Raw genomic sequence first — 72,089 nt, 5'->3', positions numbered from 1 at the left:
TTTTTCATCTTATGACACAGCCCTAACAATAAATGCTTTTTATATTTATAGAGACGGCTGCCTTGGAGAACTTTGCACTTAAGTATCCACACTTAGTAGCTGAGCTGTCTCCACATCAATCAATAACACCCAGTCGAATATTTATGTGTTATACTTCTTACATGATCTGGTGAAGTTAAGTAATTCTTACACCTCTTTTACTCCCAGCGTTAACATGCATCCACGGCAACTGGAGTCCGTCTGATAGCACAAATATAATCAAGGTGCACCCAAAACATAGTGCAGATGCAATTGCACAGCTGCTAAGAGATGCATTTGGTCACATTAACAACAATGTGCAAATGTGATGCGTCTCCAGTCCACAGCTAGAAGCTACATAAATGGAAATAAACTTTAATGCAGCGATTCAAACAGAAAGCCAAATAGGAAGAACGCAGCTGGGATAGTAATAAACTCGTCAAAATTGGATTGTGAGGAGACTTATGCATGGGGAACAAAAGAAAAAGTATCTACTGCAATTTTAAATGTTTTGAAAAAGTAAAATTACAAAGCGACAATCTGCATGTTGGCCAGGGAAAATGAAATCTCAATGTGTATCAGAGACACACTGTAATGACTGGCGTAATACAATCCAGGTGTGACGGGGAATAAATTCTGATTCTCTTGTGTTTTTTTTTTTTTTTTTTTTTGATGCATGTGCATGAGATACATTCATCTATACATGTATTTATTTAGATTTTATCATATTACAGACCAAACGTACCTCAACCTTTATGGATCCTGCCAGAAGAAGAGCCCCGATAATGATCAGTAGGGAGCCAATCAAAAAAAGGAACGTTGCCAGGGCAATCGCCTTGTACGGGACTTTGGGTGGACTTTTCTTGAACTGTAAAACGTGTCACATTGTGAGACAAAACAAGACAATAACCAGGGGTGCATCAATAATGTTTTTTTGAGGCTGATACTGATATGCATTTGTTACAACTCTAACAAAAATACAAGTATAAAACTTTTCAGTTCACTTTTTGTTAATTTTGTAGTTGTATTAACTGTCATACTAAAAAAAAAGTCACACAACCAATTCCACAAATGACCAAATACTGGATGAAAATAATATTGGATTGATACCAATATTGCTGAAAGCTGAAATTGGCCAAAAGTGATAGTTTGTCAATATACATGTCCATCCCTAACAATAACATCATTAGATGTGTAGTATTACCCTGTGATAAACCCTAAAAATAGACAAACGCGTGTAAAAATAAACAAATAGATCATCAAGGGCATCCAACATATTCTTTTACAGATAGCTACCCAGATCCTATCTACACTCGCATGATCACTCAACGCTGTGGAGCATTTCCAAGAAATCATTAATTAGATTTGCATCAAGCTGAACGCCCATGACGCTGAAAAGATGAACAACCAGAAGGCTGCGGAAGAACCGATCAAACAGCACTTGTCAAAAAGATGCTGAGATACAGCACAATATCACAGGTAGCATGTAGTCTGTACATTTACCTTTATAGAAAAAAGAAAAAAAAACAGTCTCTCACCTGCAAGTCTATGTAACCGTCATCGTCAGCAGCCAGCCTTGAATACTTGACTTTGTTGTTTGACACTCCACCACCCAATACATTGCTCCTAGCTGGCATCATTACGAGAAACAGCAGCTGTAGGGAGAGTGAGAGAGGTTGTCATCATCCACAATCGTTCAGTGATTTCTGACCCAGTTTCTTTTCTAGACTGTGCAGGAACGTAGACAATTATCCGCTTTAAAGGAGCAGCACAGGGCTTCCCAAACTTTGAGCAAGCTTTGAGCAAGGCTGAGCAGGATCCGTGACTGACTGCACTGGAGTGGGAGGGACATAAAAGTGGAGAGACTGACACCTGAGATGAACACTGTGACTGAAGCCAATAGTTAATAAAAAAGAAAGAAAGAAAGAAACACGACTCAGGATCACAGAAATATTGAACAGCCGCTCTTTGGGTATGGGGGACAAAACTTGTAGGAAAAGAAAAAAAAAAAAAACACAATAAGAGTTGTAGTGTGAGATAATCCATGTGCAGCCCAGCAAATGTGAAAAGTAACTCCCAGAACAAGGAGGATCAAAGGCACCGTCTTCAATGCAGGGTAAAAAAAAAAAAAAAATGTATTATTACATGGCAGTTACTTTAAAAAGGGTGCCGATGTGTTGCCGCCTCCTCAGGGCTTCATCAGGGAATACAGAATGGCAAATTCTACCTTGGATCCTTTTTCTTCTCAAAGTTAATTTTCACATTTGTTGAGATGCACATGGATTACCTCATGCTGCAGCTCCCATCGATATATATATACATTTTTTTCCACGAGTGACTGAAGTTGCTTGAAATTTACAGTGATAGTGTGGATTCTTACCCATGTAGTGGTCCTTGCTGGTCCATGTGAGAATAATACATCCACCAAGTTTGGCCCATTAAATCCTTCCATGTTGTTTCAGCGGGACTGAACTGCTTCAAAATGAATGAAGCACATACAGACCAGGAAACAACAGCAGTTCTGCCATTTTGCAAACCAGCTGGCTGGAAAGAGCGTGCAAAATGAAACCGAAACACACACATTTTCGGTTCACCTCTCAAAATCATGTCTGCAGCTATTTAACTCATTTTGGTGGAGTAAAATCCCGGCGAAGATCGATTTAATGGGTGAAACTTGGTGGATGTGTTATACTCCCATAGTCCAGCAAATAGCACACTTTTAAGATTTTTAAGTCAGGATGGCCACTTTGTGAACCCTTAAAAAAAAAAAACACTTAAAGAAAACACACAAAATGTTCGAGATAAAAGCCTCCTGTCTGAGGAAATACAACAGTCATCTCCACAGGGCTTTTTAGGACAAATGAAGGTCAATTCAAGATTTGTTAGAAAGTTCTGTCGCATTTAGAACAACCAGCACGTCTCCAAATCTGTATTCATCTTGGCTTGAGAAAAGCACATCTAAAAAGAAATCTCCTCTGTTTAACAGACCAACGCTTTTTTCACATTTCAACAGGAGATCAACAGGAAATTTAATTTTCCATGTCAAGTACTACAGTCACCACTGCCACTTCAACCTCACCCAGTAAATTTAACACATCAGTGAGGAAGAAAAAAGCACAAGTGGTGAAAACGAGACTTAAGATGGTAACTTTTTTTTATTTATTTATTTTGGCAATCTCTGTACTTCCTAGAGATCACCTGTAGCTCAAACACTGCCACCTATACTGTTACATCTTTTTCCTTTAATTATCTGTTGATTAAGTTTGAATTGAGGTAGATGGTGTTTTTTTCTTTGACTATTCAGCCACAATGGCCATCGCCGCTCATCACTGTTGCTCTTTACGGACACATAAAATGCAGCATTTCCGGTGTGCTAGAGGAAAGATCGACCCAAACCAGGTGTTCAGAGCAAAAGTACAGAATACAAAAGCTTTCATGAACCAGGTATTGGCTGAATCACTGCTGTGTTGTATTAGTCACTGATAGAGACTCATATTTAAATGGAAACCTGATGGATAATTATTGTACCTTAAGGGGAAACAGAATCATGTGAGGCACAAAATCCAAAGTGACTGGATCTGATTCTCCACAGGAATCCCACTCCTAAATGCTTTCTTCCGACTGATGCCCTCCTCTCCAAATGACCCTAATCTGCCCCACAGGCACCCCAGGGAGGATGACTACATATGAGAACTCATCTTCATCAAGGCAGCACTTCACAAGTCTATCTTTGAGATTTTAGCTGCATGCATTCTTGTTTAACCCTCCTGTTAGCTTCAAATTTACCAACTCCAGTATCTCAAACCTCCTGAAAAGCATTATAATAAAAATTGTGACGCAAGTTTACGTGTGTTGTTGACTATCTAAATAGCCTCTTACATGAAACATTGCCTAAGTTCTTGTGGGAATCAGGTTTTTCTCCCCCAAATGTCACATTAACTATCACTAGATGTGGTACTACTACAGGTGTGCTGATGTTGGGTGAGGGCCGTAAAGAAAAACTGAGACAAGTCAAGTTTTTGATGATTATAAATGGCATGTTACAGTTCCTCAGTGTCATCCAAACCAGCTAAAGCAAACGTGTGTACAGCCTAGTAATACCTACAGCTACAAAATGTGTCCAAAGGTGACACTGAAAATGTTAATTTTATTTTTACCCACTTGTCCCCACTAAATTAGGAAAAGCCAAGAAATATGAGCCCAAAAAAACAGTGTATTTAGAAATGTTAAACACCGAATTGGGCCAAACTGACCCCTAAGATAACTAGAGGATTAAAGACTACAGAGAGACTATAAGACAGCATGAATATATGAAGAGTTCATTTGCAAAAACAGATAAAAGCCATTCTTAAAATGAATACACCCTTTTCACTGATACTGCTTGGAGTACACACACACACACACACACACACACACACATACACACACACACACACACACACACACACACAAAGCATGATTTAGGATAATAAACATTATGCCAGGCTAAATAAACATATAAAAAATAGAAATAAATATAAAGTAAATTTTAATAAAATTCAAAAAAGTTTAAAAAGGTTTAATAAATTCAAATGGAGATATCTGTTTTTGCAAATGAACTCTTCATATATTTACCAATAAATGAGGAAAACATCGCTAAACCATTTTTCCACAAGACCACACAGGCTACCAATTTTGCATGGGAACAAAATAGTAAAATTAGGATTTGTTGTTGTTGTTGTTGTTGTTGTTTAATGTAGCTCTGCATTTCGATTTTGTTTCCATGTCCCTATCCACGACTACGGGACATTTCTGAGGTTTCTTGTCTGTCTGTACTTTGCTTGGTGCTCAGTCCTGAGGCTGTACGCTAAAACAATGGAAAATTTATTTGTCAAGAATAGTTAAAGAAACCTTTCAAGACGCTGTGGGTGTTTTAATCTAACCCAACACGCCATATTACAGCGCGTGAGCCGCCTAACGTGACATACCGTGTAGCTAACAAATCACTGACAGCAACACCCCCGACTGCCTTGTAACTTCCATGTCAGGCAAATAACGCTATGTGACAATGATGACTGCTGCTGAATGGATAATTAGCCCAGTGTGCAGGTGTGAAGATAAAATAATAACCTTGTATAAATACTGCAACAGTGTGAAGTGCTGCTAAAACTAATTTGCCGTCTAATTAGCTGGAGCATTAGCTGGCAGCCTGTTGGAAGTTAAGCTACCGAGCGAGAGGAGGAAAAAAAACACACACGAACTGACCTCCTTGACTTGTTAACTACATTAAATGCACTTTTCAACTTCAAAATTTTTCTATTTACCATGTTACCTTGGACGCTAAAAATGTACTTACTGGAGAAAAGTGTTACCCTTCCTCTGTGTCTATCTACTGCCGCAGGACTGGCATATGGTGTTTGCATTAGTGAAGAGTCAACTTCCTTGTTTTCCCGTGGTGCGCATGCGCTCAACGAGTGTGTTCTTGGCTTTATTTAGTGTGATTATTGACACTGTTGACATTGCGGAGAATGTGTAAATTTAATTCTGTGTTCATGACTGAGGCTGTAGTTCGCAGAGGTCTTGTACTGGACTGCGTTATATTGAGGGGTGTTTCCGATTTTTTTGTCCTCCACAATTCATATGCACGAGGGGGGGACAGAATAATGGAAACACCTGTCAGTAAAATGCAGCCCAATGCAACAGCAGTACTAACTATGAGCTCAATGACAAACACAGAATTGAATGAACACCTCTTTTACTGTAAATAATAATAATAATAATAATAAATAAATGATAATAATAAAACCTGAGCATTATAGGCGTCATAAGCAGTATTGAATTGTATTAGATTGTGCAGGTGGACCTAATAAAGAGGCCACTGAGTGTATATCTATCTATCTGTCTATACATATATATTTTTTCTTTCTTTCTTTCTTTCAATATCTGCCACTATCTTTACCTGCCACACTTTTTTAGTTAAATGTTTATGAGCATTTTATCCTTTATTTAATAGGTCACAGCAGTGGATAGAGATAGAAAAGAGGAAGAGACAGACAGACATAAGCAACAGGACTGGTGTCATGGGCTGGATTCAAACCCAGGACTTTGTAGTTATACGGTGTGTGTTTTACCCAACCAAGTTAGACATTTTTTTTTTTTTTTTAAATCAATAACCATAATTATTTTCCTGTAGGACTAGGTTCTTCTCTAACTTTTGAAATGAAAATCATGTCTTCTGAATTTTTTCTTGTTCTGTAGTTTTCATTTTGACCTCTATCTCTATAGCAATACATATGCATATATAGCTGTTAGTATCAGCTGCTTGTACCTATACTGCCTGGTATGCAAGCACAAACTGTATTTCCTTTATGCAGGGCGCTTCAGCTGAGGCTCCACTGTTTGCAATGAATGTGTGCAGAGTCATGGTTGCCCACTCAAATTAATCACCTCTGGGACTGTAGACTAGTTTAAAAGCAAGTGGGAGTCAACTTTGTCTTACTCAAAGATTTTGGATTTAAGTAGCTATGCAAACTTTTTAAAAAATGGTTTTGGAGAAATAAGCTGAAATCAATCCACTGAAAAACTATTGCTAAAAACCGACAAATTCTCCGCCGCCTTTTTCACAGCACACCTCCTATCAGTAGCCTGTTTGGTAGGGTAAGAAAGGTCATGTTACTCTGAAATCCTGACACCATTGCGATTCATTTGTATATTAATTTGATACATGTTTGCACAGCTAACTTTACTGCGTGGTAATGAGAAAGTGGGTGAAAACTGCTAGAAGCACAGCACAGCGCAATCAGTGTTGTCTTCTTCGGCCAAATGAGCAGTTTCATGCATGGCAAACGCTGGGAGCATTTACATAAAGTTAATTGGATTCTACTTGCATCTCACTTCTTTCCTGTTTTGGCCTGATTTTGACAGGTCGCTTAGGATCTCAGCTCAGCATGCCATGTCATTTTTGAGCTTGCAACCCTCATTGCCAATAAGAACATTTCCTTTTCCTATTTTGGAACAGCAACCGTGTGGTAGGTTTCGTCTCAACAAACTATCTTAGAGTTTGCAGTTTCTTCCTGAGTGTGAACATAAAGAGCCTCTGAAATATTATTGCATGCTTTGCATGTTTAAAACCTATCTCTAACATTGGTTGCATTTATGGGCTCCAATATATTGTCAATAACATGTGATTCTGTATCGCCCAAAGAGCTTCAGGAACCAGCAAGCGCACTTTCAGTGATAAGAAAAAGTGCCACAATTACAGGCGCTGACAGTAACAGTTGTTTTGGAAGCAGCTCTGCCAAACAAGCCTCAATCTCCAATTCTTTAAAGAGGGTAGCGAGTGCTTTTTGGGACATGAGCGCTACACCCGGACAGCACTTTACTATGATTCTGTGTGCTCTGATTGGCTGTGAGGGATGTTGGCCTGAAAACAACATGGCATGTTGCTCACTTGTCAGGGAAAGAGATTGGAGGTCGAATTGGCACTTGGTAAATCAGGTTTGGTGGGGCTTCACTATCATTAAGGCACTTTCACATAAAAAAAAAAAAAAAAAAAATTGTTGTGCCTCTATTTTTTTTTTTTTTTCAACTGAAAACACACAATGTGATGTGAATAAAAAGTGCAGTTTCTAGTTGCAAAGCAATTTGGTGTCTTTGCATTGGGAGTAAACTCTGACCTGCATGTTTGTTTGGACAGCCAACACAATTGCTGTTTTGGGCAAGAAAACCGAACACGGGATCTGTAATTGAGGTCATGTCACATCACCCACTGATCCACAGCACTGCTCTCACACACTACAAAACCAGAAAGTACTGAGAAGAGCGAATCTCCCTGCCAAAATAATGCAGTTGTGAGGATAGGCCGGCCAGTTACACGTGTCGGCCTATGACCAACCTTTCCACAGAGTTTCATGATGTGGTGTAAATCCATTCAAAAGTCACATTTTAGTGTGAAGCCATGCCCAGTGCCATGCTCCTTTGTGGCCAATCCATGTGATGGGATAATCGGTTCTTCCTTGGCTTGCCCTCATGACTACCTTTCCATCAAGTTTCATGCAAATCAGCCCATAACTGATAGAGAGATCCTGCTAACAAACAAACAAATGGAATGAAGAAAAGTCAGATCATTATAGATTTTTTTTTTTTTTAGTTACTTTAGAAACTTGTCAGCATGTTATTACACTGAGCTTGTTGCTGTTGGCTACTAGGCTGACTATGTTAATGCTGCCAAGCCTGTGCCAGTGTAAGACTTGTTCAGTTAATTGAAAATAAGAAATGCTGTGGCTCCCAGTCACCATCTCCTGACAAAAGAGATCATAAATACAAGGCAGATTTACATCACACCCACCTCAAATGCCCTGACATGTCAAAATCTAATCTAATAACACTGATATGCTCAATATTATTATTAATTCATCATTTTGCTACCTCTGCTTTTAAATTGGCTGGTATTAAACTGCAACTGAAAAAAAAAAATCTTTTCATTCCACCACACCGACAAACCTGGTAAATGATCTCCGGCTCGCTGAGTCAGATCAGTGATTTTACAACTCCAGTCGACCACAGCTTTTGATGTGAACGACTTTAATATAATGTGAGATTGTCTTGAGGAGTACATTAGCAGTGCTTTCTCAGTTTAAGTTATACCTATTAAAAAGTACATCTTGTGTCTTCCACAACACTCACACAACAATTTATATTAAAGTGGTAAACTTCGGTGCACCACAAAGCTAAGTTCAAGGCTCTATCAGTATGCGGCCTCTTGGTGAAATCATCTGTAAATTTGGTATTCATTTTGGTTTATTTATCACAGACAGGGCCCATTAACTGACAAAAAAAAAGCAAAAACAAAAATTGCAAATAAGCCAGTGTTAGCCTGAGGGGCTACTTTTCATCAGTTGCCCCTGGCCAGACATTAAAAGACATCCTAAAAAGTAGAAAGGAAAATAAAATTATATATTATACATGCAGTACATACGCAAGATTAACTAAAATAACATAATCATTATAACATGGATAGTAATACATTTCAGTATAAATAAGCAGGATTATACACAAGGCAGTGAACGCAAAGGTTAAAATGACAAAGGGCAAAAAGACCAGACATGCAAACAGGCATTTAACTAATTTTTTTTTTTTTTTTTTTTTTAACCAAAAAGACACATGTATCTGTTCAGGGGCTCTTTAATTTTTGATACCTGCCTGATTTCCCAGAGACCTGCGATCAAAAATATTGATGTTACATTTAATGACTCTGTCTTGATCACGGCGCACATGATGACCGATGATATTTCATCTTCAAGCAACTCGGTTTCTCCAGAGCTAGACTGATTATTTTGCCCTTCCCAATTTGTCATCTCCTCTTTCTCCACGTAAGGATTTTGTGGGAGCTTTCCTTGTTCTTATTGAGAGTTTAATTCACAGTAATATATTGTCAATAAACATGGCAAGTGTTGATTCTACAAGATGGGCAAGTTATGAATAAAGGGGCACACGTTAGGCGGTAGTTAAATTAGCAAAACCACCTTTTAACCTCGTGAGAAGTACTTAAATTTCCCAACACACCCACAATATCCCAGAGTAAGGGAATCTAATTAACATGTATAAAAATATACACTCAGCTGCATATACTGAAAAGTATCTGCCACTGGCCAAATAGTGTACTGTAATTCAAGGAGTAGTTTTCTTCCAGTCATTCCAGCTGTATTTATTCTTATGAAGATAAACCTGTGTATTTCAGTGTGCAGATAATTATGAACACACACTAGCAGCAGGCCTACGAACAGTTCATTAATGATGTTCATTCTCCTGACCTGCACATGTTGTTTGTTTCTGGGGCACAGCACTGTGTCTCTCCTCACGTGTGGTTGAATTTAACGTCTTATTCTGTCTTACTAATTGTTTTATGTGTCTGTTTTGATTTAGTTTATTACCACTGCAATAGGACCAGAGACAAAGAGTTCCCTTTTAAATGTTGACAAAGTGCTCATGTAATTAAATGAGTGGCAAAAGCATTAATTAACCTCTGACCAATCACCTAAAAACAAAAATGAACCATAAATTTATGACCACATCCTGAACCCCATGAGCTTTCATTATTGGTTATTTTGTTATTGAATCATAGAAAAACATTTGAATGGTGAAGAATGAAATAATTTCATGCTTATTTCTCACTCAGTGAGTAATTTGTGTTTAATTAAGAAGCAAGAACTACTGTGCTCGCGGGATCTCCTCTAATCCCCTCTTGCTTTAAGTTTCAGCAGCTGTGCCTTTGCATTGTCCTGAGCCACCTATCTCCACTTCTCCTTAACCTCCAGCCAACTGCTGTAAGCTGCATAGGCCTGTATCTGTGACAAAATTCTACCTTTATCATCACATCTTAAACCTAACCTCACAGCAAATTTTAATTTAACAATGAATGATATTCACCCTGGAGGTAGAGAGATCCATTTACTCATTAAAAGCAGACCTGGGTAAAAATGTAAAGAATCGGTAGCCTGTTTGCTTATAAAATAAATATAGAAACGTCAGTATTTGAAACAATCAATAGAACATTCCTCAAGTTGGCTAAGCCCAGTCCCAGCCCGTAATTGCATGCCACAGGCTATTCTTCCATTTTATTTTCATTTGGGTTATTTTTTTTTCATGCCTCTACTGATGTATCCATTTCAGTTTTTTTCTCCATCCCACAGGCTCTATAAATTAATGAAACAAAAAGCATTCATTTCAAATTCCATTCGCCCATCTGGAAATACATTCCATGATGAATTGGGTCCCTATCTTTTTTTTTTTGTTTTGTTTTTTTTTAACATTATTTAACCAGGCATACAAACCTCATATCCTTGGTCTCTCTCAACGTCCACTGTAATGAAAGTCCCCTAGTGACACCGGCATCCACCAGCGACACTGCAGAGCCTTGCCCTGCACAGAAATTAAATTAGAATTGATGTTTCAATTTCTTTGAAGCCTTTGCCTATACCTTACTGTTTCCTACGCAGGGACGGAAAACAGTACGGCATGCACTTTATAAGATGTAAGTGTGCATGTGTTATCAGTTCATACGCCACTAGTCTCTCTTTGGATGGAATGAAATGTGGACAGTGGTGGCTGCAAGCGAAACTCAATTTTGTTGTTCACCAATCAAACTTTATGCTTCTGCTACCTGTGTGATAGCAGGACACTGATTACTGACAGGCTGAGCTGGGGAAAAAATGGCAAAGCATGATGTTTCGTGGTCAGAAACAAGCATAGCCTTAGTTGGCAGCAACATTTTGTCCAGCATATGCAACTGTGAAGAAGCCTCAGCTTTTGGGTGAAGGTCAACAGCAGTAACATTTGAAGAGGCTGAACATGCTGCAGATACCGTGTTCGATGTTAAAGCTAAAATCTATCCAAGATCCTCTGAAGAAGCAACACCAGCCATCCTCTTTAATTTTCCTGTAATTTTCCCAAGGTGCAAGTTAGAAGTAGCTGTGTTTTGCTCAGATGGGTATATGAAAAGTTTGAGGAGTTTTATAAATAGTTTCGGAGGATCGTGTCTCTTTTTCTCATTACGGAAAGCATCCAGGATACTGGTGTTCAGTCAGCCTTGCTCCTGCTTTTAAGCAGCAAACTGGCTGAATAATTAGACACACTAATCTCATGAGGGCCAGCCTTTACCTCCCCATGAATAATTTAGTATTTAGCCAACTGAAGCTGATAACAATATAATGTATTTACTTCTGCCAAGCAGAGGTAGGAGCCATGAATGTTTGCATTCCCCTCGCAAAGAAAGGAGAGTAGTTTCTGTCTGAAGTCAGGGAATTGGAGGGAACATCCGTTATGAGAAGATGCTTTCAGCACTGTGGTGTTGTAATGGCTCTTTCAGATGCGTGTCTGCCCAGGGCTTGCAACTTGACCTTTTAAGTGAAAGATTTTATTTCCACCTTTCTGTCATTTTGAGAGTGCAAACTGAACAAATGGGTAGCGGAGCCCAAAAGCACACACAAGCACTTCTGTTTTCATGGCACTGATGTCTTTGCAGTCTGTTCTGAAGATTTATTTCAGGGTAATGAACTTACACCTCCCTGCCAGGTTTTAAAAGCACATCAACTCCAAAATGTATAATAGAACTGCTATGAATTTGTACTGTAGTTTTTTTTTTTTTTTTTAAGTAGTCCATCAATTCATAGCCTAAGTGTCTGAAGCTTTAATATTTATTTAATATCATCTAGTTTGATGTAAATAATGCAAATAACAAAGACAATTTGTTTTGTAGTTCTGAAAGTAGTTCTTTCAGAGTTTCACAAGCTCAAAACATGAGAAAAGTAACAGTGTGTTCACTTTGAGCACTAGTGACAGTTAAATAAAATTTACAAGTTCTATTAAGAGTAAGGTCGCCCCTCTAGGAACATTAACATGGGTAACAATTAAGCCGGCTAAAAGAGTTGAGCAAATTAACACGAACTGCACTGACTCAGGGAGAAAATGAGTGAAAGAATGGCCAGACTTGTTCACAGCACCTTTTTCAGAGCATAAAAAAAGTAGATTTCTAAGGCACCCCTTCAAATTAAAGGCCTATATCTGATAAGAGTAATTTAGAAAGAAGACTTCAATAGGACCATTTCAGTCCATACGCTTTCAGAGCTTTCACCTCTTCAGGCTTAATTACTATACGACCACTGATGTCTTTATCCTTTCAATGTGTAATGTGATGGAATATGTGTTTTACTGGAATATTTTGATCATGAATAATAGACATTTTGATCCATATTCTTCAGATAGGAGAGGCAAGAGGTGAAAATGATCGGTTTCTCTGTCATCTTGTTGAATTTCTTAAATATGCAAGTGCTGTCGTGATCTTTAACGTTACGTTAAAAAGCTTATCGTTACTCTTGAACTTGTCGATGTTTGTTTAATACAACCACAGTGTCTTTCAAAAACTCAACCTGTTAACACCAGAGAGCTGTGTGTTGTTGTAGCACAGAGACTCACTGTAAAAATATTTTACTCACCCATGAACTTAGCCACTACAGTCAGAAGATCACTGTTAACCCCAGACCTGCTCCTCTACCCGAGCACCTAGGGCCACTGCAGTGCACTTGTTACAAGGATGCTTGCTTGCTGATGAAACATGAATAGTTTTTAGACCGGAGAGATTTTTTTCTTCTCATACTTTCTCCTACTCTCATCGATTGGGCTTTGGCCCTTGCCCTTCTCAGCGCCGCTTACATATTCTTGTAAAACTGGCGAAACAGGAAATCCAGTTTATTCTCCACCGTGTTTATCTGATTTCATTTTGCTTAGAGATGAAAATGTCTGATGAATGGCTAAAATGGAAAAGCTAATTTCATTGTTGAAATCAAAATTAGAGGCAAACGCTAGTTGCACACTGGTTTCAGTGGGGTTTTTTTCCAGTAATTTTAATATTGAGCTATTTATCTGTTGTCAGAAATTATGACTCATATCTAAAGAAGGAAAGAAACTAACTTTTACGCTAACTTCTAACACTGTCTCGTATAACCGTGTCTTCATTAATGATCATTAGTTGCATTGGTTATTAATCTAACATCATGGAAATTACAGAGGAAAAAAAATAAATAAATACACTTGAATTGGTTATGAATGATGATAGAGTATGTTTCAAAATCCACCACTTCTGTGTTAGAACAAAATCAGCATCTATAATTTTCAGGCATCGTTTAACATTCAAAACAGATCCTAGAAAGCTATCAGCACTTTCTACACTTTGCATTTGCAAGTCTGAACATCAGGAAAAACCGAGTGAATATCAACCAGCGAACTCCACCCACTTTATCAGCCGCCGCTCCCAAAGGCCCGCTTCCACAATGAGCGTGTAATCTACGCAGACAAGTTCCAGTGCGTTCTGCAACCGTGATTTTTTCCGACTGTCATCAAACGCTCATCCACCAAGCTGTTGCATTCCCCGCCATGCTCTGAGACCTGGTTGTTATTCAGGAGACAGATTTGAAAATAGCAGCAGTTCCTGTTCAAAATGATCAGTGTCAGTTGGGATGATCAAAAAACCTACATCTGACTGGAGCCAACAGCCTCAGCATAACAATCCAATCTTGCTTTCATGGGGCCGGACGCTGTGTGCTACAGCTAGAAAATCAACTTCTCTATGGCGAACTGACCATGGGGAAAAAACACAATCAAAGAAGAAAAACAGCTTTGCAGGGCGCCGCCCCGGTGGCTCATTTGGTAGAGTGTGTACCCCGTATCAAGGGCGAGTCCTTAGTGCAGCAGCGTTGGTTCAAATCTACCCTGAGCCATTTGCTGCATGTCATTCCCGCTCCCTGTGTCTCTTTCTAATGTCACCATCAAATAAAGCAGAAATGGCAAATAAAGAAGAAGCAAAACAACCGGTGACCCCCCTGACACACACACACAAATGAAAAAAGTCATACTTACTTCACTTCCAGATATGCCTTTTTCTGCTGTTTTACTGATTCTGCACATCACAGCAGTTTTTCATGCAGATGGAGAAAATACTTCCAGAAAGCCAGGGGAAAGCTATACAAGGACAATCCGAAATCCAGCCTGAAAAATGCAATATAAACCCAAACACTTGGAGGACCCGTGCCCTAGATCGATGCATCTGACTCATGAGAGAGCACTGTCTCCCGAAGATGAATGCATCACCCCGAAATTTGAGACAGAAGTGGAAAATATCTCAGAAGTGAACCCTGTGACACCTGTGGTCGGGTCTGTGAGCTCTCTCTCAGGACTCATAAATAACTCGCCCTGAAACAGCAACCTGTGAGAGGTAATATTTGTCATCTTTGAGGGATTATCGATGTACTCAACCCCCTAGTGCTGCCCTCGATACATCTGGTGCCCTCGGCAAGATTTTAGATTGGCGCCTCTCGACTCCCAGCAGGACTGCTGCAGTTGTTTTGGCCACACATCTCTCATCACTCATTACAGGCTAAAATCGCACCTTAAGCACACAACAAACTTTTTTTTATTTATTTATTTCAAAAGCCTGGGGCAACAAATTGTGTTGTGGTGGCATAGCACAGTCACTGAACCCACTAGAAAACAGACAAATAAAGCTAATTTTAGGAATCTCTAAATAACAATTCCCCAGTTGATCTGCAGCTCACAAAAAATGGAAATCAGGGTTCCCAAAATGGCCAAAAGGCATGCTGACTGAAGAAGAAGAAGATGAAGAAGAAGAAGAAGAAGAAGAAGAAGTGCAACATGCAATGTGTGTTGTTATGCAAGTGGTCTGCATGTAGTCTACAGATTTTGTGTTTTTTTTTGTCTGCATAAGCCTGATGTGTATTTTAAGGCTGTAATAAAACATTTTTCTGCAGATTTCAGTGGTTTGCCTGCCTACCACTTTGGTGGTTGCTCTGCACCTGTACAGAGAGGCCGGAGGTCCTCCCCTCAGAAACCACAGGAAGAATGATGTGCAAAAGGCTCCTGACAGCTTCTCTGATACGTCTTTTACTTTGTTGAGAGTGATATCTCTGTAGATTAAACCTCAGTGTGTGGCTCCGTGTACCATCGCAAGGCTCTGTAGGGGCAAACTGGCTGACTTCAAAAACCTTTCTGCAGGCAGAAGCATTTTGTAGCTTTTTACACCCAATCTTTCTTGTCCCTCTGTCTACTTTGAACTGTTTAATACACACAAAAATGTAAAAATCTTTAGAGGGAGAAAAAATGTTTTGCAGCTGTGGAGGGATTAACGCAAGGTCAAATAGAAGTATTGCAGACTATGTTTTGGGTTTTTTTCATAAATATTCATTGCTAACTCAGCTTACAGATTTTCATCTCTCGTCTGGGTTTCAGCAGAAAGTTTCAGTGTCCTGTGAGAGCCTGCATGATGTTTTGGAGGCTTTGTGGAAAACACAGAATGCTTGTCATGTTAAGGAATATTTGGAAATGGTCAAAATCAAATGTCTTGAATGCCGGCACAAAATAGTGTATGCTAGCAGTTTCCTACTACCAGCAGCTTAAACCCAAACATTAGTACTGGCTTTCAAACATTTTCAAAACATCAGTTAACTACTTTAAAGATGTATCTTGAGGCACGACTTCCTCTTCTTCCTCCTCTTCTTCTTCTTTGCGATTACTAGTATTATAATCATTATCATAAACATATTTTAGGGCAAATAAGACCATTATACTTCGTATTAGCACAGCCAACATGGACTATGTCCATTATTAGCTCTAAAACCACCAGTCAACAACATTCTTAAAATAAGTGACATGGAAAGGCACCAGACAAACAAACAAACAAACAAACAAACAAACAACCAAACAAGCCTACTTGAGTTTCCCAAATGGTAACTATAAGTAAATTATGAAATTCATTTTTACTACCATAAACATGAAGATAGCCTACAAACAAACAAACAAACAAGCAAACAAACAAACAAAACTACAGCCTAATATATTGTTACAATAGTCGTGTTGGGACTTACTGTGTAAACTGTGTAAAGTTGGTGTAAACTTCATTCTTGTACTTCATGATAATTTTATGATATTTTCAACATTTTGCCCACTTTATTGTTAATAATTTTACCCAAAAGTGCGTAAAAATAGTGTCAACAAAGAATTAGGTGAGCCACGCTTCATCAGATGTGCGTTAATTATGAACCCACTGGTTGTAGCATTTCAGCGTCAATAAATTGCCTATGTGATCTGAAACACCGCATTTGGCTGGAGGCTGCGTGCGGAGAGGGGCGGGGACTGCGGGGATCAGGTGGTCCGCTGTGAATTTATTTCTCAGCAAGGAGGCAGGAGGCTGGCAGGAGGGGAGGAAGGAGCCACTTCACTTTCCTCTCTGTCCTGAGTGTCAGCCCGCTGTGACTGGAAATGAGTGGAGGTGCCTTTAACACTCTGGACAAGGTAAGACGTTTCTCTGTTTTTACTCAGCCCCGCAGCTTTTTCACCCAACTAAGTTACTTTTTCATTTTCCTCATACAGTCCAGCATTGATTATCGACAAGTGACGTTTGTGAGATTAGTTTTGTTGGTGTTGTGTCTCCAAGGCAAATTCATCAATAGCCTCACGTCAGTTTTACCCCTTAACTTATTCATCATAATCCAAACAATTGATTCAAACATAGTAGGAAGCCATGTTTTAAATGAATAATGACTGAAAAGCAACAGGCATGTTTCCTTTGCAGCTTCATGCGAGATACTTGGCCAGCTTTCAGTCTCAGAAACTTAAAAGATGAGCAGTGTGAGGTAAACAACATGATTTAATGAATATCAGTGACTGGAGATGAACAGTAATTGTGACATTAGTTACAAGCTCATGCAAGATACGCCGGGGACACGCACTCAAAATATAAATTCCTCTTGGGACATTACAAGGGCTGTGAGCCTGAATTCTTGAAAAATAAAGAGTTTTGTCCTGTGAGATATCCACCTTTTGGAAAATTAAATAAATAAATAAAACACTAACTAATGTTCATAGCACAAAACAAATTAGTGCCTTTGAAGTAACAATAACTTATATTCCAGGTTGAAAAAATTATGGCACTTCCTAGATTGGATTATCAATATTTTATTGATGTGGAATAATGAGCTGCAGGTAATTGCTGCTCCCCTTCATGAATATATGGAAAAATTGACTTCTAATGTGATTAAATGTAAAGTTAGCAGTATAATACAGAAATTGTCTTAATTAGACTTAATGGCAACTTGCATATTCACTGAAAAAAGTATAGGATGTTTAGCAAGGCTGCAGAATAAATTATCATTACTATTAATTTCATGTGTGTATAAAATGGATCTCTTGATTTACAGTTGCTGATTAGAATAAAAATCGCTGCCTGCATATTAATTTACCACAATTAATACACAGGAAAATGTCTTGAGGGCATCAGTGTGGAGACAAGCTGGTGGCTTGTTTTGTAACACAGTAAATATTAACATAAAATACAGGGATGACAGGCCTGTGTGTACATTACAAAGGCACCACACAAAGCATGCAATACAAAATCAACAACCTTCGTATTTTTTTCATTAGAGGAGGGCTAGTTATTCAGCGCGGCTCCAAAAAACAGTCTGACAGTAATGAAGGCTCGCCTTACAAGGTGCATGCAAAAGAGAGGGGAAAAAATGAAAAGAAAATATATCACTGTCACTCTGGAGGTTGCCCACCAGTGCTCAGTAGTTACATTTAATATGAAGAAGCACAGCTCAGGCCATATAGTGTTTGCACCGACAGCAATAGAAGACAGATGAGACAATATCAGATTGCCAGAAAGTGCACCAAGTAATATATTTGGACCTTAAAGCTAAATCCCTATCATTCTCTGCATGACTCCATGTCAGAATCACTTCAAAATCGCCCAAAAATAATAAATGCATGGGAAATTGCCTGGGTGAAGACACATATTTACATGTTGCTGAGTATTACAGCAAATATGAAGGCGCATGCTGCCAGGAGAACAGCACCTGATGATCTCTGACGTAGAAGGAGCCCAAGAGACACATATTCATATTGAATAAAACATTGTATCTTCATTTCATTCCTGTCATCCGCTGGTTATTATTCTGTACTATGCCTGACTGAATATGCCGATGGTCAAGCTACTTTAAGAGATTGAATATGCCCTCCGATATTCCCTCTCATAAAACGAAATACTAATTAAGAATCCAATCTCAGATATGATTTGCTAACTTGTTTCGGTAGAATAATGGCCATTCAGAGCAGAGACTGTGGTGGCTTATGGGAAGTTCCCTAACCCCATCTTGCCATAAGATCCAGTAATGCAATAACCTTAATGCTACACCTTTGGATTTCTGCTGTAGATTAGAGTGTAATGATATTCACTGATGGCTTTTAATCAAATATTATCTCTGGCGAAATAGGATAGGATAGGATAGGTGGGTTGGGTAGGATTAGATACTGGTCAGATAATAAATGTCCTAAGCTAAAGATAAGAAGCCATCATGATGCATAATGAATGCTCCCAAAATACATATTTAATCGCTCACCTTGACATCTTGATGCATTCCTTTTCTAAGACAAGGCCAGTCCAGGTCTTTGCATCAGTTTCTTTGATTGAAAAGTTTTTATTCCTAGTACAGAGTGCAGAAATGTGTGCACCATTTGGCTCAACTCTGCCTGGCACCTGATGAACATTGTAGTTTTTTTTTTTTTGTTGTTTGTTTTTTTTTCGTAGTCTTATTTTACATAGGAAAAAAATGCACAAAGATTATCATTGTCTTTTTACATCCAAGATCATGTCATCGCTCTTTTGTCATTGCAAAAGCTATCCTCCTATTATTATGCTCCCTTATCGAAATTTTTCTTTATGCTCCAGTCATTCATAGAGGTCCTTACAAATGCTAATCTGTCTGTGTACTTTTATATTTGCCTTAACACAGGCACTGACATTTGCCTTTCATCTTGATCTAGTATAATCCTCCTCACCAAGAGATCTGAGAGGAGCAGCAGGTGCTTTTTCTATACCGGGCACCTGTCGTTGCTTAACTGCAGAGTAGAGAAGAGCGAGGTGATGGAGAGGAGAGCAAAAATAAGGAAAAGAATGAGAACTGATATAGGACGAAAACATTCGGTGAGATAGGGAGAGAAAGAGAGGACTGACAGCCAGCGGTGCAACAGATCAAAAGGTTATTTACAGAGGTGTACAACAGAGCTGTGCAGAAAAACGATACAACTGAGTGTTGCAATATTATTTTTCCCAATACTGTACCAATTCTCTAGTTCCCTTTGTATTGATATGTACCATGTATGCACTATTTTCATATATCGTAATAACATTAACATTTTTAATGCACTGTTTTAATAAATTGGAACAGGGATAGTCACCTGATTTATCATATGCTATGTTGTATATTTAATTAGTCGACCCAGCTGTTGTGGAGAAGGGGGTATTTTAATCTCAGTCTTGCAGTGTATCGAGATACAAATCGTATTGTGACCCAGTTTTCATGATTCATATTGTAACATCAGGTTCTTGTCAATACTCAGCGCTAATATACAACACAATTGCAACATTTTCCTATTTTATCCTTGTGCCACTGGGTAGTTTGGTTGGTGTTAGTTTACATGTACCGTCTTAGAAGCAGGAGAGAATCGATTGATCCTTCTCCCTACTCTGTGATGTCATACCATTTATAGTGAATAAATGAGTGAATAAAAGGTGACAAGATGTTATTGTGGTGTTAAAGAGGAGTATTTTCCTCCAGAGATTGAGATTTGCATTGTGGCTCCGGGCCGATGCGGTTGCACTACATGTAAATTTAATTTCATTCTTCAAAAAACATCCACAGACCCCAGAGTCAGGTTCCCATCAGCTCCAGGACATCAGCATGACGTCTTGGTTTGCCTCTCCGGTTTCTAACTCTGGGAAAGAGTGATTCATACTTAAAAATACAGATCAGACTGCCCAAGGATATATGGTAAAAAGTACAGATGTTACACCTGTACATTTCACTTTATAATGTGCAGCATGTGGATGAGCTGCTTTTACTTATATGGTGAATTATGTCTCCGGTTTTTGTTCGGTTTAGTTTTATGTTATATTTCCACTGTCTGTCGCCTCAGGTCAGTCAGTATTATGAAAATGTATTTCCTGTACTCCTTTCATGGTAACCTCACTCCACAGGCAAGTGGGAAGATAAAATAAACTCTCCAGGTCCAGCAAATTTCTTTTTTTATGGTCTTCCAAATATTAGTGCATATTGCCATTCTTCCGAGACGATCCAAGCTTCCCCTTTCAGTGCCTGTTTCAATCCAGTTCCCTTCTGGGCACTGAAGTGGAAATCGCAGCATCGAGGGTTTTTTTTTTTTTTTTTTTTTTTTTTTTTATGGATAAGTTATGTTCAGCCTCACTGTGTGACGGGCCGCAAGTACAAGCCTTTGATCCTGCATGAACATGTGACAGGCATGACTCCACTGTCTGAAGGCTTTATCGCTGCTCCGTTTTCATTCTCCGCCTCACCAGTATTTATCTCCCTCAGTGACATCTCAGATCTCCAACACGTACACTGAGAGTGGTAGTGAGTGGGTCTATCAGTGGCCAAGCCCTCTGTACTGTAATATACTGCTTTCCTCAGGGTTCAATTCTTGGCCTGTCATCTTGCTGCTGAGTTAGAGCCCAGCTTGAGGACACAAAGCCTTCAAGGAACCCGTCACAGGCTCAAGCTAAATTTATTCTCAGAGTGAAAATTGGCTTTTGTTTTAGCTCATCTGAATATTCCCTCAGCCTCCGAGGTAGGCTGATTCTCTCAGGATGCTAGGATGGTTTTCTTTGTCACTTGCCCCGAAGGAGGCTCATGAGTCCTTGGGGATATTTTAGAAAGTGTGCTTAGATAAAATCCGGCTCACTTAACAAAGCCTGACTTGAGTTAGTGTGACCTTTTGAATAAAACTATTCCTGTTTTACAACAGGGAGTCGCCGCTCAATCAGCAAGGCTAATGCAAGGAGCGCAGCAGTGCACAATCATGATGGGAACATGCACGCCTCTTAAAAGCAGTAAAAAGCAGTACATATCTAAATTGATCATAACAGAGGGACAGAGCAGCTGACTTTACACAGACAGAACAGCGGTTATTAGTAGAGCTGCATGAGCAATAAGAAGAAATTATAACCAAGCATGGCAATACCATAACCATTTCAAGGCCAGAGAGGCAGCTTGGCAATTAAGCAATAAATAAATAATGTGTTGAATGTGGAAGACCATTTGAAAACTGCAGCATTCTTAGGAAAATATTTGCTTGAGGCCAGTTATTTAGATTTTACATTTTAAGTAGTGGCCAGCACCATGGTGTAGTCCAGGGTATATACAGGTATATGGAGTGGAAATTTAAAGTATACCCACTTGTCATGGCCATTAAAATATATATGTATAGGAGTGTATCCCCATTTGCTCCTCAGTAATCTACCCTCTTGTTCAGTGGTATATCAGTAATACCTCAGTAGTGTATAGAGTTGTATTTATAGCAGGCAAATTGTTGCATTTCTTGGTTTTAGGAGTGGCATCGAAAGGACATGGCAGCAGTAAAAATCATGCTGCTGGAACATGCCACCACATTTTCGTGCCCTATTTATTGCCTAGGAAATTATTTGGGATATTGGCTGCACCTGGACATGATCATAAATAGGTGTCAGTTTGTGTAAGTTTTTTTGTAAGAATGCAAACACTGCTGATGAATTAGTATACTTTCATAAATCATTGCCGTAAGCGTACGTCATCCTGTTTTTGGCAGCAGTTTAATTTGATATAAATAAATGAGAAGCTGATTACTTTTGAGAAAAATGCAGCATGTCAGCGTTAAAAAAATGAAGCTTTAAGCATACTGATGTCAGGGCATTCAGGTTTAAGGTGGCACAAAGGAGTTGGTTTTCAGAATGAATTTAATCCTACCCTGTTAGCTCGCTTTGTAAAATACAATCCTCCTCGTTAATTGTTGGTTTTATTACTTTTGTTTGTTTGTTCATCATATGGCCCCTTACCACTCAAGAGGTCTTTTGTCTCTCTCCCACCCTGAAAGGTTTAATATGCAAAACTGCTGAAGCTCAAATGAAGCAAAGACCGTTGAAATTCAACTGACAAAAAATGTGGAATATGCACGTGATTTGACAGATGAGTCTACATGGTCCTGATCAGTGGACTGACTCATGGATGGATTTACATGCCGTCTCTACATTTTTGTTACATTTTGAGTCTAAAGTGTCCTCACTTCAAATGACCCTCAGAAATTTTGCATAACACACCTTTAAATGAAGGCTAAATATGAATAGAATTTGAATAACAGAACTTCTGACATAAGCTCGAGAGACTGGTTGCAGTTTTTTTTTTTTTGGATGAAAAGGGAAAGTTAAGTTCACTCAAGTCAAAAAGTATTTGCAGTGAGTCTCCTTTAAAAAATAAGCTTTGACTCTGTAAGATTTTTTTTCTGTAAGTTTTTTTTTATCCTTTAATTATAACTTAGCATGCTGTCTGTCAAGTGTTTTTTTTTTTTAAATCACAACTTTCTTATTGTTATTGCTCTACTTTCTGTGTAAAAAAAACTTGAATCATTCCTGCAATGTCAAACAAAGTATATCAGTAAAGTGGTAATAAGCCAAATTATGTTTTAATAATTTAAATAGATCAAAGCCTTGGATGGTGAGTGTGATGTGTAATCTCTCCTCTCTTGTGTTTCAACAGGTTTTCTTCAAGCAAAGCCTCTCAGCGAAGCTGATCATGAAATCCAAAATCCGCCGGTGATTGTCACTTGAAACATTAGTATTTGTTATTTTTGTTAATGAGCCACAAGCTACTTTGGACTAAGTGTGGCAAATCGTGGCGGTGTTTCTCATTCTCGACATTCCAATTTTTCAACATCCCTTCCAAGGCCACATGAGCTGTGGATCACTGGCAAGAGCTTCTGGCACCCTCAGATTGACTGGAATGACAACTTATGTAGGAGGCGAAGCTTTAATCTTTTGACTTTCTAAGAGAGGAAGAAGGCAGACGGTTGACTCTGTAGTAATTCAGAAGCAGATGTGTCATGACATGAATTAACCCTGAAGACATTTAACAACCTCATTTACCCCAAAGGATTACAATGGTTCCCGCAGGTGAGAACATGAGTGTTTTCTCTGCAGCTGAAATCTGTCCCAACTGCAGCTCCTCCACCTACCCAGAGGTGGATGTAATCAAAGCAGTGATTTTGGGGCTGGTGCTGGGGGTGTTTGTCATCTTTGGGGTTCTTGGCAACATTCTGGTCATCCTGTCCGTGGCATGCCACCGTCACTTGCGCTCTGTGACGCATTACTTCATTGCCAACCTGGCGGCAGCAGATCTGCTCCTCAGCTCAGCCGTACTGCCGTTTTCTGCCACCTATGAGGCTCTTGGCAGATGGGTGTTTGGCCGGTCTTTCTGCAACGCCTGGGCTGCCCTGGATGTCCTCTGCTGCACTGCCTCCATCCTTAGCCTATGTGTAATTTCTGTTGACCGCTACCTGGCTGTCAGCTTCCCTCTGCGTTACCCTGCCATAGCTACAGGGCGGCGTGGCCTGGCTGCAGTTGTCGCTCTCTGGGGTCTCTCCGCAGCCATATCTGTTGGCCCTCTATTTGGCTGGAAGGAGCCAGACCCTGAAGATGAGACAGTGTGCCGAATCACAGAGGAGCCAGGATATGCCTTGTTCTCGGCATTAGGATCATTCTATATACCCCTGGCCATCATTCTGGTCATGTACTGCCGTGTGTATGTTGTGGCACGGAGGGAAACACGAGGACTAAGGACAGGCAGGAAGAGGGAGGGCATGGAGACTGAGGAGGTGATGCTAAGGATTCACCGAGGGAGCTCCCCCGTGGCAGGAAAGCAGCAGGACAAGAGTGAGGAGCGGGTCATGAGGCATAGACGCACCACTTTTGCTCTAATGAGGCGGCTGAAGATGTCTAGAGAGAAGAAGGCAGCCAAGACCCTTGGAATTGTTGTCGGGTGTTTTGTTCTCTGCTGGCTCCCTTTTTTCCTGGTCTTGCCCATAGGTAGGTACTCTGTAAACTGTGATGCTCTCCAAACCTGAAATTGTGAATAAGTTATACAGAAGAAAACAGCTACAAATTTGATCTAGGTGAATGTAGGCCTACAATTTATCTTATCAGACTGTCTGAAGAGATGTATCCTCTGACAATTGATGAGAGAGTGGTAACATCTCTTTTAGAATAAAAAATGTATCAATGTAAAATGACAATTTCCCAGAATGAGGTGAAGCAAAACTGAATAGTAATGAATGAAGCAATTCAAGGTCACTCTGCTGTAGCAGTCATTGTAAGTCACTCTAGATAAAGCATTAGATAAATGCATAATGACAACAATTGATACCAGGAGGCTCAGGAAAAGCTAAATGTCTGCTATGTCAAGTTGTCTTCAGTTATATGTCAGTTTGATTTACAAAGGACTTTTACAAAAGACTTTACAAAGATGGCTCAAGCGATAATGACTAAAAGACAAGACAGGATAAAAATCAGCCTTTACGTAATCTGAAATGTTAATAAGTTCTTGAATACTCAGCGTAGCAAGACTGAGTGCTGGTTTTCTGAATGTTAAAATGTTAAGAATGAGTCATAGTGAATAACAACTTCACTCTGACTCTGTCCCTCCCAGCTCACAGATAATGAGACGAATCCTGGAAAGGGTAACCACTAGACTATAATATCCTATAAATCAAAGAGGGGAGAAAAATCAGTCATACAAAATGATCTAAACTGTAGTCAAACACAGCATATGGAGTGCAGCGGCTGATAAGTCATGCACCTATCTATTATGTCATCTTGTTCAAATATGTGCATTCTCAAAAATAGCCATTTTGATATACTGCATTGATCTCACAGTAGCTTTCTTGCTGTTTTGCACTCTAACATATAGTCCTATTTGTGATATAAAAAATATTATGAACTCTGAATCATTTATATAACTTTGCTTATGATCCTTTCTTTTGCTGTACAAGCACAACATCAAGTGAAACTTTCCTCCTACCCAGCCTTGCTTTACCTCTCCGCCGTTTGTGTTTCTTGGAAGGTACATCAAGAAATTCAATTACTAGCAACAAAATAGAACAAATAAAACACCACAGTGGAACAGAATGGGTCTCTACTCTGAGATGAAATGGAAGGAACCAAACTATTGCTCCTTCTTATGAAGGCCATTATAGATAACAAGCACGAGGCTTGATGGGCTGTAATGCTAGCAGGCATTCTCAGTCACCCTGTACACTCCCAAGGCATCCAGCCATCAGAGAATACTTATGCATTTCAATTGAGACAGACCTCCATGGCTCACAGCACAATGCTCATTCAAGCTGTGAAATAATGATCGTCAGAAATTCCCTGACTGGGGGTTTGAACGACCACTGATTTTTTTTGGGAGGGGGGGTGGTGGACGCTGGTTTTCTTTCATGAACAGTTGAGATGAAAAACCTGCTTTGTGCTAAAGCAATTGGCAGTTTCCTGGCTTATACTGCAGTCACAACCATTGTAGAACAGTTTGTATCACTTACTTTGTCTATTAAGTGTACTGGTTCATTAAATTGTGTGACTGCTCATCAAACGCCCAGCACCCTCGAGCTGTCCTGAAGTGTTATGTTTATAAAATCAGTTTTTACAGCAGTTGCCATGAAAATGAGGTCAGTCTCTGGCATTGAAAAGACATTAAAAGTACCTGGGATGTTAATTTGAGTGTAACTGACATGTATTCAGGGTGTATGTCTATCTTAATACAGATGTTAATTTGCGGATGTCTCTCTCTGTCTATTTATCTTGACAATCTCCAGGATCCATCTTCCCATCCTGCAAACCCTCTGAAACCATCTTTAAGATCACCTTCTGGCTAGGTTACCTCAACAGCTGCATTAATCCCATTATCTACCCATGCTTCAGCCAAGAGTTCAAAAGGGCCTTCCACAATGTTCTCCGTGGTCGCTGTTTGAGAATCGCAGGGCCAGCCGCCAAACCACAAGGACCTAACACTTCCTGCTCCTTGAGCGCAGGCCCCACATCTAACACGTCTGCTCTCTCAAGTCAACCTCGTGATGCTGCTCCCCCGTGGTCCTGCTGCAGGGCGCTCTCGGCCTCCTCATCTTCGCTTAGCGTTCCAGATCATGAGCAGAGCGCAAAGGTCCAGAGTAAATCCCTGCTGAAGGCGTGGTGTTTCACAGCTAGGGAAACTCCAGAACCGCAGGACCCCCCCTCTCATGGATCAACCAAAATGCTACGTCTTTCCCTTGGAGTCACAGGAGATGCTGTTTAAAGTTCAATAACGCTTGGAATTTAAAGCAATCTAATCACTATTTTGTGTACTTAGAAATGCATTGCTTTGCATATGCCTCCAAGAAGCACGTGTGTACAACTTCCGCATATTCCTCAGAGGGAGCAGATTAAACAGGCAGCCAGTGGTGGCCTATCTCTGGAGCAGGTAGTGGAGAAGTGTGTTGCTTTCAGGGTAAGCTTTGGCTTAGCTGTGGCTGCATGGTTCAAAAAAAAAAAAAAAAAAAAAAAAAAAAAAAACAGCCCCTGTGATCTTTAGTTTATTAGCTGAAATCCCTGGACTGGTCTGGTAAAATAGGATTTGAGGAAAGTGAATGAATAATGCCACCTCTGCCCTCAATAAGCACCACTGAGCTGCACTTGAAGAAGTGCTGAATCCCCTGAAGCTTCAGTGCAGCTGCTCCTTGGCCAACAAGTAAAACACCGAGGATGTACCTGGCATTGCTTTACAAATGTGAAGCAGAAGACAGTGGAGAATCAAAACATCCCTGGGATAAATAAAAGTTAAAAGAAATTGAAAGTACTGAAAGTGTGGACATTTACTTACGAGTAATTAAACAGATCATCGAGATGCCACCGTAAAAGAAACCCTGAAAATGCTTTCTCTTAACATGCAGATTTATGCAAATTACAAGACAGCCTCAGGGGCAAGACACTAGATGTCTGGTCATGCTTTATTTAAATATATTCAACTTCTTATCAAGTGTAATGTGTCAGTAATGAGTGTGATCCTCATAATGGTGTGAAAAGAGTCTATAGATATTTGGTGCCTGGGCCAGGGTAAATGTTAGGTATAGGTCAGGTTTAAAAGTGGGGTCAGGGCCAGGATTGGGATTACACCAAATATCCATGTGACACTTTGCTGAACTTCTTTGTTTTGTGTATCTGGCACTTAAGTATCAGTATTTGACCATTCAAATAAAGTGTGTCCAGAAATCTTGGCAAAATTAGCACTTTCTAAGTCCAAGTCTGAGAAATGGAAATAATCTTGAATAAATATGTTAATGACACTAAAACTACTTTGAGGTAAATGATTGTATGATACAACCAATGGACTTTCCTCTTGATGATGATTTGAATGTATGTACATGGGCAGTACACAGAGAACATGCTGGCATAGCAGTGCATGCGCTGTACTTTACCTTTATTCTCTCTTTAAAGTTATTTATTTTAAGTTATTAATCTCCTGCTGCCTGTTAAGTTATTTTTCTTTGCTCTGCTGCTGTTGTAGAAGGAGAGTTTCTTCACTGTGGGAATCATATTGGTGAAAAAATGTTTTTTTTTTGTTTTTTTTAAAGAGGAGTTTGTTAAGGAATTTTGAGTTGCTGGAAGAGACAGGATTGGCCATAAAACCCAACATAGGAGAGTCGTTTAATATTACGGCACAAATAAGTACAGTGTATTTTTATAAATCCTGGATTGCATTTTTTCTGCAGATTTTGCTGTCAGTGCCACCGTGTATCCATTCAAGAGGCTAATGTGTCTATCTAAGCTCTTGTAAACTCCCCGACTTTACGCCACCGTAGCCACTACTTTTTTGCATCAGTTCACTAATAAAGATGCCGCTGTCAGAAATTATGCAGCAAGAGACTCAGTGTCTGCATTATAGGCAACGACTAGCAGAAGGATGAACTATCTTTTCGGTACACAGGCAGTCTTAATGCGGAGGAATATGGTGGAATTTCATGCATGCCGCTGTGCCAATTTTTCATGTATTCCCTTTACTCGTCATAATGTATGCAATCCCAGCCTGACTCAAGTAAATCTTCAAAGGTTAACACATGCAGATGCAAAACAAAAATGCAAGGCTAGGACACACAGACAGTGGATGTGTATGTGTGTGATTCTGTTTTTGACTACTTTCATGGACACACACCAAACTAAGACCAATTGTTTGGGGACAGCTTGTCCAGTTGGGGACAGAAGTTGTGTCCACATTTGGAAAAAGCTGCTTTTTAGGATCAGTGTTCACTGGTCCCCCAAAGTGACCTAAGTAAACCTTTGTGTGAGTATGTGTTTGTGTGTGTGTGAGAGAGACAGCGAGAGAGAGATAGAGATAGAATAAGCATATGGGAAAGCATATGGCATCATGGTGCCCATTTCCATCAGATCAAATATTATTTATGGAAATATATGTATTAAATGCCTATTAAACATGCAGCACTCATTTTCAAAACGCTGTGCAGCACAGAATTTAAACTATGTTAAAGTAGCTGTCAGATTAGGGCAAACACTGTGGACGCTGTGGTGATAAATGGATGGAGGCCCTCATTATTGGAAAGACACACTGGCACCATTTTACCCAATCAGTTGACTTAGCACTTGTGCTGTTTCATTACTTACGATGGTCATGATTAAAAACCAAGCTAAGTAACAAGTTGAATAGATGAAAAGCCTTCCGCTAAAGTCCTAAAGGCCTCATTATTTTCACTGAGGCAAATGTGCTTTGTGTAGCATTTCAAATTAAAGGACACCACTAAAAGTTCTACTTCCTATCTTTGAATTTCTTTAAGTGGTTTAACATAAAGCCGCCATCCTGGACAAAAGATTACGCTACAATGGAGAAACAGCTTGGGTAACACTTTACATTACATTCAGCTCATTAAAGCGTATTAGCCTGTGAATTAACCTTGAAAAAATGTTCTTAAAATGTCCAAAATGCACATGCACTGGTATAGTACAAGTGACACATTACTGAGTATGCAGACACGGTGTACTGCGTTAGACTACTGACATTTATATTGCTGAGCAGTATGCCAGCGTTTCTCATTGTTTTGTTTACTAAAATAATTTTCTGTCTCATTGAACACTAAAATGATATGTTTTTATACATAATAAATGATGAGTCCTATCTACTGGCAGACATATAATTGGACAAAGTCTTTGCTTGGCATTTTGTTTCCTGAGTTATCCTGGCATGCTCAATTGGTGATAAAAAAAAAAAAAAATTTGGGCAGTAGCTAAATTGTTGCCTAGAATTACTCATTGCTCAAGAGTGCTGGAACATTTTCCCCCTCATACTTATTTGTGGTTATACACTCTTTACTAAAGAAGCGCATTCCCACACACATGGATCACTTCTACATTTTTTTTTCCTGGTGATGATTTGGTTCATTAATCTCTCTCAAGACATTACACCCACATAGCCACATAGCATATACATAAGTTATTAAGGTCACCTGTTACAGCCATGGAAGTGATGGGTGGGAGAAGTGAACAAATATTTTTGCATCTTAGCAAACTGCAGAACACAATAAGAGAAATGCAAAATCTCTGAAACAATCAGACCCTCAACATGTGCTGTATGAATGATTCAAACTGTTTTTCTCTCCATGACCGTTTCCCACATGCCTTTTCTGTACATGTACTGAAAGATAATAGCTCTTTGTGTAACTTGAAGACACAACATCAAATTGATTTGAATGTTGGCCACCGTGAGCAGACTTAATTACAAAATGGCTTCATGCGACTGCATACCATAAACAGCTAATACCATCCAGCCACACTGTAGGAGGCAATTAACATTGATTTGTATCTACCGCATGGTGTTATCCTTCCTGGTTAAACATGTCATCCAAGATGAACACAATACCTCCTACATTTCAATTATGATCTTATCTTTAACTTAAAAAAAAAATCAATGAATGACAGCAACTCTCTACCTCAATACATTGTCCCTTCTTCTGTATAATGACGCTGATTTCAAACAGCATTTTTCAACAATAATTGAGTGATGGAGATCTTATATGTCTTGTTTTTCTGCAGCAGCATAGAGATTTTCCTCTCATAAAGGCAATGGGAGTACAAATAGGGCCATTGTCTGTATTGCTGCCACAGTTTGCCCTCTGGCTGCAAATATGTACACTAGTCATTACATGTGGCTGAAACCTGTACTCAGCTGGAAAAGGTCAGTACAGCTGTGGTTTGTCTTAATTATAGGTCAGTGGTCCTATCAGTCCTACACAGAGTTCAGGATAGGGCAGCTTTGTGAATGTTGGTGAGGCAGTTGGGCGTAATTACTAAACTTTCAGTACAACACAACAGTCAAGTATTAATGACCTTTGTGCAAAAATGGAAATGAGCAACTCTGCTGGACATTTTCATTCCTCAGAATCCTCAGACTAATCACTAAAATGGTTAAGTTGCTTTTTGAATGACCACGAGTAAATCTGAGGCACACACACACCTGATGTCGGTTTTCTCATATCACCCAGAAGCTTCTTTTTCTTTTTTTTCTGTTTTATTTTTTGTTTTTTTTTTTAGCTTTCCATTTTAAGATTGTCACTGCCTTTTTATAAAAAGAGGAAAGCATTTGACTTGATTGTGAGCCAGCTATATTTTTGCAGCATGAATTTGTGCATTGCCAAATACTAAAAAAGAATATTTCGTGCAACATGACTCATATGAACTTTACCAGAACAGTAATCATAAACAATCCCTGAAGTGATTAGGTTATTAACTATATCCTATATTACCTTGTGCAAATATTATATCTAGCCAAGAACCTTGTTAAAATCAATAAACCAAGTCAGTTTTCATGGACAAGGACTCACTGTCTCACTAAACTCAGTGTACTCTGTCTCATCAATTCCTATAACGTTTACTTTTGAAAGGCATTCTGGTAAGATTGACCTGACGGCTTTCCTTCCCTACTGCTCAAGAGCTTTACCACATGCATATTTATGCAACCCGAGTTGTTCCAGCAGCTGAAACTTCTCAGAAAAACACTTCACAGAAACATCTGCAGAGCGAGGTGAGCAGTCGTATCTTCCTGGTGTGATGAAGCCTTCGAGTGAGCACAGTGGAATGAAAACAGCGGGATTACTCTGAATTTATCCTTGTAGTAGATATTACACATCTCTGCTCTTTCTGTCACTGAGATACTGTGTGTTTTCTACATGAACAGTGTCCTGGTTGTGCTTCATACTGAGTATAATGTCTCTTATAGTGTTTGACTCATAATGCAGGATACTACAAAAAATACTGCTACTACTAGTGGTACTAGTGCTGTTACAAGTACTACTACTCCCACCACTACTACTGCAAGTAATTCTGTTAGTACTACTGCTGTTGCTAGTACCACTATTGCTACTGGTTCTACTACAACTACTGCTTATGCCACTATTGCTAGTAGTAGGCCTGCTGCTACCACTACTACTACTATTACTACAACTACTGCTAGTGCTGGTAGTACTGCAACTACTATTACTACTACTGCCAGACCAAATCTGCATGCATTATGTCTGCCGTACCTAGATGAGAGGTTTTGTGTGTTGATATGGCAGCTGGAATCAGTCAGAGGATGACATCTTAATGGAGAGTCTCATTGCACTTTCAAAAACATGTTTTGCATGTTTTGTTGTTGTTTGCTGTAAATTAAAGCACTAACACTATTGCTGTTTTTATTTATTTATTTATTTTTTTTTTTTAATGTATTTAGTTATTTGGTTAAATTACTAATACTTCTACTATTGCTCCTGCTGTTGCTATTGCTATTGCTATTACTATTGCTACTACTATCTATCAATACAACCACTATCCCACACTACCACTGCTGCTGCTAGTGTTGCCACAGTGAGCATCACTATTACAACCAGACCAAATCTGATTTATGGCTGAGGATTTGTGTAATGACATGGCAGCTGGAATCAGTCAGATGTTGACACCCTAATGAAGAGTGTAATTGTACATTCAAAAGCATGTTTTGCATGGTTTCTATGTTACATATCCATCCTTAAAATACTGCTGATATTTGCTTAAATATTAGGTCTATTACTGCTAATACTGTTACTGCAAGTGCTATTAGTGCCAGTGCTAATACTACTGCTGCAATTAAAACATCTACTGCTGCTATTTCTGCCATTGCAATCTCCAGTAGTTCTGGTACTATTACTACTATTACTACTACTACTACTACTACTACTACTAATTCTACAGCTAATACTAATTCTATTGTGCAACAATTACTGTTACAACCAGACCAAATCTAAATTATGTCTCTCCATAGATGAGAGGTTTTGTGTAATGACGCCACAGTTGGAACTAGTCAAATGGTGACATCTTAATGAAGAGGCTAATTGCATGGCTTTTATTCTCACTGACGGCGTTGATAATTACTGGGTATTATGGTCTTATCTCTCACTTAACTTCCAGACTTGCTCATGAACAAGAGGATTCTGCTGGACCACTAGAGGGCTCTGTGCTCCCAAGAATGGCCACCAAGGTAAGGCAGCCACTGTTACAGATCATGCATGGATGTGCACTTGGGCAGGTGTGGTGGTGGTATGGTGTGAATTTGCCTTCACACGGTTGGTCTTAAGTGTCCTTTTTAGACTCAAACCCAAAGATAGGTATTTCTGACACTGATTACATAGGGCGCTTTAAGAAGAGGCATTTAAACTTCAGTATTTCCACTGTATTTAAGTTGTTTGTTCTACCCTAAAAACATTTACACTGTTCAATAGGGATCATTCAATGCCGCATGAATGTCATCTTCATAAAATCATAAAACACTTACCTCTTTTATAACATGTATAGTGAAGTTCATTCGGTTTAAAGAATGGTGAAGTATTCAGAACTGCATTAAGAGTCTATTATGTGTGTTTAACCCAATAACCCAGGCCTAAATCTCTTTTACTCGTGTAATTTTCACATTGTCGACTGAATGATTACCTTTGGTGAATACTGGGCATATTTTTACAATATTAGTCTAAACTGTCAGCAAGGTCATTTTCAAATCGCTGCTTTGACACTTTTAACAAAGTAGTACAGTTTCATTTTGAATTTTAAACAAGGTTTAAAAAAAAAAAGAGTATCGACTCACACTGATAAAGCATGTGGATGAAAGTGGAAGCTTCAGTTACCAAACACTGAGGCAAGCTATTTTGTATAAACCAAGTGACCTAATCCTGAAAAACTAATTAACTGATTGAGTGCTTTCTTATCTTGTATGGAAGCGCGTTTTCGTTCACACTGACTGGAAAATGGAATTGAAACTGCATCACTAAATAAAAGACTATTTTTGGTAGGGTCTTATTTGACTTAAAAAAAAAAATGCTTTATTTCACACTGGATTTCCTTTTTTATTCCTGTGACTCTTTAGAGTGGAAATGCAGTAGGCCTATATTAAGTACAATATACAATATTAAGTGCATCGTATTGTAGCATGAAAATGATTGAATGAATGAACATGAATTGGTTACTTGTTGTAGAGTGTGTATCACTTATTAAGTCTTTACCACAGCTGCCTTTCGCTGCATGTCATCCTCTCTCTCTCTCCGCTGCCCTTCTTATCTCTCACTTCTGTCATTATCAAACAAAGCAAAATGCCAAAAAAGAAAGAAAGAAAACAGTTAAAATAATTTATTGACTTTTTAAAAGCAGATTTTCTGATATATCTCCACAGGGGGACATCATGCCCCTGAACATCACAGGAATTTCTGCGTTTTTTAAGACGATTTTCATGCCATTTCTCTTTTACTAGACGAATCATTGTGAAGAGAAACAGAGGCAGGGTGCTTGCAGCAGAGGGTCGAGGCTGGATTTGAACACAAAATGTTGCAGCTATTAAGTCGAAATGCACCCTATTCAGCTGAGCCATCATGGAAAGTACAGCCCAGAAAGAGCTGTTTCACAGTTTAATCCCTGACCTGAGAGTATGTGAAGGCCTCAGAGCTAAACATTCAGAAACTTCAATACCAAATGCTGCTGCTCCTCAGGCAGGTTGTCATGAAAGAGTACCTGTTCAGATCTCTGCTGATGAATGTCCACGGCTTTGATGTTAACTTTGACAAGCTTTGATGGGAGCTTTGATGTTAAATACGTTTCAGTGCATTGCACAATTAAAACATACTGTAACTGGGGAACACACTTGGGCGAAAATAAATGTGAAATCGCACAATTATGCTTAAACACTTTGCTCACACTTTGTTCTTTGGTCTCACAGAGGACGAAGACACTAATCTGTGAGCTGAAAAGGGCCTCTCAGTGTTTGTTTGAGCTGTTTCTGGAGAAATATGTTTGTTGGAGAAAGGGAAGGAAGGAAGGAAGGAAGGAAGGAAGGAAGGAAGGAAGGAAGGAAAGAAAATAATGGACACCTATTCTCACAAAATTAGAGCTACACAAAATGTAGTAGTGGCTGGCATCTACAATGTGCTCTAGATAGATAGATAGATAGATAGATAGATAGATAGATAGATAGATAGATAGATAGATAGATAAAAACAGAATTTGAGGATGATATAACCCATTATGAAGATCAAGTCAGGGGAAAAAAAACCAACATGTATTTATTTTATTTTTTTTTTTTTATATATATATATATACTTCTAGTATTACCCCTGGATTAGGATTACGGTGCTGCCATCTAGTGTAAAACAATATAAATGCATCTTTTGCATGCATGGATGCATTTAATGCATCCATGCTCTATTTTGTGGACCTTCACTGGCCATATCTCAGAAAAGTTGTGGACAAACATCTGTAAAGATATTGTCATTTTGTCAGCAGAGATCATCATGAGTTACACAGCGGATCATCTTGTCCTGCCGTCACCTCTGTTGTCTGCCTCTCCAAGTCGCCTCTGCCTGATAAAACGTCAGCCAAGACTATAACAACAGGGTTTTTTATGTTACACTGGGAAATATTTGGATATTGCTGATACTGCTGGCCTCCATAATTGTTTAACAACTGCTATAATATCTGCATAACTGCCTCACTGTTTTTATTAGCAGCTCTAACTTCATGGAGCTCAACATTTATTTTCCAGTTTTTCAGTGTGAAGTGTTAGGTGTGTAGGTAATGTATTGTCTTTCTTGCACAAGCTAATTTCAGATTTTATGAGGTCATTAAGTTTTTTGGTCCATCCAAGTGGAAATCTTTGGTCACAAAGGCAAATAATCGCCCATCCATGATGTTATTTCATGCTCTACATGTATAATCATCGCAATTGTCCAATTTTATTGTCTATTTCGTCGGCCAAAGTTTGGACTGTTCAACTCTTCTCTCCGAGAACCACAAGCCTTATAAGTTGACAAGGTAAAATTAATGTCAACATGTAATTATACTTACTGCACATCCAATTCTGTCTTACTTATGAGCCCACAAATAAAAAACAACAACAAAAAAATGATATAGGCAAAGTTATAAAGGTTATAAAGCCTGTACAGTAAGTGGTAAAACATTTTTAGGATTACCTTTTTCATTATATCCAATTTAGCCCCTAAAGTTTAGGGCCTAAACAGCCGTGAGGCCAGGATTGTGATTTTGGATGGGCCAAAGAAATTTTAGCTGACCTTATGTTCCCATTTTGTGTTTTGTTTATAGAACAGCCTGCTGTTTTGAGTCACTGCAAAAAGTAGCTGATGACACCAGTCCTGCTCAGACATATGAGAAAGAACTGAGTGGGTGAAAATGTACACCAAATAAACCATAACCACACATGCTAAACCTTAATATGAAAGCACTTCCTCACAGTCCTCCACTTTCATTTATTTTCTGTCTGTGCTGATCGACAATCTGACCCACTTGTAAGGCCTAGACTATGGGTTATTCCACTGTAATTATATTATTGAATTCAAATTTTTTAAAATAAAAGTTCAAATTACGTGTATCTACCTCTGTTGCAGACATCCAAATCAGTTTTCATTAAATTGTGGATCCTCATTTTAAGTGATTACAATTGTTTGGATGTCACACTTTAAGCTGACAAACAGATTCAAAGAGGTGAGATTAAAACATAATATTAAAATAATCCCTCATTACATTTGTTGGATTATAGTGAAATCAAACTATTCCTCATTTTGCAGAGGATGCCCTAGAGCAGAGTTTTGTCAAAAGGCCCCAGGACCTTTCTCATCTCTCTTTTCCTCGCTGACCCTTTATCTCCAGTTTGCAAACCTACTGCCCTCTAGCGTCTAAAGTGAGCAAATGCACATGTGAGAAAAATGAACGTGGGAGCACCTGGAGCGACAGACCGGCCTTCAAACGGCCCACCCAGCTTCAAACATGTTTCGCTAAACAGACACTGCACTTTTTTTTATCACTCAATCCCTGCTTCAACAGCACTGCTCTGTACACAGTTTGAGGTGTGCAAAAAAAAAAGTGGATTATTTAAGTCTCAGGGTCCATCATGTCATTTTCCTTTAAAAGTGACAAGCATTTGTTTTTGGTTGTTTGTAAAAAAGCAGAATTTCAAGAGCAGGCATCTGGTTTCTCTTCAAAAAAAATAGACATCTCTTTTGGAAAACTTTTTTTTTTGTCTATATGTGTGTCTTGTTTTCGCGTTTACATCAAGTGTCTTTGGAAAATCTAACATTAAAGAGGATGTCAGCATCCACACAAAATTGACAGCCCTATCACTCACTCACAAAAGAAAACAGAAACTTGAATATTTTTTTTCTCTTATTTTTTTAATTCTTTGAAGTCCTTGTTGTTTTTACATCACCATCCATGGGATTTGACACTTTGTCGGTAGTGAACAAGCATCCCGGAAACCCCACAGCCACCAAGACAAATACCATCACACAGTTTCACTTTCACAATGGGAAAGGCTTACAGAGGGGACAGTGGGTTCAGGGGCAAGGTGTTCAACAGCATTAGCAACCTCAGAAGTGAAGCTCCTCTTAGTCCCCAGCACTTTGCGTACATATCACACATTAGCATGGCATAGAAAAAGCATCCAAGCTGACAGCAAAAAAGGAGTATATATATATGTGTGTGTGCGTGAGTGTGAGTGTGTGTGTGTATGTTCTTTTGTGTGTGTGTAAATGGAGGAGACATGGGACACAGCTGCACGCCAGCATTGACGGCTGGATTATAATATCAAAGTCAGTTCTTTAGGCGTAGCTGCTTCATCGCAACAATGGCTGCATGATATGTGTGTGTGTGTGTGTGTGTGATTAGTATCACAGAAAGCCTGTGGTGTGTTTTCAAACTCTGGCAGATTCTTTTAAAGCAGTGGCGGCATCTGGATTCCACAACTCACCAGAGATTATATAGAAATGGTGCAACACTGTCACAGAATAATTATGAAAATGTGTGTGTGAGTGTGTGTGAGTGCGCGTGTGTGTGTGTGTGTGCGTGCGTGTGTGTGTAAGCATGCATGCGTCTGTCTGTCTGTGTGTGCGTGCAAAGTTGTTCTAATAGCACCAGGTCAGGAAGTGTTGCTAATGGCAACTTCCAATCTGACAAGCGTTGCCATGACAAACAAAAAACAGAGCCCTGGGTGAGGTGAGGGGCCTGTCGTCACGGCAACAACCAGAAACAATGGAAGAGCCAGGGAGAGAGAAAGAGAGAGAGAGAGGGACAGAGAGAAAGACGGATAGAGAAGAATTGAAAGGAAGGAGTGACGTGGAAAACAGCCTACAAGATGCATACTTTTAGGCTCAGGAGAGACACATATAAGCTCTGCTTGCTGCCAGATCGTATTTGTGCCTGAGGAGTTTCCCCCTAAACCAGCTTCACCTCCCTTCCTGCCTAAAGTAAGGGTGTATTCAATTTAGTATTAATAGAGAGATTAACCTTTTCAAACCTGTCTCCCTCTGTCGTTACAGATTTGCATTCCAGCATAATTTGAGCAACTGTGAGACTCATGCGGAAGAGATGCTAAAACCCTGGCAAGGGATTTTCCTTGATAAACACCCTGCTTTTCAAAGAGGCCAGCGTCATTAGCTGCTTAAGTATGCTCATGATAACAGCAATCAAAATTACAATGGCCGAAATATCTCAAGGGAAAAATACAGGAAAGTGAAGAGGCCAAAGTAGGCCAAAGTATTTGTAATATACAACGGCTTTGCTGTGTTGGCTTGAGGAGCCTTGAACATTAGTGTGTGATGTTAACATAGCTGTGTTACCATTTTTATTTCTATCTCGTCTCATCTCTGAATGCTCAGGAGACATGCATTTCCTCATTTCCCCGGCGTTGGATTCCTTACATGCATATACCATTAGTAACACTGACAGACTTTGCCTTCTTTAGGCTTCAGATGAGAACAGAACGAAGCCTGTGAAAACTGGGTTGTAACCACAAGCACAGAGCTGGAAGGACACTCAGACACTACTTGTTCTGCATCTGCGTGTGTATGTGTCTGTGTGTGTGCAAGCATGTGTGTGTCAGACCTGGCTATGTGCATGTGAGGGTGAGTGTGTTGCTCCGTGTTGAGTCATGGAGATTAAAAGGCAAAGACTGCAGAGGAGAGGTGAGTGGTGGCCAAGATCTCGTTGACATAGGAGTGAAGAAAGAAAAACAGTTGGAGGTCTGCTTGGCTTAATGAAAACCAGACCATGCGAAAAAAGGAACGGGAGCATATGACCGTATGGCATCGCCCGAGGCCATGTCTGCGGCATGAAGAGTGCTGTACAAGAACCTGCTGTGTGTGTCCCATCCCTCACACATCAACACTGCACACTAGTACATTAGCTCATGTCTACTTTCAAGCATAAATCAATAGTGCTCAGCCCTTAGGCACCTAGTTACAGAATGACACTAAAAAGCAGTTTGACAACAGTTAAAAACTCTAAAACATTAGAACATTTCAAGATAATCAAGCATTTTTCGTCTTTACAGGGGCGCTACCAGTAGAATAGGCCCTATGAAAGCGCAAAATCTGGCACCTTTGAATCGGTTAATCCTGGCTATTTTACATCTTTTTATCTTACATCCTTCGCTTACCTCAATAAGAATAATAAAACAAAATCAAACTATCAGTACAACTTCTGTGGGTTCAGGCACATAAAGAGTAGAAAGGAAAGAGGGATTTCTGATGAGTATAAAAGAGTCACCTTGGAGAAGATAAACATTCACTACTCTATATGTAAATGCACTGTTTGGTGATGGACGGTATGCGGCATTCTGGGGCAACGCAACAGAGGCTACAACAGCTGGCGACTAAAAGTGTGGCTTTTGAAGATCCACAGGAATGCAAACAGAATGAGCTGCTCAGAGGATGGCGCCTTTCTAACACAACAAGTGACTTGCAACTTCGCTAAAAGGACGACAACACCGGTGGGATAAGGCAAGGAGAGGCGGTGTTTGACATGCGAGTGACTATTACGTTCTCTCTCCTTCCCGTATCTTTCCCTTTCGTCAACCCTCTCCCGCTTAGCGATGGCCTAGCCCTTGGAGATGTGTCACAGAGCTCGATTAGTACCTGCCAAGGCTTCTTCTGCTCTCCAGGATGTTCCCGCCAACACAAAAGCTCTAAAGCAGCTGCCAAAGGTTGAGCATGGTTTTTCACTTATGTACCTTCGCAAAGCTGTGGGTGGGATGACATGAGATGAGTGCCAGTGCAGAGGAGAGCCTAACCCTGGACTTAAAAAATAGTTTGCCGCTAACGGTGGCTGTGTTGTTTAATTCTTCAAAATCTCCAGGTCGTCCTCTCAGCAACTAATCGGTGACATATTGTACTGACAGATGGCGAGCGAAGCTGCTGGAATACATAACATACAAATCACAGATAGTGAACAGCTTGAGGGAAGTATTAGATACTTATCAGCTGAAGCAGCCATAAGATGTATTAAAAATTCAAGCAACCTACTGTTACACGTATTAAATGGACAAAAAAAAAGGAGAAAAGAAAGGATACTAATACTGCTTTTGTACCCATGCTTCATTCATTCACCCTACTTCCAAAATGAAAAAAAAAACAAACAAACAAAAAGGATGGAAATAGAATGAAAATCCTTTATGAAAATTATCAGCCATTCGTAATTCTGTTCGCTTTAGTCTCACTTGATCCCTCAATTACAACAACAACAAAATAAAAACAAAACAAAGAATAAAAGGATACATGGCAGGGAGAAATTACAGTATAAAAAAAACTAAATAATACAGTCAAAAGTGCTCAAATAAGGAGTGTTGCCATTTTTTTTCTTTTTTTTCTTTCTTTTTTTTTCCCCGTTCATACGAGGCAGATTTTTTTCTAGGTGTCTCCTCTAGGATGGGGTGTTGGGGAGGGGGAGAGTGGGAACGTGACAGAGCGGAGAAGGTGGTGAGAGATTGAGGCTGGTAGACGGCCGAGTCAGGCACTGTGGAGGGTTTGGCTCCTGGTGTAGATGTGGTTTCTTGACCCCCTCAGCCCCTGATGGCCCTCCTTCCTCAAACCCCTCATTTCCCCTCGTTGGCCAGTGGCAGAGCTTTAACCCAAGCTGGTGATGTTGGCCCGGCCACCTGGTGGCGCCACTATACGCTGGGTGTTGCGGCGAGGAACGTTGTCATCGATCTGCGCGCCTGATGAAGAAACAAAAAATGAGCGTTTCATTATTGCAATCTTTCACTTATTCAGCTGTGATAGCTCAGAATCCTTCTCTAATATTGGCTGTATCGATTGTTGTGTCAACTAAAGGTCACTGCAGCACTACTCCATAAAAAATTCTCCCTGCACAAAACAATAAAAACATTCAAAGAAACAAAAAAGTAGAATTTCTCTGAACCAAACACATTCGTAATCCTTCTTTTGTCTACTTACACAGTGCTGGCATATGTTATGTCTCATATGTACAAATCCATTTTGAGATGTGGTTAAATACAAGTATACCCCACATCTCCATGGTAACAAAATCAATGATGGCTGATAGACACCTCAGTTTCTTCACTGGTGCTGTGACACTTTGCATAACACGCTTTCAAACTCACTCATTTACGTTGAAGGAATTTTTTCAAAAACACAATGATGATGATTTTTGACTCATGTTCTTGTTCTAATTATAATAAACTGTCATTGTCATCGCTGCCAGCAAGGTATATTACTTGGAAGTACAGCGCTGGTGATGAGGCATCGTTTTTGATTTTATTACAATGGAAATTTGGGGTATACCTGTCTTTAACGTCATCTAAGATTTATCTCTACGTAGAAGATAAGAAGGTAGGGTAATGAAAGCACAAGTACAAGGACAAGTCAAGTTTGGTGCAGTGATATGTGATATAGTATTTTTTTGCCAGCTACACGGGAGCAAAGGACCCATTGGTAGAGAAAGCAACCGACATGACCAACATTTACCGAGGGGTCCCATATGAGGCCTATCCCTTATGATGAGGTATCAATTAACCTGTCATCAATACAAAGTAATAGTAACAGCTATATGAATCATGCCTCCACTGACCAGATAGGCTGAAGCCAGACTGGTGCAGGTTACGGACAGGCTGGGACGGCTGCTTAGCGGGTGAGGTCTTGGCAGAGGAGGCAGGGGTCATGGTTTTAGGGGTGACTGACACCTCACAGACCGGCCCGTCGTACAGTCCCCTGGGTACTCCCCTCAGCTCAGCCAGCTGCAGAACAGGAAAAGACATAGAACAGCTGAGTTACATTTACAGTTTAAGCGTTTAGCAGACACATGCATCCACAGCAACTTACAGTTAGTGCAGCAGTAAAATAAGAGAACATTCCTCAAATGGCTAGCTTGATTTTTGAGGCCATACTGAGGGCATTGATTTTTAATTGTTTTAAGTGACTTGTTCGCGTTATTTCGCATTGTGAATATGTTGTGTATGCTTCTTTTATTGTGTCTTTTATATACAGCAAACCAAACACCAATCAACAAAATGCATCATTCTTACAAGTTTGTCAAAATCTAACCGAAGCTGTTAAAAAGCTTACATTTGAGCTGAAAATTCGGACCATGACAGTGCCCTCATCAGGCCAATCACTGTAATTTGTAGTGCTAGCTGGATGTTTGTTGCTCATTTTGTGTCAACAGTCTTTCTAAGAGACAAAATTTGTACTTTTAATGATAGGGCCCACATCACGCCAGTCAATATAACTAACACTGGCCTCACCTCTAAATGCATCACCAAACAGGACTTGCAGTATCAGAGTATCACATTTCAAATGATAATAATAAAAAAAACCTCTTGATTATAGCTCCCTCTTTGGGCCAATCAGTGTCATTTTGTGTGGAAAATGTATCATCTGCCCATGTTTTGATGAAAATTAGACCAGAAAGAAGGTTGAGTGCACATACAAAAAAAGAAAAAAAAAATTACAGTAGGTCAGGTGACAGGTAAGGGATGGGTAAGATGATTAGTTGGATACTGAATAAAGACATCTGAATCGAATTTTTAAGGTCCCTTGTAGGCCTTAATTGTAATGCAAGGCAAACACCTCGGGGTATTTTCCTGAGAGAGACCTACTTGACACTCAATCTCACTCAAAAAGTTGAGGAAACACCTGCATATTTTAAGGATTGATGGACAAACAGATGGTTTGACATCACCCGATTCATTACGTGGAGGACAATAACAATGAGCGAGGAATTATCTCAGTAATACAAGACAATAACGTCACCAGACAGAAGTGTAGCAAGCTGGTACACAGAGGTAACAACAGGCTGTGTGCGTCACATTTTGGCACGAAGTACATGACTGGAAGTATCCAGGGCTAGACATGGGCTCAATGTGCTTGATGCTTAATGCCAATATGAGCCAAAAAGAGCTGAAACACAAATGCCAGTGCAGAATTTTACCCTGCTGCGGGCTTTTATCCTCTTGTAGACATAGTCAGGGAAGGGTTTCCGGGCCACATAGCGTCCCGAACCCTCGGTGGTATGGAGGTTCCCGTCCTCCAGGACAATCTTGCCCTGGCTGATCACCACCAGCGGTCCGCCACGCACCTCTGTGCCCTCGAAGATGTTGTACTCCACAGTCTGTGGACAAGATCAGTGAGGAAAAGATGTAAATGAAACGAGGTTAACTATGAACAGTGATCATTACCAGTCATCAAGACAAACGTGAACATACCAAAACATATAACATATTTTAATAGCAGGATAATTAATTAATATCTTATTTTTCCTTAACTAATATACAATTTATACCATTATGCAGGCATATAATGATCTTTACAATTTCAAATCAATGTAAAAAAGAATTTGAGGTGACTGAGTTTAGGGAAGTTTATTCTCCATCATATTAAAGGACGATGTCATACTGTGTTTAAGTTTGTCCTAGCTGGTGGGCTAATGGGTTGCATCTGACATTCACGAAATTGCTGGTTATGTCATATAGTGGAATGCTCTCTGCTGTTGTTTTCAATGTCAGAGTGCCTTTTGCTACCTTCTGTAGAAGACATTCATTTTCATGTGGCATGGAAAAACATCTTGCATAGACTTGAAAAAATTCCTGTGTAATGTAATCCATCACAGTAAACATGCTGCCTTAACCATTTTATCGAGAACAAAATCTTTTTTGTCACTATGTTTGAGTGTGCTGGAGTGTGACAGAAACGCAAATGTCCGCCAGTCTTTTTTTTTTTTTTTACTATGTTGCCGGTTTTGAAATATTTTAAACTTCAAAAATGATGAAAAATGCTACAAAAACAGCTCATTAAATATGGCACATATAAGAAAATAATTGCAGGTACTGTGAACTGTTTGTTGATACAAGTGAACAGGCAGTAATTTAAGATTAGAGTGGCATTTCCCTTAAAGGAACACTCCAACTTCTCCTAAGACAACTCATTTGATTTAAAAAAAAAGATTTTTAGGTGTGTATTTCAAATACACGATACACTGTGTAAACAAGACAGCTTTGGAATTACTCTAAGGTTTATTCTTTAGTTTGACAGAGCTAGGCTAATGATTCCCATTGAATTCAAGTCTTTATGCTAAGCTAACATGCAATATTGCCCATAAGGACAGAACCACCGGACATACAAAAGTGAAAATGGCATCGAACATCTTGTCCTGGTCTGGGTACGTTGCAAAAGGAGTATATTTTTCCAAAACGTTGGAGTATTCCTTTGAAGGTGGTATATGAATGAGTCTAACAACCTCATTCTGTCTTTGATGATGTGGTCTCATTATTGTTTAGTACACTACCTTTCCCCGGGTGCAATCTGCAGCTGTACATTCAGAGGACTAACTGATTAAACTCACACAGAGCCATGTGGCTTTTGACACAAATAGAGAGGCAAAGCTAAATCTCGTCACTGGGACAGGGCGACTAAAGCGGCAGTGAGGTTTCGGTCCCCAGGCCACAGGATGGAAGAAGGTCGTTAGAGCGGTTTGCGTGTTTGGGCGTGTGTGTACATCGGGGGGAGGGGCGCGGGAAGTGCTGCATGACCAGCATGGAAGCCGTATGACTACGCTCCTCTAAAAGCTACTGGAGCTCAGGCTGAGGTCATGGCAATCTGGTGGGCTCTGCAAGCCCAAAATGAGGTCACCAGTAGGCTGGGCGATCCTGAGACATACACATACACACTCATACATACACACTCCAAATGAGCAATTTCTCCCATGAACATTAGTCCATCATTTCCTGACCAAGTGGAATGAAAAAAACCAAAGAACATGGCCCGGCTTAAGCAATTAGATTCCAATAACATACACAATGAGAGTCTCTCTCTCTTGTACTGTTTCTCTCTCTCTCCCTCTCTCTCTCTGTCTCTCTCTCTCTCTCTCTGTCTCACACACACACTAACACACAATGATTTGCCTGCTAACAATCAGAAACGATGTGTTCCAGTTCTCTGGCAGATTTTAAGGATGACATCACTCCCTCGAGTCAGTGTGAGGCCCACACCCTGTTGCTGTGGTATTAAACCAATCAGACATGTTCAGCAGTCAAATGGCCAATAAAAGAGTCATCTGATAAAACACAAGGTTGATCTATAAATCAACTGCTCTGTCTGCCATCAGTTAGCTGAATTGAGTCATTTGTTATAAGATCTATCACATGGCCGGATATTTTCTGCTCTACATGCAGGGAGTGAGTTTAGGACATTGTTATTAGGACACTGGCTGCCTGTGTTGCCTTTTAATAGAAACTTTGAAGATAAGAGGCTTCGCTTTTTCTAAGCATATGAATATTATAAATTATGAAGTTATGAGTCATGATCATACCGAGTTGTGGCTCTTGGCAGAGATAATCTTGGTGATGTCTGGGTCCCACAACACCAGGTCAGCATCTGAACCCACAGAGATGCGACCCTTGCGGGGATACAGGTTGAAGATCTTTGCAGCATTGGTGCTTGTCACTGCCACAAACTGGTTCTCATCCATCTTACCCGTCACCTGAAATGAGCCAGAGGTGAGACTGAGAAGAGAGACAGAGTGCACATGAAGAGTTCATTTCCACAGAAAATCATTGCTTCAAGGTAATCAGTACCAGACATGGGTGCCTGAAGTTAATCTTCAATTGTTATTGTTTTATAAAGCAAAAACTTACTATCTTTTGGGCAATACCAATTCTTGCATTGCTTATGCAGAGCTATTTTTACCTGCTTTATATTGTATTTAAAAAAAAAAAGGGAAAAAAGTGTGTAAGTACATACCACACACTTGTCCCAAATGAGGGACATCCTCTCCTCAGTGCCATTGACGCCTTCAGGGATCAAGCTAAAGTCGTCTTTGCCCACAGCACGCTGGGAAGTGTTGAAGGGGCAGTGAGCACTGCCTGTCACCTGCAGGTCGCCACTACAGAGCAGTCGGGGAAAGAGGATATAAAGGACATTGCATTATTTTTTAAATTTTTTTTGTGGTTAATACCATATACATATCTGTGTAACTTTACATCAAAGCATGCTCAAGACTGTGGTTTTTCCTTTAGAATAGACTGGATTAAGTGCAATCACTGCAGAAACAATATCTGCTTTGAACCACCTCACATGTACAGATCTTTCTTTAAATGTTTGTTAAGAGAGTTGGTCTCCTTCAGGTGTGCACCCCACACTTTGAAATCCTCTGCCCAGATTACAGAAAAAAGAATACTGACATTATTGCAGTTGCCATATTATCTTCAGTTTGAATGTATGGAGGATCCTCTTACCAGGATAGCAGGGAGTTGAGATAATCAGGTGTGGTTGGGTCAGGGCTCAGTGGAGGGGAAGTGACATAGGCAGCAGCCTTGGCCCAGTTCTTGCTCCAGTAGTGTGAGCCGTCTGTTCCTAGACTGGCAGTGATTGGCTCCCCATAGACCACGGTGCCTGAAAGTCCAATTTCATTTTAAGAAAATATACCATACTTTTGTGTTTTCTGCATGCATGTGATCCAAAGACAAGGCCTGGAATCTCTCAAATGACAGTGAATAGGAACAATTTTGTGGAGTCAGGCAGCTGTACACAAGGTGATGTACACAGGTACATTGTACAGTGTTTTTCTATGTTCTAGCTTTGCTACAGAGTCGCTCAAAGCGTCATCAAGAAATGACTGAAATTACTTGTTTAAGATCACAGGAATGAATGTTCTGCTTCAAGGTGAAGGGTGAAGGTTTTTTGCTTTGAGTGGTTTGCTCACCCTTCTTCCTGGCCTGAGCGATGACATCGGCAGCACTCTTGCTCATCACCTTGGTGATGTAGAGAGGGCAGTTGGTCTGATTGGCCACAGTCACGGAGCGGTTGACAGCCTCCGCTTCCACCTGGAGAAGAGAGAAGTTTGTAATGTAACCGTCATGGGACATTTTCAAAGGAGGGAATACCAGTAGTTTCCTTCCATATTTTCTGAAAGGCTCTACCTCTCCTTTCCTGTTCCCACCAATGACAATGGACATCCTTCCATTCTTCTTCCTATAAGTGATATTATTTACTCCCTCCACTCCTCTTGCCATCTTTGAGGAAACCCAGCTCTCTGTCGTATTTCAAAATGCAGCTTTTTACAATGGTCATGCCATCAGTGTGGATGAAGATTTTGCTGCCGATTAGAAAGTTGCTGTCTTTGTTTGTTTGTTTTTGGACAGTTCCAATAGGAAATTTTACCTAATGCACAAATAGAGTAATATGGAGTCCAGCAAGTCAGAATTTCTGAGCTGCTCTCTGGAGAAAACTTTGAATGTAGCTAAAAATATACGCACCAGGAGTAATGACTCAAAGCACCTACAGTGTTGGCAGTCATACTTAAAACAGTCGAAAAGTATCCTGAGGCAAGCATATTATTTCTCTTTACCTCCACATCTGAATGTTCCTCTTCATATCATCAGGGGTAACAATACTGTTTTAAGTAAATGGCTGTGTTCTTCTCTCTAATGTCTGTGGCTCCCCACAGGAATATACACATCCTTCATACAAAGGATGACGTGAATCTGAATGAAGAGGATGTTAAACTCTTTGCCAAGGCAGTGAGAGACCGGGTTTAAACATACAGCTGTCAAACAACATCAACATCAGAAGTTGTGCAAGTCAAATCCTCTTATCATAAAGGGCAGCAGACATCTCCACTTCAGTGTCTGGGAAGAACTGATGTTTCTTTTCCCAAAGTGGCACCTTTCCAAGTGAAATCACTGGCATTAAACAAATCCCTCAAATCCCACGGAGAAAGATCAGGGCTTTTTTAACCTGTCACTAAAAAATGCTTCAGTTTCCCTGAACCCTTCTCCCAGAGACATCAGAGTTCCTTTCCTCCACTTCTTCAGAGAAATTACATCCTTTCTTCTCCCCTCATTCAGAGTTCCCACACTGCTCCACCCAATTTCCAGACAGGTGATATGGGTCCCTCTCCCAATCTTTATCCACAGTAGTAAGTTTCTTTCACCAAAGTTTCCAGGTCATTCCACCGCTGATCAAGAGATATAAGGTTCCTCTACAGACTTTAATTGATAATCTTAGGTATTTTGGGGAGTTTACAGACAATACCCTAAACTGGTTTACATTACATATCTCAGATAGGCAGCTCTTTGTTACCTCTGCTAATTTCTACCTTCTCTTCATTGTACTTCAGCTGTGGAGTTCCTCAAGGTTCTATACTGGATCCTGTTTTTTTCTCTATCTCCATGTTCTCATTTGGTCACAATTCGGAGACATGAGGGCACACTGGTTTTTCCCTCATACAGTGCTTTCAGGGTTTGGTGGGCCCTACAAAGCACATACCATAACCATACCATAACCATACCATAACCATACCATGACGTCAAATTGCAAAACATGTTAAGTTTGAAAAAATACATAAATAAATGAACCATCAAACACATAAAGTTTGCCCCTAAGAGGACCTAATAACACTAATACTTAAATTACTACTGCAACTGCCAGTAATAATGAAATAATAATGGTAATTTATTTATTGGGAGCAAAAATCCAAATACAGCTTCTTTCCATTCTTCATTCAAATTGCTGAGGATGCTGACAGAGTACTTGCAAGTCCCACAAAACCGGATGAGTGTGATTAAAGGAAGGAAATTTGGTAATGTTGAAATATTATACTACCTCCTCAGGACGGCTCAACACGTGTCCCTCAGGCCCAGTTATACCCTGCTCCAGGATCCGACGCTGCTCCTAAATATACACATCCATGCACACATAAACACACACACACACACACACACACACACACACACACACACACAAACAAACCACCGTAGAAACGCAAGATGTTGAGTCATGTGCAGGTGCAACTAATGTCCCAAATGATCAGCCTTGGCAGCAATAGTCTAACCATGGCCATGACCTTGATGAATATTCATTTGTGTCTGTTGGCTATTAAGACCCCAGTATTGAACATCTCAAAACTGCTGTGGAGAAAATTACATGTCATAGCTTTTTTGATGCTTAATAAAGTACAGCTTGCCTGACAGCCTGTCAGACAGAATTTGTCCTTGACATGCTGTCTGTTTTGAAAAACTTGGAATTTTTCAGTCATGGATATTTTCTTCTCCAGGACCTTCATTATGATCCTTCGCAATATGGCTTATTATGTGGTGGGTTGTCGTACCTCAGCCACAATGTCTCCATTCTCAGCATGAACCTGGGCGATGGCTCCGAGATCACGGATGACACCAAACACTTCATACACCTGCAGAGAAGAGAGAGAGAGATGGTTACCATTTAGGGATTTACTAAAACCACTTTTTTCGCTGATAATTCCAATTCTGAATACAATGGCTTTTATGTGCTGAGGCTGCTTAAGAGCAGCCTGGAGGAAGGCTATTAGAAATTGGGGGCAAAAAAAAAACAACAACTTTTTAGCCTTGCTTTTCTTTAGTGCCACTTGTTTATTGGTGCTTTGTATTTAATATTTCTTTGTTTAATTATTTTTTATGAATTTCTTTTTATTGATATTATTTCTCTCTTTTTATATTGAGTATATATTTTTTGTAAGCTGTAATCGTTTCTCCTGCTACAATTTTTACAACATTTAATATTTAATCTGATGTAAAGTGTATTGCTTTGCATACTAAATTATGAAATCCAATACTAAACTGGCACTGTTGGCTAATGACGTTATTTTGACTTTTTTTTTCTAAATAAAGGAGATTGACCACCCACCTGCATAAAGAATTTGTTTTCTTTGATTTGTGTCATGTTGTACATAGATCATGTAGCTGATTTTATTATTAAAGAAATTTTCAGATAGAACAGGATCCCCATTACCAGTGTTGGATAATTGGATAAAGTTTTTTTTTTTGTTTGTTTTTGTTTTTTCCATTACAGTCTGACAATCAGACAATCAGCACATTATAAATGAGCCATTAAGCCCAGTTTTACACCAGAGGACATGATGTTGACCAGACAAATAGTCATAACTTTTCACTGTGAAAAGCACTTCTCAGTTTCACACACTATATAAATCTCCCATGCTCTAATTGTTTAAATAACACCAATGATTTCACAGAGTGAGGAAAACTGACATCTTGAATGAGTCATCATCTCCCACCTGCCAAATACACAATAATAAAGAGCGATCAAAGTTTGACATGGGAAAGAAAATGATAAACTTTGGCTGCACTAGCCTCTATGCATTCCTGACACAGGTGCAAAGACCAATACAGATCTGTTTCAAAGGAGCTTTCAAGTGGGATTAATTCATTTTATCATGAGTCAGAAAACTGTGGCTTTCATGAACTTCTCACTTACTCCCAAGAGAAATGTATAGGTAATCAGCACCACAGGACTCTTTAACCCTCTGGCCAAGAGACACAGACTCCGAACAAACAACACCCAAAGACGCGCGCTAGTCCAGAAATCAAGGCTAGGATATTATGTATTTAATATCATACTATATACATCTGGCACTCTGTGCTTTTAAGTCAGACTATTAAACATACATGAGCCATCAGGCTACTTGTGCTATGTTACCAGTCTCGCTCTCTGTATGTGCTGGATTTATTACTATTTTCATAAATACATGATGTAATTAGTCAAAAATAATGACCAGCACTAATATGTTGTGTCACTGTAATCTGTAAGGTCAGCTGGATTTGTTTAGTTTAATGTCAATTAGACTTGGTGCTGGAGGAAGGGCCTGTAAAAAAAAAAAATCTGAAATTTTATAAAAGTCTGAATATGCATATCACTCAGTGCCATGTGCTTGGCATGGAAATATCATGACAAATGAGAACAGAGCCCACACATCGAAATGCTGCAACACAAGGTTTACTAGGAACAGGTCAAAATCTGAGCCCAAGATCCAAAACATTGTCAATAACTGTCCATCCATCCATTTTCTGATTTTCAGGGACTGGGTTGCAGGCTGAGAAGGGCAACTGCAGGCCAATCGCAGCTGCTGCCCTGATCCATCTGTCAAACTCCTGTTCAATTTTATTCTCACTCGTGAACAATGCCCCAAGATAATTGAACTCCTCCACTGAGGCAGTAACTCACTCCCAACCCGGAGAGGGCAAATTGCCCTCTTCAAGCAGAGTACTTGGAGGACTTGGAGGTGCTGATCCAGTTCCCGACCACTTCACTCTCAGCTGCAAACTGCCCCAATGCAGAAATATTTTAGGTGACAGCTCGATGAAGCCAACAGAACCACATCATCTGCAAAGCAGAGATGCAACCCTGAGGTCACCATACTGTATGCCTTCATATGCCTTCTCCAATTCTACAAAGCATCTGTAGACTGGATGGGGAAACTCCCATGACCCCTCCATATCTATGCTAAGTTTATCCACTGTCTCATAGCCAGGATGGAATCTGCATGGTTCCTCTTGTATGGAAGGTTCAACAAACGGCCAGAGTCTCCTTTCCAGCACCCTGGAGTAAGATTTCCTTGGAAGGCTGACCAATATGCTACCCTGATGATTGGAGCACACTCTCCAGTCCTCCCCCTTCTTCAAAAATGGGAACCACCAGCCCCCGAGTTCATCAAAGTGTTCCTTCCTCCGTTTGGCTATATCCTCAGTAAAGGTCAGCACCTCCTTGTCCCTACTGGACAAGGCCTTGTCTGCCCCACCTGAGTCACCTGATGGTTTGCCAGATCCTCTTTCAGGCCAACCAACAGACCTTCTCTGTGGCCTCCCTAAACTCCTCCCACACCCAAGTTTTCTCTTCTATGACAGCCAATGCTGCAGCCCTTTGGCTAATTCCATTATCCCTGAGCTAACCAAGCCCAGAAGGCCTCCTTCATCAGCCTGACAGCCTCCCTCACGGATGGTGTCCACCACTGGGTTCTTGGGTTGCTGCCATGACAGGCACCAACGACCATCTGACCACAATTCAAAGCTGCCGCTTCAACCATGGAGACTGTGAAAAGGGTTAATTTGGACTCCATGGCCCCAACTTCCCTCAGGATCAGAGAGATGTTCCTCTGGATGTATGAGATGAAGACATTCCTTGTTCATGTTTAGGTTTACTGGGCCTGTCTGGTGGTCTCCTCCTCCATCTCATCAAACTCACCACCAGGTGGTGATCAGTTGACAGCTCTGACCCCTCTTCACTCAAGTGTTCAGAAAATACAGCCGCAGGTCTGATAAAACAACTACAAAATCAATCATTGACTATTGGCCTAAGGAGCTCTGGTACAAGGCACACTTATGAGCTTTCTTATTTTCGAATATCGTGTTTGTTATGGACAATCCATGAAGCAGACCAGTCTAACAACAAAGCACCACTTGAACTAAGATTGAGTAAGCCATTCCTCCCAATCGTCCCTCTCCATGTTTCTCCAAGAATTGTCAATGCGAGTATTGAAGTCTGCCAGCTAACTACAGAGTCCCCATAAGGCACCTTCTCCAGGACACCAGCCACGAAAGGCTAGATAGTATGAAATGCTCTTTGGCATATATGCCATAACAACAGTGAGGGCCTTTCCCTCTGCAACATAAAGCGGCAGTGTCACCACCTGCCCGTTCACCGGGCTGAACTCCAACGTGCTCAGTCAGGAGCTAACAACCCCACACCTGCTCATCGCCTCTCACCCTGGGCAACTCCGGAGAGGGCAAGAGTCCAGCCGTCATGCAGGAGTCTGGTTCCAGAGCCAAGACTCTGCATAGAGGTGTGCCCAACTATATCAAGTCAGTATCACTCAAGCCACACAAGCACAGACACTTCACCCCAAGAGAGGTGACATTCAATGCGCCAAAAGCCAGTTTCATTACTGAAGGTCCAGTCTGCCAGGGCCTCTGCCCCAACCCGCCACCCCTGTGGCATCCTACCTGACACTTAGCGCTATTTCATTTTTCAAACTCTAAAATTTTGACATTTAAATACAAGATCCACATAAGGCCAGTTGGTGTATTTCTAAAGAGCTATAACACATTAAGGAGATGCATCATTCCTCCAAGTTTTGTCAAAATCAAACCAGGAGTATATCACATTTGGCAGATGGAAAGAAAAACACAGTCCTGGCAGAGGAGAAGCCATACCTGAGAGTCGGTAAGCTGGAAAACATCCTTATAAGCCAGATAGACAAGGAAAGAGTTGACACCTGAGGAACAGAAGTTAAACCATGAAGGCAAAGTGGAGTTTGAGCCAGAAAAAGAAACAAACAGATTGAAATGATTAGAGACCAGGCGATCCAAATAAGACAGTGACTTATCTTATCTGAACTTATCAGAGAAAATCTGTAACAGCTGGGCATATAATTAGCCTAGAGAAAACAAACTATGACTGTGTGACTGACTTTATTATAAATGTAGGTCATGGTGAGAGTCTGAGAAAGTTGTGGCTGTTATATGATCTAATCAAGTAATACTGTAAATGTAAGGATACTTTTTTCCAGAATTTTCTGTAAAAAAAAATAACCCATCTTATTATCCTAAAATACACCAATGGGCTGCAACGCGTCCCATCCACTGAAATGAAATTCTGGTGCTACGCATAGGCATTTCTCTACCCACAAGAAGCACTGCATCAAAACTTCCAGTCCATACAGAGAAAGCTGAGCCCAGCTTCTCCCTTTGATATGCTTTGATAAAAAAAAATAAAAAATACATAAAAAATACAGCCACGTTTACTAGTCATCATCAGTTTACTGGTGTTACATTATGTATTTTCTGGGTGTTGGGGATCAAAGTTTTCAAGGACTTATCTGACACTGTGATTTCGAGTCATGACTGTGCAAAGCCGCCTAATGCAACTTTGTTTTTTTCTACAAATGCTATGTCTGTATATTAGTCTATGTACATATGGAAATGTATTTAGCACGCAGGGAAATTTCCTGAAGAAACCAAAATTTCTCTTGGAGAAGCTGAGTTATGTGTTTAAGTACCGTGGTCCTTCACTAGGGTCTCCATCTCTTCCTGGATGCCCTTGTGCCACTCGGTGATGTCAACATGCAGGGAGTAGTCACAGCAGGATTTGCTGTCAGCCCATTCACGCCACTGATCGAAGGCAGACATCAGACTGACACCCGGCTCAGGTACCACATGGTCAACTAGATACAGCAACACACACACACAAACAAAGTGACTTAGACACTCTGCAATCCATTGATATTTCAATACCCTGTCCATCTACTTATCTACTGATCTGTCTGTCTGTCTGTCTGTCTGTCTGTCTGTCTGTCAGCAAGCAATAATAAGATACAATAAAGATATGAATGGAGAAATAAGAACAGAATAAATGAGCTGAAGACACTGCAGTCTTTCAGTGGTGAAAATTAATACTGTCATGTCTGCAGTATCTAAAGGGAAGGTGAATTGCCATTCTGGCCTGTTCTGTACAAGAGTCAGCACCTAGTGGCACCAGGGCTTTTCTCTGCAGAGAGAGCAGATGGATGGTTTTATAGCTTGGCACTCTCATAGAAAGGCCTGGCATCCTTCCCCTACTCATTAAGATATTTTCAATTAAACCCACTCAGTGAATGAGTAATCACGGAGGGAAAAGACACAGGGCACATACCAGGATCAAGTTTGATTAAACCACAATCAATATTCAGAATGTAAACTGAAACAGTAATTCACTAATGCTTGCAATCTTTTTAAATAATGTGCTCATAGATGACAAGCAATAGCATGGCAAACAATTTTCCACTTCAAAGTGACTTACTGATCATGGTGGTGCCCCCTGCTAATGCAGCACGGGTGCCCTGGTAGAAGTCATCAGCTGATGTCATGCCCCGATCGGGCATCTGGAAACGGGTGTGCACGTCGATGCCACCTGGCATCAACATGCGCCCATGGGCATCAATGGTTTTTACCCCACCAGGAACAATGAGGTTTTCCCCAATTTGTCTAACAGAGAGGAGGAAAGAAAAAGCAATAGATAGCAAGAGAGGCATTTATGGAGAAAAGACAGAAAGAGATCATATTATAACTTTGTAAACATAATAAAACATATAGTATAAACATAATAGAAAGTGTGCCTGAATTCAAATGGTAGCACCAACAGTTCAACTCCTTGAGGACAAACCAATAAAACTCACTTGATGACTCCATCCTCCATATAAATGTCAGCACAGAAGGACTGGTCATCATTCACAATCTTTGCTCCTTTGATCAGGAGACGGTCACTCTGGAAGACAATAAAGATGATTAGCGGCTGCACACAGAGTTTCACTACATTTAAACACATTGAATATTTCCATCAGAAGCGGCTAAAGTAACACTGTGGGAACCAGACACCACAGACTTTAACACACAAAGAGTGGTCTGGGACTTTATGGAACCCTATAAAAATAAGCTTATGAGGGTGAGTATCCTACTTGGCACAAGTGGATGTGGGATTAAGTGCTTTCGATGAAAGACACTTTGGAAAATGTGACAGTAATACACAGGAGAGCACTTGCAACTAAGCACAAACTCTAGACTCAACATCTAAACTCATCCTCTACTTCCAGATGATCATTCCAGCTAGGGGTGTAACAATTCATTCATTGCATCGATGCTTCCATTCTAAAATCTGCACATTCAATTGCATCATTCTGCTAGAAGAAAAAATAGAGAAAAAAAAAAAACACTCTGACTTCAGCCTTAATCGATATGAAATACTGTAAATCTATTAATTCAGGAACTGAATCTCTGATAAGCCAAAGATTAAAGCCTCTAATTTCCGACCCCTTAAAAACTCCAAGGGAGCCAAACAATGGTATGTTGGCACTGTGTCAATGTGTGTAGTTGAACAATATTTAGATGATGTCACAGTGATGTCTCATGTTGTGTATCTCTGCAACCTGCACCCTGAATTTCTGCAAGCTCTGCTCAGCCTTTGTAAGTGAGGAATGGTGTGTCCTGCGCCTGTGGTTCATGAGTGCTGCATTTTGAAGCCCTTGCATGGCTGTACACACTCTGTCTTGTCACACTGGCCTTTTTTTATCCACACAGACACACACACAAAGACACCCAGAGCAGGGACATGCACACACTAATACAAGGATGGGAGATGGAGCATGGACAGTGACACAGAGAACAGAGCAGTGCTGTTTGGATCAGCACCAGGTTTCTGTGTGGATGTTTTAACAATGACAAAGTGGATAGTGTTGAGAGAGAGAGAGGGAGAGAGAGAGAGAGAGAGAGAGAGAGAGAGAGAGAGAGAGAGAGAGAGAGAGAGAGAGAGAGATGAATAAAGAAAAGATGCAGATATAGCAGGAAGGAGAGGAATAGGGAGGAAGGGAGTTAAGCAGAAACAAAGATAGGAGACAGAAAACAGTGGGAGTGGATTTGAGCAGGAGTCTGGAATGAAAACAGACTATATGAAATTAGAGAGAAGTGGAGAGGTTACGGTCACTGCTTCTTACGCACACGCACACACACACACACAAACACAAACAGACTCTACTGTCCAAGGTTTGGCCTGGCATTGTAAAACGCATAATGTTTTAATTCTCGCTCGTTTTTTATCTTTGTTTATGCCCATTGTTGCCGTGTAAAGATCTCTGCGCCACACCTGTTTCCTTACGCACTCAACACATAAATCTGAGTAAATTCAATTTGACATTTATAGTTCTAAATTAAGAAGAATGCCAAACATAATTTGAGCTTGTGCCTCATGTATTATTTAGATTAGTACTGGGCTCTGGGTTTTTTCGATCTATTTATGTATCTCTCTCTCGCTCCCTCAGAAAGGAGAAAATGCTCAGCTACAGGAAATACTAATCGTGTTAGTTCTCTTGCTAGGATTAATTTCAGCTCTGCTTGAACAAAATTAGGGGAAGAACACACAATGACAACAACAGCCCGCCTCAGGACACACCCCTCTGTCCTCTTCGTATGGTCAGGCTGTCACAGTAATGGACATGAGAAAGGAGTAATCAGAGTGCAGACCATGTAATCAATCATCCGTGGCTGCTGTGCCACTTGTCTTCTGTGTGGGAGAGCGAGAAAGCCACCCCCAAACTCCCACCCTGAAACCCCCGCCTTCCTTCACCACCACTCCCAGACCCCCTGGCACCCTCCAATCCCCCACATCCCCCTCCCTTGAGTCACCCCAGTGGCTGTCTAACCTCTCGTCCAAAAAGGGAGTGGCACAATTCTGGTCACGAGGATTTAAGCATCCTCCACTAACAAAGGCCGCTCTGTTTTAGCTTCTGCCTCTAGCGTGCTTCCCAGCCAGCAGCCCTGGCCCTGAGCACAACTGCTGGTGCTTTCCACACACTCCAAAAGCCCCGCCCTGCCTGCATTTGGGCTGACAAACAGAAACCTCATCTCCACAGGATCCACATCTTTGAATTATTTGTTTATGTTTTTCCCGTCTTTCAAAATTCCTGAGAGCACCATCACTCACATGCACAGAAATAAACACACATGCTGCATATGTACACACGCCGGAAGACTGATGAGGACGACTGAACCAAGTCTGGTTCATGCTCTGCAGTTGTCCTTTGAAAGGTGTGGCAATGCACTGACAGCAATGATGGAAGTCATACAAATAGAGCATGTGGTAATCTCCAATCTATGCAGAGCAGACTGTCTTGGTTGAGGGACTGGCCTCACTCCATCCCACTGCTGGCATGTATTCATCTAACAACTGCTTAGAAATATGCTGTTACATCATGAGGCTCATCCTGACTGTCATTATCACATTACTTACTTTGCCAGTAGACTATGGCTCTCAAGTTTATGCTCATATTTTCACACAAACCCAAAGGCCTGCAAGCCAAGACAGACCGGCTAATTATCTTTTCAGAAACAATTACTCATGTTTGAATAATAAACTAAGACTATGCTTACGCTATCTAGTGAAGGGCGCCCTGCATGGGTGGAATATGGTCTCAGTCAAAAATGTGAAGTGCAAGCCTCCTTATAACAATACCAGACACACTGTAGAGTTTGTGCAACATTAAAATGCCTTTATTTTTCAAGGCAATATGCATTTAAAATAACGTGCTGCGAGACACATAGGCCTTCTTTAAGGGCCATTGTCAGTAGCGGTTTACATACCTATATTGTGATGCACTAATGAGTTGAGAGGGAGGATGCTTCTCTAATAACGTGCAGGGTCAAAAACAAGGAAGTGATGCACCATCAGTAGTGGGAAGAGGGTCTATTGTCTTCACAATAAACAAAGACTAGTTTTGGGTCACTCATTTAAATAGAGGCTGATGAATTTTAAAAGTCCTATTCACAGCTCATGTTTCCAAAGTAGCATATGTGCACAAACATAGAATGGTGCTTTTTGGCAAATATTTCTGTTTTTTTTTTTTTTTTTTTAGCTTTTTAGCAGCAAACAAGTTATGCACTGGATTAAGGGAACAATTACATGTCATGGGTCTCAACTTATGTAATCACAGAGTGCTTTCGGAGCTAATGGGGTGGGGAGTGTGTGAAGCCTCTTTGATTGTACTGGACCGGTGCCAAACATGACAGTGACCTTTCCTTCATGGGAACCGTTCGCAGCCCCACAAACAGGATGTAGATACAGCTTCACGGGTTCACTGCTGCAGAGCTGCAGTGTTTTCATTCCAAGCTGCATAACCTCTATAATATATGTGCTGCCTGGTGGGTATACCAGCAAAATGCATTTTGACTAGCATAAGTATTGACCTTAATAGGCTGCCGTTTTGTAGAGTATTTGCGTAATGTGTAATGCATCATGGATTATGCTGATGAATGCAACTTTTCCCTTGTTCCTATCTCCACCTTTTTCCCCCTCCGTCGGACTTGAAGAAAAAAAAATCTGTAAACCTTAAACAAACATTCACTGAAAAGTCAGAATAATATCTGCTGAATATGAAAAAGTAACAGCCCGGTGATGGAGTCTGGCAGCACTGATTATTATTATTATTTTTTTTTTATCATAACCAGCCAGGCCAATTTGTTGCGTGACACCTGTAGGCTGTAATTGTTAAAGACGTCTTCTGTGTAAACAAACCAATGGCACCACAGATGCAAATCAAAACCATTTGCAAAAGAGGGAAAAAAAAGGATGGTGATGACACAGCGCAATGCAAGACGAAGACGGAGGTTGATGAAATCAGGACATTAGCTTGGGTGCTATGAAAACGTCTGCCAACTTTAGACGTAACCCGGCAACGCCATGTGTTGTCGTCCAAACGGAAAATAAACTAGGAACATTGTGAAGTAAGGTGAAGAATGCTGCCAGGTCAGGAATTTCCCCAATATGATTTAAGCGTGTCCCAGATCATACAGAATTAGTCAAAAGTCTGCAACTAACACCCTGTATGCATTGTCATCAACTCCACTTAGGGTTTATAAAGAGATAAATATTCACTATTAAAAAAAAAAAAAAAAAAATAGCATCTCCTCTACCAAAATAACTAACAGCATAAAAACAAATTATGGGTTCTTTTTGAAGGGCAGTGTGTAAGTTACAACTTTGGCAGCATTACAGCACAAACTGGGTGCTAAATATATTTTACTTTTACAGTATGAGTAACCTCAGATCAAGTTTTCATACAAAAATATCTCTTAGAAATTTGGGGTGCAACCTTTTTATATCTGTTGACATCACCAGACAAATCCATAGTCAGAGGCTTAGGGGATGAAAAAGACACTGATCCTCCAAGGATGAATGTCCTCCAAGGATGAATGTCAGTCACTCGCTGCTGGTGCAGCGAGTGACTGCTATGCAGTCACTCGCTGCACCAGCTAAACACATTGATTTGGCCGTGGCTGAATTCTCCCTTTCACTATGAAAAATTAACTTGTCAAGCTCTTTCTCCAGGCTGTTGAGGTACGCAGCACAGTCGAGGGGGTATGGTGATCTTGTTACAGAACGTGCCTCACGTACAGTATTCGCCTTTGTTGAGGTGCTGATTTGCACACTCGCATGAACTTTCGCGCACACGTACACTGCATGCTGTCTCTCGCGGCTGGCGTTATGAATGGGAAAATCCACGACGGTATTAAGCATGAAAAAAAAAAAAAAGGGGGTTTGGCCAGTGGGTGGGTTGTTATAAGAACAGTGAGCATGCTTTGTGTGATGTGTGAACAGACAGCGCCCCGGGCTACCGTGCACTGTGAGATAACAGTGAGGAGTAATGAAGAGGAGCACTCGCCGGGCTCCAGCAACCTTAATGGTGGCTGATCTAACACACACTGGCACAACCCTGTGGATAAAAGAGCTGCCACTGGGGCCACCTACTACACTACAGTGTACAGGTGAGGCTGCAGACTGCCTAATGAGCTCTCACCCCCCAGGGATCATAGTTAGAAAGCCCTGTGACAAAACTGCGTACGCACATTAATCCAACACAGACTTATAATAGCCTCAGTCTATTTTTACGGTCTCTCCTTAACGTGGACATTAGTGGTGCAGTGAACTTCATACAAATCACATCCTTCCCGTCCCTTCAGAAACAATCTATTTTTGTACTTTTTGTGAAGCTCTTTTTCATCTGTATTTATATCCCTTTGCGAAACACTTCACAACAAATCACTTTTGGTAAGAGCTCTGTATTAATATTTTTCACCTGACAGATTTTTACCTTCGAGCTTTGGACAAATGTCTTAATGTCTTAACTATGAATCTGAAAGCTGAAATTCTGAGAACTGGCATGAGTCAAAGAGTGACTCCAATCCCAGGTGGTGAATTTCGGGAAGACATTCATATTTGATGAGAGCTCCCTGAAAGTAGCCTGCTGCTTCCCTCCCTGCCTGTGCAGCTGACCCCTCTCCATCTGGCCGAGACAGTCCACTGCTGCAGTCGGCCCTTCTGATGTAGGAACATTAAGCATAAGCACTCTATCCCTGACAACTGTGTGTGTGTGCCTACGCATGTATTCATGTGTATATGTGTGTGTTATAAAGAGGGCAGAGGATATGATGGGATGAACAGTCGATCATTCAAAATTGCATTCTAAGTATGTTATGAAGCAAAATCTAAATTTAACTGGCATATGCAACAAGAGAGCAAAGAACCACACAGTCGTCTTCCTGTCTCTAATGGTGTATTAAATCAATTTGTTCAATACATTGAGCCTCATTCATTTCAACTCCCCGTTAGGTTTAATAAGCTTTTTCAGTCTATACACTTAAGCCTATTCACTGTAACGAAAGCCTTGGGGCTAAAGAAGTAGGCCTGTTACCTGAATGTCACTGGTTAGAATCTGGACAGGCTGTAAAAATCATGCAAGTGAAAACCATTAAGCAACACTCGACTTCAGCAGTCTCAGGCAAGGCGCTTACCACCCTAATCCCAGTCGTAAATGTGTCTAAACGGATGCCGGCTGAAAAGTGTGTAGATCCTGGCGTGGAAAAAAGTTTCAGGAAAGTCATTTCTGTCTCTGACCCCCTTTTACTCGCATGCACTGCTCAAGAATATGCAGAGTCTATCCATTTAGGTCTGGCTTAATCTAATCTCTGTTTGGACTGCTACGGTGACTAATCGTCTGATCTCTCACACGAACTGCTACAGCCATCTCAAGAGCCCTCTCTGGAGTGGTAAAATGAAACTGAATCAACTAAAACATTAAACTTTTTCACCGGGGAGTCCATGTATTGTTAGAAACATAGTTTGTGACCTGTTATAACATAAAACAACTGTGCAATAATGTCAAGGTGCCTGTATGAGGCTTATCTGAATTAGTTATAGTGAGAGAGGCAGGCAGGTGATGATCATGGCTTCATGGGTGTGGCTACACTGTTGATCACACTCCTGCAGCACTCAAATAGGCTATTTTACTTTGGTCACTTTTGCAAAGCCTCGTTTTTCTACTTTCTATGTTCCATAGCATCCAATTTCATCTCATTTTCACATCATTTCTCCCTCTCTCTCACCTCTGTCTGACATTGTGTAACTGAGAGGCTATGTAGATGCAGTGAGCATGCACAGTATAGGCTTGCATGAAGCGTGTTATTATGGAACTGTGGGAATGTCTGTGCGTGAGTAAGTGCTGTTCCACTATCATCTGGAAGCAGACCTGGTCCCTTCAATAACAGTTTGCACTGGATGCAGCGTCTACATGAGGTCCTTGAGGTGCAGGATGGCTGAAGTCTAAACCACGGCTACTCCGGTTATGTCAGCTGGGATAGGCCGAAGGGATGCAAACCAAAGGATGCCTCTCATCAGCCACACAAAGCACTTATGCACACTCCGTGGACATGGGCGGCAGTACTTAAAGGAACACCAACAGATCTGTTAGGGCTTGGTCTGTGCATGTTCATTAGGCATCTGGGAGCATGCATTATCATCAGTTGAAGCCCTTTGAGACATTTTAGCCCAATTATCTCAATTCACTGACAACAGGGAGGAAGTAAAGTGACCTCCTTACTGACCACTCTGCCTCGATGCATCCTCCCGTCATTACAGCACTGAGAGAGAAACATGGAAGGAAATAGGAGCCACTGTTCCCCTCCCTTCCCTTTTGCTCCTCTCCCGCTTCCCCTCCCTATTCTCTACTTTCCATTGAACCACTATTCCTAGCAACTCGCCATGATTTCACCCGGCTCTGGGAAATAATCCAGGGAGGGTTTTGCCACTGCCCATAGTGACACATTTAATGTGCCCTTAAATGCTTGCCTATGCACCTCTATAAATAAAATAAAAAAATCGAACCACATTTTCCAAAGTGAGCAGAGGACATAGATTTTAAAAATCCAGCCACACACTGAGCACTGAAGCGGATGGGCGGATGCGGGGAAGCATTTGCCCCTCCAGTGGGTGTGCAGTGATACCCGGCCAGACCCACCGCCTAACAAAGACCATCGGCGTGTAAATGTTGTAGCCCAAACCGCTGCAGCCTTTGGACTTTTACGCGTAAAACACAGGCTACCATTGACAGTACTGAACTGAATATGCCTGCACTAAAAACCAAATACACGAATGCTACTGTTAGATCTCTCTATCTGTCCAATGCGCGGAGCACTTGTCGCAAAAGATGCTCTGAAAATCGCGCAGGCTAAAGCCTTAATCCTCACCAACCGGATCCTGCAAAGCTGCCATCTATAAGCCAAATTGGTGTATTTAATTTTTTTCATTTAGGAATTGCGAGTGCATCTCTTCTGATGGGATTTACTCCTGAATAGAGGTCGGTGCTGCTGCAAAATGCATTAAAGTGGAACTCATGCAAACAGGTCCTTCCCCTCTGAGCATGGGTTTGCCCGAGAGCGTAGTGGGAAATGGACCATGCCGTCCCAGTGACATCCTTTCCCTACATCCGCAGCCTACATGACAAGACATGAGGCGTTTGAACCAGATTTCATTTCAGTAGCTACATTATAATAACATCCCAACTCACTGTAATGCGGGGAATGTTCTTCTTTCCCTGATAGCCAGACATCTTCACCGGTTTATCTCGCCTTGCTGTGGACCGCTATCAGTGCAGCTGGGTGTGCGGACTGTTGTTCGCCGGAGGACTGAAACGCTTGAGGCAATGGGGGAGGAAAAAATGAAAATAACAACCGGAATGCTCGCAATTTGTCCCGATGACAGTCCTTAAGCGTCTAGGGGAGGCCACAAATTCGAAGAATCAAACTCTCCCAACTCCAAATCGCGTCCTAGCAGCCTCCCGTTCTCCGCCGATGCACCAAAGCCTTCCCAGACGGACCCAGACAAGAGAGGAGGGAGGAGTGACAGACGGGCCTCTTCTCCATAATGAAAGCCACGGTGCATGCGCAGAGCCCCGCCCTGCTCCATTGAGAGGGGAACCACTAATGCTATCAATTGCCCTTCTTGGATTAGGGATGGTGGGGAATAAGAAGCCTACAAACTACAAAGCCTGTACCTTCAACACTGACTGAACAAATGAACGTTGCACTGCAGCCATTTTAACAGGTAGTTTGATTTACGGTCGAGCAAATGGACGAGATAGCTTTAACTCTTTCCATTTCAAATTGTTCAAGAGACATTTTCTTCATGCCAGGCAATCTTAAAGATTTCCATAAACAAATGAAAATGCATAGGGAAGAAATGGTAGGATCCCATCATTTTAATTTTTTTTTTTTTTTTTTTTTTTTTTTTTTTTGTTAAAAGAAAAATAAGAATTTAAAAATTAATATTTACCTAACTGATTTGCTATGATGGAAATGTTTGTTATATATTTATTACATATGTGATTTGGTCTATATTGGGGAAAAAAAGGATTACTGGATGGACTGACTGTGATTTGGAGATAAAATTTACAAGAAAATGAGAAGATAACCTCAGAGAAAAAGCAATTCAATAGCATAAAGCTTAGCACAATGATTCACACAAACTGTGCTCCAACACCAAATCAGAAACACCTCTAACAATATATAACAGGCTCATTTTCAAAATGCTATAGGGGGAAATTGTTATAATTAGATTACACCCTTTGATATCTCTAAAATATTAAGGATCCAGTCTGCAGAGTGACTTTTTTGCCTCAAACCATGACTGAGTAACTCTAAAAGTACATGATTTTCTTTCCTCCCTTTATTCTGCTGTAAAACGACAAAGAAGTCACTTTGTCAAAAATGTTTGAACAAATCTGTTCACACTGAAGGCAATTTGTGTATAGGTGTGTGCTGCACATCAGTAAGTGTAATGCATACAAGGATACATGACCTGAGGTGAAACAGATCTATGAGACAGAGTCTAGTAAACAAAGATGATCTACTCTCCATTGTGTTAGCTTTTAATTCTTACAATCAATAATGCAAGATAACAGGCGTAATACCAGTGCGAGTCAAATTTTAAGCTTGGCATTGTCAGCGCCATGTTCTCCTACAAGACAATAAAACTTGGAAAGCAATACTTGGAAAGTTTTCACAAGCAATTGGAAAGTTGGACCCAATATCTCTGACAAGTTTTCCTGCAAGTCATGCAAGTCAATGCCGCCATCTTTTATCGATCAGCTGCACACTCTAGGCTACAGACCTTTACACAGGGGATTTTGCGTATAATGCAGTGCTGCTGCAACTATGCATCACATTATACATGTTTGCAAGTATGTGTGTCCACTTGTATGTGTTTGTGCGTGCATGTACATCTCTGTGTCTGCATGTCCCAGAATCAATTATTCATGACCAGGGTGGAGTGGATGACACACTGACACACACATGTTATCCATTTTCCTGATTCTTCTTATTCAGATGAACTTACAGATAGAGAAAATGTGTGCATTTTCCAGCTCAGGGACATCTCAGCAGCATGCATGGCTGTAAGCAGAAACGCAATCTGCTGATGTGTTGTAATATTAAGCTATTGTAAGGCAAAAAAGGGGGCTTCAACATCATGTAAGACCCAAATAGCAGGAGCCACTCCCTCCAGCAGCCCTGCATTGTGGGCCCACCACCCACTCCACCATGGCAATGGCCTGTTACATCACAGTGGTTGCTGGGAAATGTAGGCAAAAACAAGTTGTCTGGTACACAGTGTCTGTAAATGACCCAGCCAAGACATATTCAGTGCAGCAGTTTTATATAGACCTTAAAGGCATGTGCAAAGGTTTTATGCATCGATTTGAAGGGAAAATAGACAAGAAATGGAGAGAGAATGATAAAAGAAAGAAAAGAAAACAGAATGTGAGTTTGTGAGGCAGAGGGAGATAGAGTGAGACCGACAACAAGGCACGAAAAATTACCCTTTTATCATCCAGATTTTGCAGGGCTTCTTTTCCTGTGCTCTCCCTTATCTCGACCTTTCGTGGTTGGGAGATGTCCGTCTGCCTGTCAATGACTCGCCCGTCACTCTTCCCCTTGGTGGAAGAGAGTGCATCAAAGTCCAGCGTTTTGTTATCCGAGGAGCCTTCCACTGGGCAAAACATGCCACAAAATTTCTGCCTCGGCTTGGGGCTGTCTGAGCCCATGGTCTTGAAGAAGATAGGCACTTCCCCGGCGGTCGACATGCTTTGCAGGCTGGGTTTTAATGTGGGTCTAGATAGCTGCACGGCTGCACCGCTTCTTGTGATAAGGTCCGTACGCCTGGACAGCCACCGCCTTGCCGGTTTCAAGCGCAGGTGGTAGCTCTAGGAATAAACGCCAATCAGTTGGGCTAATGCTGCATGAAAACGCTGCTACTGAAAAGGGGGGGAAATGCACTGTAAATCTATAAGGTCCAGCACAGAGAATAAAACAGCCTCTCGCAGTGTTTCCCCGGTCTACCTCATTGCCTTTTTCCAGAACAACAAACGTCTTGAGGGTTTAAAATTGCTTACTCATGAATCCAAATGAGCTCATAGCTTATAGTCACTAGCGTCGTGCAATTAAACGAATGAAACCAACCTACAGGGAAAAACGTGCAGCTTACAGCGTTTTTTTTTTTTTTTTTTTTTTCAAAAGCCAGAAAATAACGACCATATAAAGGAGAACGATATTGTTTGTGTGATGAGGGATTACCTGTAGCCTCTGTGAACTCGTCCAGTGACTGGTGGTGCCAGGAGCTAGTCAGAGCTGACTGTCCGGAAATGATCCGTCCTCTTTTGTCCAAAGTAAAGACTTGTTCTTGCGTTCAGAGCCCTAACCCATTAGTGCAGGGACTCTGCTGATGTGACAATCAATATTTTTCTGGTAGATCTTAACTCAATAAGTTCGCGGTGTAAGAAGCGGGGCAGCTCATGAGACCATGTAGGGTGTGTGGAGTATTTATCACCGCAGGGCGTTGTTGAGGGAAGTTTGGGGTCAAAAGGCAAACAGCACCTCGGACAGTTCACCAAGTCACACCCCGTCCAACAATGAAGGGCGCTGTCCTTTCAGCACCACGCATGAAGACTGACACAAGTGCTGGTGCGCTCACACATTGAGCCATTAAAAATAACCAGCCTTGTGTCCACAACTTACTTGGAGAGTTTTAAGGAGGCGCATTACAGATGATTGCAGCTGTGTGGGACGTGCATGCCACCACAAGTTTAATCTTCAACAGAAAGCAGAGAAATATTGAAATGTTTCCCTTCCTTTGGTTTACAGGAAAAAAATGCGCATTGTAAAGTTTTGCACACAAGCCTTATTAGTAATATGTCACCATATGCACAAAATGAACCAATTTGTGTCGGATATGTAAGCAGCACCAAGAAAACACCAGTAGTCTTAACCTGTATTTCACAAAAGACACAAAACAAACCACAATGAAAGTATACTTTAGACAGCACATATTTCAAAAAATAAAGAATAATCTGGTAAAAAAAAAAAAAAAAAAAAAATGGAGGAGATTGTCTAGTAAAATAATTTCCACAAAGCAGAAATCGAAATCGGTTGACCGCAAATTAATTAAAAAAAAAAATCACTGGGGTGAAGGTGAAGGGATTTTAGTGAAATTCTCCTTTAAACCATATAACTTCAGCTCAGCCATCTTAAAACGACTGAAAGACATGAGCTCACTAAGCCTAGTTTTTGACTGACTCATGTTTTGTTGTGACAGGTGTATCTCAAAATTGTTGGGGCCAGTCAAGGATGATAGCCTGAAAACAAATACACATAACAGATGATTACTGAAAGTTAAATTTGCCTAACTTTTAACGGCATGTGACGAAGAGACTGTGACTCCAGGTTTGCAGTTTAAACTATCCAAATTTTAATTGTTTAATTAAACGTAAAACAGATTTGGAGTAACTATCAAGGACAGATACAGGCCAAATCAAGCACAAAATATATACCATGTATCATTCTTTGACCCTCTGTGCCATGGCTTTTCGCTTTGCTGCTCAAGAAGAATAAGATTACCTGCCTCAGTGGCTTCATGTACAAAGCTCATGCATAATAAAGACATTTTGGTCTCTGCATGGTGCTCTTTCTGGCTTTTTGACATCCTGCAGAAATCAGTAAGTGGAAAATCCACCACTGCTCCGGCACCACTTTATGGTAATATGTACCTAATTACTGACCAGACCCTCTATTCCAGTGTGTTCTCGTTCCACACCTCTATGACCACTTCACCAGCGACTGCACAGCCCAGTGAGCAGGTAATGAGCTGGCATTTTTTTCTGGTTTTCATGTTTGGTGACGTAGTATAAAGTGAGTGACAAAGAGGAGATCAGGAGATAGGTGAGGTGGTGGTCTGGTGGATGGCACAATCAATAGGATTTGGCTTCTGTAGAACCCAGTGTGAGTCCCATCAAGTCAGGCTAAGCCACATTCATTAAAATTAGCTAGCAAATGTTAGCCAATATTTCATAACATTAACCATGACCTTTTCCTAACCTTAAACATGATGGTGAACCTTCTCCTAACCTTAAACAAGTAGTTTTTGTGGTTAAAGGAGTTAACAAAGCAAACAAAAGCAGCATAAGTAGATAACAAGAGAGCAAACGCCATGTGATGTTGAAACAAACTCCACCAAATTGGCTATAAATGTAAATGATATGTAATGTATTTTTGGTTCAGAAATATTGACTTTTCGAGATATTTGTCGGTGAAATAGTGACAGCCAAATTTGTAGATGACACCATCTTCTTGGGAATCATCACAAAGACTGTTCATGTGAAGTATCCAAACTCTTGACATGAGGACTGACGTCCCGCACTGCTTGCTATTCAGGCAAGGTCATGATCTTCTCAAGTGTTTCCAGGCATATGAAGAGATACAGTCCTGCCATTGTTGGTCTCTGTCTGAAGGGTGAGTGGGGATGGGAGAAGACTCACGAACTGAGGAGAAATGTGAAGCCGGTGATGTAATTCAAGCTCCTGTTGAATGGCATCACCGTCAAGGCCTGACATGGATTTTCTTCTTGCAGCAATAAGATGTTTTTCTGTACTGTTTATTGACCAGGTATGTAATTGCAGTATTTTCATATTTGATCCTTAAACTATTTTGTACAAGTGATAGTCATGTTCCAAGAGTTCTGTATATTTTGTTTCTCCAAACTGGATCTCCTGATTTTATGCTGATATTGTCATATTTAAGCTTATGCATGTAAAGATGTAGCTGTGACTACTGTTATAGATTCCCACTGTGTTCCTCTAAGATAGGCTTTTGATCATGTTATAAACTTAATTGTGCAAATTGTTTACACCTGCTGACACAGGTTCCTATCTGCAGGCATCAAGCCGAGTTAGTGCTGACCCTGAAGAAGACAGTTCTCTCTCGAAACATCTGCCTTTTTTAATAAAATGCATCAGAGCTAGAGTGTGTGCATTGACTCCCTGGATTTCAGTTCTTCTTGCAGACCCATCATGGATTGGTTCGTGTGTAAAGTTAGTTATATATCCAAAAAATATGTCTTAAAAAGATGTGGGAAATCAGAAATATTCAATTATAGATGAACAGTTTATGCACAACAGCAAGCACATTTTGCATTTCCAACTGCAAATAAAAGCTACTAGCACTTTAAAGATGTGCAATTCCTACTGACTCTACTTGAACACTACTTGAAAATTTGGTTGGAAGTCATGATGCTCACACTTAACACATTAAAACTGCCTGATAAGTGCATCTGAAAATGTCATAATGTGTTATAATGCAACATGAATACAGCAGGAGCATGTTATGAGGCTATTAAAAGTAATATTGGGGTCTATTTACTTATTTGTTTTTAACAAATCATAAGCAACATCACAGAAGAGGCACAACAAAATCACATCATGTTGATATCAACAAATGCCACAATGCACTGTGATGCATTTTGAGTCGGATGCTGTCAGGTTATGATGCTGTCAGGTTATGATGCTGTCAGGTTATTATGCTGTCGTAAACAATATATTTAACACTGGGACATAAACATGTTTTCTGTTTCAAAGTTGAGGAATGCTTATTCATGTACCACAGTACCTAAAGTAATTCATGAACCCATCATATTATCCAAAGGTACATTAATTCATATGTTAAAAAGACTCATGATTACTAAAAATATTAATTTACATGTACAATGGACTATAAATGCCCTCTTGGCATGGCATTTGGCATATGTTTGACTTATTCATACACTGTTATTTGCAGTTGCAATTATTTGCAGTAAAGTGAGTTCAGCTGCTTAATTTTGAGAGAGGCATTACACATTTCAGTGCACATCTACTTTTCATTATGGATTGTAATTTACATGTTTGCCTTTTTGTTTAGGCATTTGTCAGTTTTACAATAAATAACTTATAACTTCTTCCACAGTGATCAGTGATTTCTGGCCAATAGGAACAGTCGGAGTTGCTGTCGCACACTGTTAATTTTAAACTCACATCACAACAGAAAACTCATAACAACAGACAAAACCTCTCCTGCACAAGTGGCCATGGAATAATTTTGCACTGAGTCCATGTAGGCCCAGTTTCCATAACAACGTGCAGGGTAGCAAATGGCTTTGCTGCTACTATTTCCTCTCCCAGAGGGCTGCAAGGGCCAGTGTGTGTGTGTGGGTGGGCCTCTCTGGAAGACAGAAAACAATGTCTGAATTGCTCATCGAATGTCAAAGGTGGATTGTGAAGTGAAAGTGCTGAAGGTGTGGCTGCACGCACGACTGACCATGAAGCCACTGTAGCACCCTCGTAGGACTGACATTCATTCCACGAAACAAAACACATCTCCATGCCACTCTCCCACCACGAGCAGACACAGGGGAGTGTTAGATAATTAGAGGAAAGTTGGCAGTGTGCCCAATGCACAGTTGGGAAGGGGTGTGTGTGTGTGTCAGGTCTCTGGGCTTTCCAGACCTCTGTGCAGGAAGGGCACGGTCCCAGTACACACTAACAGATGTAGAACAAGCAGCTAGATCACGAGGATGTGTGTATTTTGTAATCACATGAACTTACTGAAAAATACAGTATCTATTTGTGAGATTAAGCTCTACTTACTTTGTTTTAAACAGCATGGATTGATGAGTTGCCATAGTTATCTATGTCAACAGTAATGCTACATATGTTACAGTTTGTAACATAGTCAGAATAAATCATCAGTTTAATGTTATAATGTATTGATTTTGGAAGCAAACAAATCCATAAGAAAGTGGACACACTTAGAGTACATCGCTGAGTGCAATTCAATGGATTAGATCGCTGTTCATCATTTTAATCAGATAATCAATAGGGTGTGATTGCAGGCTAAAAGTAACTGGGCTCACACTGCCTGTAAGCAACCGAGCATCCTCCCTAACAATGCATCCGACCTCAATCCCTCTCTCAGCCCTCCATTGCCTTCCTTCTCTTCCTACACCTTCCCTATATGGAACCTCAGAACACCTGTTCCCAGCCAATCCAGAGGCAGTGAGACCCCTAGCTCCTCCCACTGCAGCTGATGGCGTTACCATGGGTTACAGGGTGGTGGCCAGTACTGTCTACATCCCTCCAGTGAGGAGGCTTTCCTCCTCATCTCAGTAGGTTTCGCTTAATACAGCAATACTAAACCATGCAGGAACTGATTGTCATCTTAAGGGATGACACACATAAAAATAAGAGTAAAGAAATCTGCATCTTGACTCTCTCAACAAGAATGTAAGGCTTTATACTGATATCCATTAGCACTCATTTATTGTCAATTATCCTAAAACAGTGAGTTATGTGTGAGCTTCCAGTTACTGAATGCTGTGTTTGTTGTGAAGAGGAAAATCAATGTCACTTATTTGCTCACTAAATAGGTATGTTACCTTGATCATAAGATCTAATTACACCAATTCAAATAGGCTGCATCTCAGTGTCTATTCTGATACTGACTTGCCTTGATCTACATCTACAATACAAGATACAAGGTTCTAACACACACAAGTATAAAAGATATAGAAAATGTTAATATATTGGAGTATGAAGACAATTGTTTTAATTCTATTGTTATAACTGATAAAAGACAGTGAGTAGCATACAGCATGAAATGCACTTACAGTAAACCTACCCACCCATATGCATACACTCAAATCAGACAACACTGGAGTATCACTGCCACTGGAGGGCAGCACCTGTCGCGGACAATAAACAGGGGACCTTTTATCCAGCAATCCATACTTTTCAACTCAGTCAACTCTGCAGAGCAAATTTATTTTCATTGTACGAG

General features: G+C 40.5%; 3 protein-coding genes across 3 annotated transcripts in view; 1 reads left to right on the top strand and 2 right to left on the bottom strand.

Moving 5' to 3' along the window:
* Positions 1-5,450, bottom strand: part of tmem230a (transmembrane protein 230a) — a 7,365-nt gene extending 1,915 nt beyond the window's left edge. Inside the window, exons 1-3 of the mRNA XM_030066101.1 lie at positions 5,354-5,450; positions 1,557-1,673; positions 764-886 (exon numbers count right to left, since the gene is read on the bottom strand). Of these exons, the coding sequence (XP_029921961.1) occupies positions 764-886; positions 1,557-1,658 (225 nt within the window). The 5' untranslated portion in view covers positions 1,659-1,673; positions 5,354-5,450. The remainder of the gene's footprint in view (positions 1-763; positions 887-1,556; positions 1,674-5,353) is intronic.
* Positions 5,451-23,532: 18,082 nt separating this feature from the next.
* adra1ab (adrenoceptor alpha 1Ab) lies at positions 23,533-26,729 on the top strand. The gene is made up of 2 exons (XM_030065543.1): positions 23,533-24,469; positions 26,254-26,729. Exons 1-2 carry the CDS (start codon positions 23,545-23,547, stop codon positions 26,727-26,729), a joined length of 1,401 nt encoding a protein of 466 aa, XP_029921403.1. The 5' UTR covers positions 23,533-23,544.
* Positions 26,730-37,692: 10,963 nt separating this feature from the next.
* Positions 37,693-63,807, bottom strand: dpysl2b (dihydropyrimidinase like 2b). The gene is made up of 14 exons (XM_030064884.1): positions 63,464-63,807; positions 55,253-55,341; positions 54,877-55,061; positions 54,098-54,262; positions 53,253-53,314; positions 49,379-49,459; positions 48,874-48,942; positions 46,973-47,093; positions 46,506-46,662; positions 46,012-46,153; positions 45,581-45,751; positions 43,205-43,384; positions 41,846-42,011; positions 37,693-40,973 (listed from the first exon to the last, which is right to left on the bottom strand). The coding sequence occupies exons 1-14, from the start codon at positions 63,503-63,505 to the stop codon at positions 40,882-40,884; spliced, it is 1,722 nt and encodes a 573-aa protein (XP_029920744.1). The 5' UTR covers positions 63,506-63,807; the 3' UTR covers positions 37,693-40,881.
* Between the last annotated feature and the right edge of the window lie 8,282 nt (positions 63,808-72,089).

Source organism: Myripristis murdjan, chromosome 12, assembly GCF_902150065.1.
Source record: "Myripristis murdjan chromosome 12, fMyrMur1.1, whole genome shotgun sequence".
NCBI lineage: Eukaryota > Metazoa > Chordata > Actinopteri > Holocentriformes > Holocentridae > Myripristis > Myripristis murdjan.
Note: the sequence above shows the minus strand (reverse complement) of the source record. Positions and strands in the feature narration are given on the sequence as shown.

Bases quoted from the DNA above. Each gene is read 5' to 3' on its own strand.
- adra1ab (XM_030065543.1), top strand. From the start codon at position 23,545: ATGGTTCCCGCAGGTGAGAACATGAGTGTTTTCTCTGCAGCTGAAATC. The intron at 24,470-26,253 runs GTAGGTACTCTG...GACAATCTCCAG, and splicing joins TTTCCTGGTCTTGCCCATAG to GATCCATCTTCCCATCCTGC.
- dpysl2b (XM_030064884.1), bottom strand. From the start codon at position 63,505: ATGTCTGGCTATCAGGGAAAGAAGAACATTCCCCGCATTACA. The intron at 46,663-46,972 runs GTGAGCAAACCA...TTGGACTTTCAG, and splicing joins CGCTCAGGCCAGGAAGAAGG to GCACCGTGGTCTATGGGGAG. The intron at 42,012-43,204 runs GTAAAATTCTGC...CCTGTTCTGCAG, and splicing joins GGATAAAAGCCCGCAGCAGG to CTGGCTGAGCTGAGGGGAGT.